This window comes from Abrus precatorius, unplaced genomic scaffold (genome assembly GCF_003935025.1).
Source record: "Abrus precatorius isolate BTA unplaced genomic scaffold, Abrus_2018 Scaffold3, whole genome shotgun sequence".
In the NCBI taxonomy this organism is placed as follows: domain Eukaryota; kingdom Viridiplantae; phylum Streptophyta; class Magnoliopsida; order Fabales; family Fabaceae; genus Abrus; species Abrus precatorius.
In genome coordinates, this window is record NW_020874373.1 from 30,327,842 (window position 1) to 30,393,985 (window position 66,144).

At 28.4% G+C, this 66,144-nt stretch overlaps 4 protein-coding genes across 6 annotated transcripts in view; 2 read left to right on the forward strand and 2 right to left on the reverse strand.

The window, feature by feature from the left end:
* Positions 1-32,015: 32,015 nt before the first annotated feature.
* LOC113863721 (transcription repressor OFP1-like) lies at positions 32,016-33,143 on the forward strand. The gene is made up of 2 exons (XM_027497398.1): positions 32,016-32,480; positions 32,529-33,143. The coding sequence occupies exons 1-2, from the start codon at positions 32,016-32,018 to the stop codon at positions 33,141-33,143; spliced, it is 1,080 nt and encodes a 359-aa protein (XP_027353199.1).
* A 12,146-nt stretch (positions 33,144-45,289) lies between these two features.
* LOC113862460 lies at positions 45,290-48,697 on the reverse strand. The gene is made up of 4 exons (XM_027495544.1): positions 47,850-48,697; positions 46,465-46,789; positions 45,696-45,869; positions 45,290-45,313 (listed from the first exon to the last, which is right to left on the reverse strand). Exons 1-4 carry the CDS (start codon positions 48,296-48,298, stop codon positions 45,290-45,292), a joined length of 972 nt encoding a protein of 323 aa, XP_027351345.1. The 5' UTR covers positions 48,299-48,697.
* Positions 48,698-49,733: 1,036 nt separating this feature from the next.
* LOC113860716 (probable serine/threonine-protein kinase WNK5) lies at positions 49,734-53,929 on the reverse strand. 2 transcript variants are annotated; one of them, XM_027493217.1, is made up of 8 exons: positions 53,294-53,929; positions 53,084-53,172; positions 52,322-52,587; positions 51,970-52,193; positions 51,516-51,673; positions 51,089-51,407; positions 50,649-51,002; positions 49,734-50,428 (listed from the first exon to the last, which is right to left on the reverse strand). In XM_027493217.1, exons 2-8 carry the CDS (start codon positions 53,168-53,170, stop codon positions 50,007-50,009), a joined length of 1,830 nt encoding a protein of 609 aa, XP_027349018.1. In that variant the 5' UTR covers positions 53,171-53,172; positions 53,294-53,929; the 3' UTR covers positions 49,734-50,006. The 2 variants fall into 2 exon arrangements, with proteins under 2 accessions (XP_027349018.1, XP_027349017.1); XM_027493216.1 differs by having other exon boundaries at positions 53,084-53,929.
* A 9,438-nt stretch (positions 53,930-63,367) lies between these two features.
* The window catches only part of LOC113863001, a 5,052-nt gene continuing 2,275 nt past the window's right edge, over positions 63,368-66,144 (forward strand). For both annotated transcript variants that reach the window (XM_027496359.1, XM_027496358.1), the window contains exons 1-6: positions 63,368-63,570; positions 63,661-63,723; positions 63,843-63,898; positions 64,577-64,670; positions 65,396-65,456; positions 66,105-66,144. The exon at positions 66,105-66,144 is cut by the window's right edge and continues 42 nt beyond it. In XM_027496359.1, the coding sequence (XP_027352160.1) occupies positions 63,439-63,570; positions 63,661-63,723; positions 63,843-63,898; positions 64,577-64,670; positions 65,396-65,456; positions 66,105-66,144 (446 nt within the window). In that variant the 5' untranslated portion in view covers positions 63,368-63,438. The remainder of the gene's footprint in view (positions 63,571-63,660; positions 63,724-63,842; positions 63,899-64,576; positions 64,671-65,395; positions 65,457-66,104) is intronic.

The following is a 66,144-nucleotide window of genomic DNA, read 5'->3' on the forward strand; positions in this document are numbered from 1 at the left end:
AATAACAAAAGCACTTAAGTTATCTTAAAATGGTGGTAGATTTCATGAGAAACAATTATAAATGACATTGATGTTACTGTTTAATGCAAGCATAAGTAACAAGTGGGAGTAGGTTTTCTAGAAGAAGTGACTATATTTTTGTATTAAAAGAGACGTAATTATCTCCAACATTACCTCATAGATGTAAGCATTTATCTTAGACTTAAACATGATATTCATATCGGAGAGCTGAGAATATGCAAAATGGAGGGGAACAAATCAACAACGATGCAACATTGAGTAAAAGAAAATAAATTTATAAAATATCTCATTTTAAAAAATTATAACTCACATAATAGAGATATATTATTTTATGAATTCTTGCTGGCCTATAAAACAAATCAGCTTTAAGGATCTGAACTTTAATTATATCTTTCTTTTGTTTGATAAGCGTTGTTGCTAAGTGTTTCTAAATGGAAGCCACCTAAATACAAAATTGCTTTTTTGATTGGCATATTAAGTTTTTTTTTTGTTTATGGTTAATTAAATATTAGGGTAACCAACATCTGAAAAATTTTATTTTTTTTATGTCATTTTAAGCTTTTTCTTTTTTACTTCAGACTACAGCGTTTGTAATGCAGCATGGTGAAAATCAGACGGATGTAGCTAAACAAAACAATATATATCAATGTTGACTAATAATTCAAAAAGAAATTTTTGACTTTATAGAAAATGTCCCAATGTACTAATGAAGAGCCTCTTTCTCAAGGGCCGTATACTGTTTAGAGCCGACAGATATTTTTTTCACGGATATTAATTTTGTTATCAACTTTTAAATTAAATATTATAACTGAAAATTTTATGCAATTTAAAAAGCAGTTAATAATTTATCAATAAAAGTAAATATTTAGTATAAAGCTACATTTCTATAAATATGTAATATATTTATAGCCAAAAAAATATTTAATATATTTATCTAAAATTGTGTGCGTGAAAACATAAAAATTATATTTTAAAGTTAATCTTTTAACTTTAACAAATAACTAATTTTGATAATTTATGCATAATTATAAAGCTCAAATTTACCTTAGTCACATTTTCGTGTAAAATATTCTTTCTCACCTATATGCATTCTAATATATAAAACGAGGAAAGGTTAATCCAATGTAAGATGCAGTTTGCTTGGCCTACCAACGTAACAATCTGTTTCATCCCGTGAACAAGTAACTCTTTTGAAGTTAGGTCAGGAAAATACGTGTAACTCTCCCAGCAAAAGAAGCATGCAATAGTTAGGGCATGCAACAATTAAGAGCATTAGAACTTCTTTTGGAACAATGACGCAACAAATGACAACGATGGGTTTCTACTTTGAATTTCCCAGAATGTTTCTTGTCCACACAATTATTAAATTTTACGGATATTAATGTCTTAACTTTCGTTCACTTACTTTATTTGTAGGTTATACATCACCATGCACCTGGCTTTCTTCTCTACCAGGAAAAAAAAACTAATTAAATGATCTTAAGTTGTGAGAAACAACTGTTGTCATTCTCAGCTTGTTTTTAGTTTCATGCTTGACGTCGACACAAAATAGTGGCAAAATCTTTATATGTTATTCCCTTATTTTTGTGCAAACTGAGGCTCTAATTGTCCCTCTTACTTCCACTTTTACAATAATATTGCTCCTCTTCAAATATTTAAGTAGTAGAGAACAGGTATAGGTAACTAGAAAGATATCACGACACTCAAATCAATAGTTTCAGAAGACTGGTAGAGTTTTCATAAAAAAATTATTTTCTACTAACAAAAAGTTTTGTCAAGTATTAGGATTGCTTTCATTATTATCATTTTTATCCAGCAACATTAAATTGTTAGTATTTAGAGTTTATACAAGCAATAAAATGAATTATGCCAACATTTATATATTGCTAACATATGTCAATAATTTATAATATAATTATTTGTTAGTATGATATATCATTCTATTAGAGCTTGCATTGCCTAGACTAAAATTTTAATTTTTTTTCAAAAAAGATCTATAATAATAGAGGCTACCTAGTCCAACAAAAAAAAGATCATCCAGTAAATGACAATTTTTTTGGTGAATGAAAGTGTGCATATCTGGCCTTGTTGTGTTCTTACATTTATAGAATTAAAGTGTGGGGTGAGCTACAGTTACATTATGTGAATTGGCTTTTGTGTAGACACTCAACTATACGCAGTGAGATACATAAGAGCATTAGCAAGAAGGCTCTTTATCGAGAAAGGTCAAAATATTTCGGAATCCTGGTACAATCAACATGACCTTAAGCAGATGCCTAAGTCCAGGGCAAGTTAATTTGGTTCGAGAAGGACCACTTAAACAACGCATTTGATGAGCCAAATTGTGAATGGGATACAGGCCTATGAGCAAGCTTAGAATAACCTTTTCTGCTAGTTATGTAGATGTGCCTTAACACGTTTGATTCTTGTTAAATTACCGAAAATATTCAGAGTAACAAGTTTTTTGTTCATTATACAAGAGATTAATGTTTATGCCCCTATGAAATAATTGACAAAAAGAAGCAGTGGCTTGAACTATTGAATCTTAAAGAAAGTTGTACATTGCTATATTATTGCATAGCTGTAGATTTCAACTCAATAGAGGTAGCCTTCCAAATCGTAAGGGGGAATGATCAACAAATAATGACACTGAATGCTTTATAATAATCGTTATAGGTTAATAGTTTGATAATCCAAGTTCCCTTAGGCCTCCCCCAATGACGTATCACGAGCGAGAATAAAATCCTTTAAAAACAACAACGGGTCAAGTATTGGGTTTATATATGTTAGATACAATCATACCGAACCCAATTTCAACCCGTGTTATTTTTGGGTAACAGTCTGAGTGTGGGTCGAGTTCGGTTGGAGTCGGGTTTGGACTCAATAACTAGAACCCATCACAATCCAAACATATATTAATAAGTTTATGATTTAGTTGCCCTTTAAGTTGGTTTAGCTGATTGGTTTGGGTGTGAGTTAATTATTAGAGCCGGTAGTAAATTAGATCAATTTTTTTAAAATATTATTTAAATACATGCTGTAAGAATTATTTATTAGACATTTTAAAATTATAATTACAATAAAAATAGGATGAAACTTCAATTTTAAAGCATCTCTTACAATTCAACTTTTAATTTGTCTTATTTACTAAAGGACGTAAAAACTAAACTTTAGCCAAAAAAAAGTAAAAATAAAATTATACATATGATACAACATTATGAAAATGTCAATATGCATACATATTTAGAAAATTCTCAGAAAAAAAGTATTGAAATATTAAATCTCTACGTTGAAAAATACCTAACCTAATTACTAATAAAAAATTTACATTATACTTATTTTCATTTTTTATCTATATTGAAACTTAGGTTTTTGGATGGTAGTTCATGCACTTGACGAGCCAAATTGTGAATGAGACACAGGCCTAAGAGCAAGTTTATACCTATGTGAGCATATTAATTACAAAATTTAAAATGAATGGGATAAATAAACCTGTAAAAGATAGCAACAAAAGGTATATAATTATAATATATATATATATATATATATATATATATTACTCACAAGAAAGTCATAGTTGGTATAAAACATATTTTTCATAAGTTAAGAACAACAAATGACATGAAAAAACTCAATTAGTATATAACTAAATCATAAACTCATAAGTAAATATTTAATAATTTATTAACAAATTTTTAATTTTAACTAGTCAATTACTTATTATCTATGTTTGAGAAGATGGTTCAGCTCCATTATGAGTATCAACTTTTATTGTTACAACTTGAAAATTCTTTAAAAAATCAAAATAAAAAAATTGTTTTACTAACTTATAAATGAAACAAATGCTAAAAAAAATGATTAGAAATAAAAAATAGTAATAAATATTTACGTTTTATAATATTTTTTGATATCCCCAACTCATCATTTAAATTAAAATATTTGAATTGACTAAGTAAGGTTCTTAACCAATTCTGTGCATACGTGAGTGTTTATATCATTTTTCAAGATAAAAAGCTTTAAAATATGTCTCAAATCATACCTCTGGACTAAATACACTCTTAGAGGCCACAATTAAAATAAGAGTGACTAAAATATCTTTATGCATGCTTCATAAAACAATAAATTGAGAGAAATTTTATTTCTACTACACTATCAAATCAAACTTGTTATCCTCATCTATACAAGTCATCTATACAAGTCAGTCAAATATTTCCTAAGATCATTTTTCTTGACAATAAAATTTTTCTTCCTTTAACGTTGTTTAAAAGCATTTGTTTTAGCTATATATGTTGACATTATAATAGAACCAAATTTTTTTCCATGTGAACTCCCTTTTACAAGGCCATGAGATGATTGTCCAATATTGTTTTTTTTTCCCTCATATGCTATGTTATACTAATTATTCATTCTAGATAAGTTATTCTTTAAACTAGTAGAGATCATTTAAAAAAAATTGGATCATCTCTGTACATATCTTCAAATGACCAATCCATGTAATTTGATGTATATTGAGGATCAAGAATAACACCAAAATAAATAAGTTAATTGATATTTAGAAATTTTTTTCAATATTTATCATATTTTCTTTTTATTTTCTACCCAATATGACATAAAATTGAATTAATACTTAGTGCAACTTGCCTAAATTAATAATAAATCAAGGCTAATTAGTGAAATACATTATGAATGCTAACATGTGAAGAAGATGAAAGAATTTTGATGACTTCACAAAAAATCTTAAGGAATTTAATAAACGCCCTTGCATTCTCCTAATCTTTAGAAATAGGTAGACTAGTCAAGCTTGAAAAACACTCTTCATAACTTGAATTATCAAATTCAAGTCTTTCTAATGTTTCTTGAAACTTCTCTACAACATTAAATATCATGTAAGTTGAGTTCCATCTAGTGGGAACATTAAGATACTAGTTTTTTTTAGATGAAATCTTAAAAAATTTAATACACTCCTTAAATTGGCAAGTCTTTGAGATGAAAATCTTACACACCTTATCACATTTTAAATGCTTGCAATTAAGTTATGCAAATCTTTTTAACCATCATTCACAACTAAATTTAAGATGTGTGAGCACAACATCTCATGTGAAAAAATTGTTCATCTAAAACTAACTCATTTAAGCTATTTAGTTTCCTTTTCAAATAGGAAATAACAAAATCATTGGAAGATTTATTATCTATAGTGACAATGGATATCTTCATTAGGCCACCTTCTCTTAATAACTCTTCAACTTGCCTACCTATGATTTCTCCTTTGTGATTAGACACCACTAAAAAACTTATAACTTTTTTTTAATATTTTCATTCATTATCTAAAAAATGATCTATTAAAATCAAATAATTTAAGTTTTGAATAGATATCAAGCAATTTATGATGAAGGAAATCCTAGTACAATCATATCTAAATAAATCTTTCAACCTAATTTTTTCATTTATGTACAACCTAAAATAATCTCTAGCCATTGGGTGACTTGAAAGAAATGTAAATTGTGATTGTTTTACATAAAAACTTAAAACCTTCCTTATCAACTATCTTGAACAATTGTTCATCTAACATGACAAAGCCAATGCCTTCTTGCAAGCTTCAAAATTAAATATATGGCTTACAACAACCAAATTATTACCTTCACTTTTAAAATTGATGATTGTTTAGGTAGGATCATGATCGATAACATAAGTATATTTATAGGACAAACTTTAAGGTGACCTAATATGGTAGAAGTTCTATCTAATTAATTTCACAATGATATAATTTATTACAATTATTACATGATGCCATTGTATCTTTAACTTCATTTTCAAGCAATTTAACAAAACAATCTCATTCAACTGATGTTTTTCTACTTCTACTTCTACTAGCATTTGTTTTTTTAAAGTCTTTGATAGAGGAGGAGTAGGAGTAGTTATCGTAGTTGCAATTATAGTTACTAGTTGGAAATTGAGCTGACTTTTACCACTACATCTTGTTGTTACATAAATGGTAGAATTTGCAACTCATTCAATTTGAGAATTTGTAAGTACAATTGGTGTTTGGATAACAACCAAGTTGTAAGTTAATTGCTCCATTGCTACTTCAATAAAGTCATAGTTAATTCATCTCTACCTGTTGTATCTAAGTTTTATACAAATATTATGCTTAAATTAGTACTTAGTGCTAAATAAATATATTTTTAAACAAATTTAAATATTACTTCAAAAAATTTATTGTTTGAATAAAGTTAAATTAATATATTTTTAGTTAGGTTCTCATAATTTAATAAAGATATTATGATGTTAATTGTTTAAAAAATTTAAACTATAAGAACTTAATTAAAAATACAAAAATAAAATTATAAGAATCAATTGATTAATTTAACTTATGAATGATTAACACATTAACTAATATTAATCAAAATGACAAGGGTGACTCTTGTTTGTACAAGCGGTTACAATTACAAAAAAATAAAAAGCTTATTAAAATATAATATTACAAATGAAGAGGAATAACATTGCTATTTTCATATAATATTAGAACAAATGATAAAATAACATGTATTAAAATATAACTAATTATGTTCTTAAAATATGCATATAATCAAAATTATGAAGCAAAACAACTTTAGTAGAATCAAATCATAATTATAAAAATTAAATGCATTATTAGAAATGATTTATATATTATAAAATCTTTATTTATTATCTTACTTGAGTCTTTTTATTCTTGTTCAATTATTTTTTTTATTTTTGTGATTAATCTATCTTCAAGTCAAAGGTAAAGTCAATCAAAACAAGAGAATAAAAGCATATTTTTGTTTGCAATTTTTAAAAGAGTTTTTTCTTTTTAAAAAACTAAAAATACACAATTTTTAAAAGAGTTTTCTCATTTTAAAAAACTAAAAATACATGTATTTTTAGTTTTTTAAAAAGAGAAAACTCTTTTAAAAATGGCAAACAAACATATCTTAACTCTTTTTTTTTGTATAAATTCTAAAGTTGAACCCAAAAATATTTGTTTTAGAAACTATGCATCTTCTTATTTAAAATGATGTATATTTTAAGTTTTAAAATTAATGCCAATAATAATATATTAGAAAAATATGAACTAGTATATAGGAAATATACGTATTTAAAAACATGAAGAAAAACCTATAAATGTACATCAAATGCCAAAATTATAATTAGTAACATTAAAATTAATATAAATTTATCACTTATTACCTGTGAACTTAAATTCATTAAAGATTATTTTCTTTTAAATTTTATTTTAAATTTTTGTCTTTAACAAAAGTTATTTGAAATAATAAGGTAATGGTAAAATAAAAGCCCTATACTTAGATAGATATATAACTTAGTCAAGTAATAATTTAAGGTTTAAAATACAACATATAACAAAACTCACCTTCATAGATATTTTTTAATAGAACTATAGAATTTAAAAGTATATTGTTTATTATATTTAAGAAATTTTAATTTAACATTCTTTTTGTTTAATACTTTTCATTTTTTTAATAATATTTACTAGTAAATTCATAGTATTAACACCTTTTAAGTACTATAAGCTTGCATATAATGAGATTCAATTAATGCACATAGTATATGTTTAGTTTATCAAGGAGTAAGAAAGAAATTATAAATCAAAATTATACCTTGTCAAATAGTATGCTTAGCAAACATAGGAAAGGTTAAAGTTTTCTCTTGCCTTTCATCCCATACAAAAGCTACATTTTTCTTTACTAACTTATTTATTAGGGCAGCTACGTTAGAGAAATATCTAACATATCTCTTGCAAACCATGAAAGTTTCTCATATTTCTTACAGTCTTAGGTGTTGGCCAATCAAGGATGACCTTCACCTTTTTCTCATCTACGTAAACTTCTTTGGAGCTTACCACAAAGCCTAAGAATACTACCTATTTAAGCACAAAGAGCACTTCTCTAAGTTAGCAAATAGGTGTGTGTTCTTAAAGCCTGTAAAACCTTTTTTAGATGAATAATATGATATCCAAGATTCTTATTATACACTAAGATATCATTAAAATAAACCACTACAAAGTGGTCTATGCACTCTCTTAGCACATGATGCATTAAAAGAGTTTTAGAATGTTATCATCTTTGAAATAAAAAATAAGTTTCAGAGTTATTTACACGTAGAGAAGGTGTTAGTATCCAATAACGTTCGTTTAAACAATGATCATCTTAAATTAATTGTGTAAATTTATTTTAATTTTAAAAATATTCATTTAACTCCTAAATTGTAATTGTTGCTATTTTATTTTTAAAGAAAAATTATTTATTAAAATATTAATTGGTATCTTAGGAAAATGAAAAATTATTTTGATTCGATGGGTTCAGTTTTCGCTCTTATGTATACCTAAATATAATAGAAAACTCAAAATTACTTAGTTTTATCTAAAATATTATGAAGTTAGTTAATTAAATTAATTTTAATAAAAGAACACTTATTTCAAGATTAAAATTATTTTTTATAGAATTATGTTTAGGATACAAAATAACGTGATTGTACATGTATCATACGATAAACAATATAGAAGGTGAAGACATATTACACATCTATATTACACATTGTTGCAAAAAGAGTGTAGTAGTTAAAACCATGTATTTGAATTTATAAAAATATTTGAATGTAAATTTTAATTCTAAATTTAATATTAAAGAAATTTTAAGATAACATAAGCTATGCATAAAATTATTAAGATTTATTCATTAATTGAAGGCGATGTAAATTGCACATATGTGTTATGAAGTATTATATAATAAAATGGAGAAATAAATTTATGTAATCAAATGTTTAGTTATTTAATTTATTAAAATTAAAAATATGATTTAAAATTTTTAAATATAAAATTAATTCTATTTTATTAAAGGAGAAATATTTAAAGAGAACAAATTAAAGTATACTTAAATTGCTTTGTAAAGATAGATATTTAATTAAAGGAAGTTAAAATATATTTTTAACAAGTTTGTATTGCATGAGATTCAAGATAACATTAGTACATAAAGGTTTCAACGTTTTAAAACTTACAAAGGTAAAGATGCTACATAATAATGTTATAAATCACTGCATTAATTAAATGATTCAATTTTAATTTAATTAATTGATAAATTAAATTAGATAATAGAATACAAAAGTACAATATAATTTGATTAATAAAATAATATAAATAAAAAAAGAAACATACTTTAATTTATTAACAAATTATATAATTAAATGAAAATGAATATTATTTTATTTTTTAGAATATATTTTTATATTAATTAATAATTTAAAAGCAAAATAAAATAAATATATAGTTTATTAATTTTAGAAGTAAGATTTTACTTTTAAATACATCAATAGTGCATATGACATAAAATAACTTAAATACACATGTGTCTCGACAATCTATGTCGCAACCGGGTGGTGGCAACAGTACAGCGAAAAACGTTTTCAAAAATATCAGAGGAGTCCACCAAAATTTATTTTAAGAAAATATTGAAAAACTTTTTAAAATATTATGATCTTTGAAACCAAAAAATGAGTTCGAGAGTCATTTACATGGAGAAGGTATTAGCACTCCACAACGTCCGTTTACAACGGTTACCAAAAATTAATTGTACAAATTTAGTTAAATTCTGAAAAATATTTATTTAATCCCTAAACATTAATTATTTTTATTTTAGAAGAAGAAATATTATTTATTGAGATATTATTTGTGTTATTTTGAAAAATATTTTTACTTGATAGTTATAGTTCTCGCTCTTACGTATCCCTAAGTGCAATAGAGAACTCAAAGCCACGTAGTTTTATTTAAAATTATGAAATTAATTGATTAAAATTAGGTTTAGTAAAAGAAAATTTATTTTGAAATTAAAATTATTTTATAAAATTATAATGTTTAGAATATAAGATAACGCAATTATACATGTACCCTACGAGAAACAATAAAGTGAAAGAAGATCACACAATTATACTGCAAATTGTTAAAAAATATTTTATTTGTAAATGAAGTATTTAAATTTAATTTTGATGATGATTAATATTGAAAGAAATTTAAGACAACGTAAGCTATACATAAACTTCTTATAATTTATTGGATAATCAAAGGTAATATAAATTACACATCGATATTGTAGAAATTTGTATAAATAAGTAAAGAAATATTTAATTATTTAATTTATCAAAATTAGAAGTATGACTTAAGAAATTTTAAAATATAAGATTAATTTCATTTTAATAAAAGAAGTAAATATATTTGAATTGATTAAAAAATATATATTTATTTAATAAAAGATTTAAAATTTCATTTGATAAATTTATGTTGTATTGAACTCAAAGTAACGTTGCCACACATAGGTCCTAACAATTTATAACGCATAAAGGTAGAGTCGCTACACATTAGCCTTATAAATTATTATGTTAATAAAATAATTTTTATTTAAATTGATTAATTTAGTAAAATAGTAATTATAAGAAATACATTTTGATAAATTAATATTGCCTAAAGCCTCGGTAGGTACATGTAGACTTTATCAATTTGTAACACACAATGGTAGAGAAGCTACACGTTAATGTTATAAATTAATGCAATTATATTTTATTATTATTGTAAATATATATAAAAAAACATAATAAGAAAAAAGATAAATCATAAATATAAAATTGAATCATCATCTACATTCTACCAATATACAAAAATAAAAAGATAACAACTCTAAATGGTAAATAACAAACATAATAATTACGACATAAATAATGAGACAATATGAAAAATTAGAGAGAATTTATTACTAATGCTAGAATGAGATAAATTTTACAAATAAAAACACAACTCAAAGATTAAAAAGAAAATAATAATAATAATAATAATAATTATAAAAAGTTATATTCTGCTTAATAAATTCTTACTTTTTATTATAATTATTCTAATTATTGTTGTCAAATAAAATGAATCAATAAGCAGAATTCAGAAAACTAAAATAAAACAAAAAAATAAAAGATAAAATAATACTAAAAAAATCAAAATGTATAAATAAAATAAAATCTAGAATATAAATAATAATGATAAAATAATAATTCCCATTTTTAGAAGCTAAAGAAAAAATTGGCTAAATAGAATTAATGATAATAATAAATTAAAGTAAATGATTGAAACCGAGACAATAGCAAAATAATTGGATTGAGACAATAATAAAAACAAAACAAAATATATATATATATATTCTATTCTTTTAATGTATGCATAGGTACTGCAAAGCCTTACTGCATAAATCACATAAATCTAAAATTCAGATTTTGGTGCCGAAAGATATTTGACTTCTGCAGGTTGCATGCGACAAGCCAACGACATGAATCAGTAAATTTCAATCAACTTTATGTCAATAATAATAAAACATAATAAAATAAAAAAATAATAAAAATAAATAAACAAGAATTTAGAAGACTTTAAAAAGGCTGTAAAGTTTATTTGTACATCTAAGTAATCCTTCTCTTTTCTCACAATGTATTATATTTCGATACTTTTTCAACAAACTAAAAAGAATGAGAAGGTAGTTTCATACTCTGAGAGAAGAAGAAAACTTGGGGTGCGATGGAAGATGCTAAAATAGTATAAATGATGATCAATAGTGGTTTGGTCGATGATCTACAGAGTTGCTCTCTTTTTTCTTCTTCTTCTTAATATTTTTCCTCACTTGGGTGTTTATTCATCATTTTATATTCTATTTTTTGAAAAAATAAATAAATTTTACTCTCCCCCTTCTTCTCTTTTCTTATCTCCACAAAAGATTTGTTGCTTCTCCTCCAAAAATATTTTGAAAACTCGATCTTTATTCTCTAAAATTTTTGCTTTTCTTCCAAAAAAAGAACTTTCTTTCTGGATTTCTTACTTTGAGCTTTTATACTAGTCATTTTTAAAGTTTATCATGGAGATAAATTTCTGAACTTTCCATGGAGTTTTTTCTGAGAGCTAAGAGTAAGCATGTCTGATGCATGATTTCTGTTTCTAGGGACCAAACCTCTTTTTAAAATAAAAAATTATTTTTTGTAACACAATTTTATTATTTCATTTTTATATTTTTTTTAAAAATTTGGAGGCAATTTGAGAGAAACAAAAATTGGTATTCACAATCTATAAAGTATAAAAATAAAGTTATTACACAATAACATTATTAACTATTACATGAAATAATTTTAGTAAATTAGAAGAAAAATATTTAAAAAGAGAGAATAAACATATACTATGATAAAATAATTAATTGATTAATAATAAACAATTTTTTTAATAAATTGATTAATAATCAACCTCAGAAATGTTTAAAATGAATCATTATAATTAGTTTAAAAATATATTTAATGGGTTAATTTAAAAATTAGAATTAACTTTTTAAGAATATGGTAAGAGATCTAAGATAACACAAATACACATAGATCTCAATTATTTATAACGCATAGCGGTGGAAAAAAATACACACTAGTTATTTAAATTATTGTAAAAATTTTATTTATTTAAAAAAAAGACACAATTCTAACAAGATAAAATTGATAGATAATACAAAATTTCTATCAAACAATATCTATATCACAAAAAAAAATATCAATAACCAAAATAAAATTAATCACAATCAAAGAAAATAAGTACTAATATAAAAATTATGATTAATTTTAAAGTTTTAATTTTTATTATTTTTATGTTCATTTATTTTAATATGTTATATATGAAAGTCAAGTCCAATAATTAACAGGATTAGTAAAATGGATGAATAACAAAAATAAGGAAACGAAAGATAATTAATTAATATCTAATTTTTAATATCTATTTATTATTATCATTATTTTTTTTAACAAAAAGATAAAAAAAAATCATGTAAAATTATAGATTGATGGTTTCAAATCCAAGTGGTCTAAACTTCTTTTCAATAAAATTACATCTTCGTTGTTGTTTGACAAAGATGGTTGAACAATATTATTTCAATTAAAATCAGATGCTCTCTTCTTATTAATCAATTAATTGAAATATGCATATATTGACTTTTAATGAGCCTAATCTAGTACAACGTACATTGAGTCTTATATTTTTTGCTATTAGCTAGTCAAAGAACTTCAAATTCTAAAAGTTAATTATGAATCTAACAAATAAAAAAATAACATAAAACAATAACATAAAATGAAAATCTGAAAACTTCTAGCATACATCAAACATAATTAAAAATATTGATTTAAGAAAAATTCTATAGTCGGCAGTAAACAAAGGAAATAAATGAAATAAAAAAGGCAATGTTGTGATTGAATTTTTGTTGTCGGGTGTCTAGCATGGTAAGCGTAGTTTATGAAAACGAAAGGGAAATATGCTTTGGGAAGAGATGTGTGAATTGAGTCATTAGAACTCGACGACCAAACTTGATTAACGAGGGTCATAGTTTTGCTGATGGTGAGGTTCATTGAAGTAAAGTGAGGATTACTATTTTGAGTCTATTTTTTAGTACTTATCTTTTTTTTTTTTTACTATGTGCAGTGAGTACTTTATGTATTGTATTTTACATTATGAGATTTTAGTACTTGTATTTGGCATGCATTTTGTTTTCATTCTCAATGCATGTTAAGAAATTGTATAAGTATTGAAAGCAAAATTCAAGCAACCTCAAATATTAACAAAAAAAATGAACTTAATTTATACAACTTATAATAATATGCTAAGTTTAAAATAGGCGAAAGAAATTTTTTGATTTTTGTGTGTTTCACGATTGGGTGCTTGATTCTATCTTTTGAATTTTTCTTGGCCTTATTTTTTTTTACCTAAACTTTTCTCTTCCTTAGTTGTTGGTTGTTGTTGTTGTTTTTTGACCCTTCTCCTTTTAAAAATTTGTTCTATTTCTTTGATCTATCTTTTAGTTTTCTTTGATGCTCTCTCTTCTTTATTTTTTTCATCTTTTTGTTCCGCCCTCTTTCTTTGTTGCTCATTTTTTTCCTCCTCATTTGCTCATCTTTTTATGTGTCTATATGTTTATTTTTTTTCCATCTGATTCACCTCTTTTTACATTTGCTCATACACGTTATTCCTATTTCTTGCAATTTCTTTTTTACGAATCTTCCTTTTTTTTTTTTTGGGTTTTACATTGCTATTATTTAATTTCAAGAAAGAAAGAACAAATAATAAAAATTTGAGCATTCACAACAAGGTCTACATAAGGTAGAAGCTTTATTACATCTTCAATTTTCTTATTGAGCTCACGTAGAAACATAGTTATAGTGGCTCTTTTTTTCTTATAGACGTTAGCTCTTACTAGGCAAATTTCTATCTTTTTCTTGTATTCTTCTACACTCTTTTACCTAACTTTAGTTATGCTTTCTTCCTCATGGATATTAGCTCTCATTAGAAACAATAAAGTAATACACTACTAGAAAAACGCTTAATACAGACGGATTTTACAGACGGGATAAAATTCGTCTGTATTACAGACGGATTTGTGAACTAAATTTTTTTTTTTATTTTCTGAAAAATCCGTCTGTAAATCTGTCTGTAATACAGACGGATTTTATCCCGTCTGTAAAATCCATCTGTATTTAGCTTGCCTTTTGGCGCCAAACGTTATAGACAGAAATTACAGACAGATTTTTTCGTCTGTAATTTGAAAATATGATGAAATATTATGGCGGGAAATTACAGACGAATTTTACTGTCTGTAAATATGGCGGTTTTAGCCGACCTTTCAGGTGGCACATTACAGACGGATTTTTTCGTCTGTAAATGGAATTGACGCATTTACAGACGGAAAAATTCGTCTGTAATGTGCCTCCTGAAACGCACCGTTTCATTAAACCCATTACAGATGGATTTTCCCGTATGTAATGACTGAAATCCATTAAAACCGCGTCTCCTCTTCCCCTCCCCCATTATCAGAACCCTCTCTCTCTCGCTCCCCCCTCTCTCTCTCTAAGAGCTCAGTGTTTTGGCCATTGCGAGTTGTTGGAGCAACCATTTGAAAGTTTTTTTGCATCATTGTATTCCTGGTACGATACTCTAACTTTTAATCGGTTTAGTTTTTTAATTTTTTATGTTTTTTAGAGACTTAAAATTTCTAAGATAGAGTTGTAGGATTGGAGATTGTATGACTGGGGGGAAGGGCGTAGAGGTCATTCTCCGAACCTGATTATTGTGTGCTGTGGGATTATTTGTGTTTGTGGAGTTTGTAGAATATGCATGTTGTGGAGTTACAAGGGGATGTGCTCTAGAACGGTTTAGGATTGTGATGTGTTTGTGTTTGATGTATCGAATAATTTATTGTTATATAATTTATTAGTTGATTTTAGGTGAAATTTTCATTTTTGTAAAAAAATAGTAAACAAATGTAAGAAAATTAACATGTATTAGGGGAGATTCTGCCAAAATTTATATTAAAATTTTCTGTAATGTATTTTAGAAGGTTGATACCACATTGTATATTTGTATTAGGTTTATATAGTTCTTGAGGAAGATGTTTCTCAAAAATCGTCAGTGGATGTATGATAGGTTGCCATGATTATTTAATTTGAGTTATCACCAATATTATTCATATTTTAAACAAATTATAGTATTTGTCTCTAAACATATATATGGTTTGATTCAGATATGGCAGGTAAAGGTAAAGGTAAGAAGGGTATTACTCAGCAAACTGATCGTGGCAACACTTCTTCACCTACCGCTCCGACTTCGACGTCCACACCAGCAACAGTGCAGACCTCCCAGGTTAGGGGACAGGAGCAATTTATCATGGTGCCGAATCCTGGGTATATTGCTCCTCTCCCTCCAGTACAGCGAGTTTCACACTCTGCACCCCCTACTACACAGGCCACACAGTCACCTGCTACACAGGGCACAGGAGATGGATCCACTGCTGTCCCATCTGTAAGCGGGCAGCAGTCATCACAGACCCAGGCATCATCGAGATTGTTAGAAACTTTGAGATGAGATGGGTCTACTTGGTAAGTAATTCAATCAAATATGCCTAACATTGCGTATTTTATGTGAATGTTAGTAGTTATGTTTTATTTTATTGTGTTATCAGTTGGATACCACCACAGAAAGGTCTCCATCAGGTCACAGATACGATTAAGAAGATGTTTGATGCGCCTTACAGAAGTTTTGCAAAGGTGTCAAATGATACAAAGATAGAATGGTTCAAAGATTGAAAGGTAATAATAGTGTATTAATTTTAACTAAGTGTAATTATATATGACTGTTTGTACCCCTTCTCAAAGAAATTGTGTTTCTGTAGAGCAACTTCTCCATTCCCCCCCAGGACGAAAAGATGATTTTCAAGGCCTGGAAGAGTCGCACTGCAAAGCGACTAAGACAGATGTACACTGAGGCTCGCCAGGACCCTTCTACTGCTGATTGGATAGCACCCAACTTTCTTCATGCCTTGCAGGAGTATTGGGGTACAGATGAGTTTAAAAATCTCTCTGTAAAGAACAAGACAAACAGGGCATCTAATAAAGGGGGGTCACTGCATACTGGTGGGTCTACGACTTTGGCTGGCAGTAAGGCAAACTTGGTATGTGATTTTAAAATTCAGTTTAATCTATCTATAATTTCATATTTGAGATTGTGATTTATTTCTAATTACAGGAGAAGTCGTTGAAGAGGCCACCTACTACTGGAGAGTTGTTTAAAGAGACACACACTCGCAAGCAGGACAAAAACCTGTGGGTTGATACACGATCTAAGGCCACATATGTAAGTCATAGTTATTGATAATATATGTTATTATTAGCGACTTATTAAATAGTTCTCCAAACTAATATCTAATTATCTGAACTGAACTGTAGGATGACTATATTCAAAGGCTTGAGGAAGCATCTTCTCAGAATCCAGAGTCAGTAGATGAGGATGCTATGTGGTCACAGACAGCGGGTGGCCTTTATAAAGGTCGCATTTATGGCATGGGGGGCCACTTTGCAGACTCTATGTCCCCTGTATCTGTCACTGGAGATGCCCCTTCTCTTGCACCTGAGGATGTGGAGGACATGGTCCGCACTCAGGTCCATGCCCTCAATGAAGAACTCCAAAAGCAGAATGAGGAGATGTGGAAGAGTAAAGAAAGTGCATGGAAGAAGAAGTGGGTAAAGAAAATGGAGAAGAAGATAGAGAAGAAGGTGGCGTCGAGAATGCAAAGGGAGGTCCAGCAGCAGATGACGCAGCAGCATATGCAAATGCAGCAGATGCATGCTTATTTTGAGCTCATGAGAGCAAGTAGCTCCACACCTCTTCCTTCTCCTCTACCAGCTCCAGCACTACCGGTTTTCACCTCCATCCATCATTCCTCTACTGACTCCTCTTCTACTGATGATGATGCTCCTTCGGATTCTGACCATATAGATTATTCCTGATGAAGACTTGTATTTTATTTTTAAATGTATTTATTTAGATGCTTTTTTTTCTTCCTTTGTAACAACATTTAAATTTTATATTTTATAAATCATTTTGGAATGTTTAGATGCCGAATCTATAGTTTCTATTTTGTTTATAAATTGTGATAATCAAGAACAGCAGGAAATAACTATCTATACAAATAAAAAAATATCAATTATAGTAAAATATATCACCGGCGGATTACAGACGGATTTTTCCGTCTGTGAATTACAGACGGATTTTACCGTCTGTAATTTACAGACGGATTTTACCGTCTATAACTTATAGACGGATTCGACCGTCTGTAACTTACAGACGGATTTTTCCATCTATAACTTACAGACGAATTTGAAAATCCGTCTGTAATTATTTACCGACGAGGATATTACAGACGGTTTATATCCGTCTGTAAATCTGTCTGTAATAGAAAAAACCGTCTGTAATGCTCTAAAAATCCGTCTGTAAATCCGTCTGTATAAACAGACTTTTTAGTAGTGATAAACTTGCTTTTCTAAAGAAAAAAGTATTTTGCATACACTATTCTCTATCCACAAAATGCAAATAAAAGAACAGTTACCTACTTACGCGCCCTTTAATCACATATATTCCTAACTCATAACCACTATCCCTTATTCTTTACAAATATAAGTCATCAAATAGTTTCTAATACAAAATTAATTCAAAAGTGCACATATAGAAAACTACTAAATCATTATGGGATATATTCTACCACACTCTTAATAATAACTGTTGTTTACAATTCTACACTAGCAAGTGCACTAGGAATTGCAGCAAGTAATGAGTAATTTTTAAGATCAGAATATCGTCTCCACAGTGAATTAGGAAATCAATTATCACTTCACAGAACAATAACCATTTGAGCCATACGAAATTGAAAGATTTGTAGCGTTCAAAAATCAAGAACAGGAACAATTAAAAGGTAAAAAAATTGCAGTAAAAACAAAGTATGAAAGTTGTGATAAAATGAGATAAAAATGAAGAATAGTTAGGAATTTACTTCACAAGAATGTCAATATTGATTCAATTATGCTTCTGAACATTCAAGAACTTAGTTAATTGACAATCAGTTTCACATAGTAATAGCCAAAGGTTAATCCCTTAACTCATTAACCCTAACAAGCAACTAAACCACCCTAATCCCTTAGGTGAAGTTCAATTTCAAGTTGCATTAAGACTTGGAACCTTAGGATTGCAGAATTAGGTCTCTTTATCCCTAAGAAATCCCCAATTCTGATTGCTAACTCAGATCAGAGAAGCAAATCCAACTTCCATTGTAAATGTTCCTCTTTGATTAACCATACGAATTTTCATTCATAGATTGCAATAATAGCAGAATTAACAATTCAATCAATCCAAGAACTCAAAATTCAGAAGCAAAAGTCAAATCAATACATCAACTTGAGTTCCATAAACTCCTAACTATGGAGAATTAAGCAAACATTGTAACAAAAAAGAGAAAGAAGGAGAAGAAGAGAAGAATTGCAGAGAAACCATCTCCACGAGCTCCAATCCAATGCCTCTTCTTGGAGCTTCGAAATTCGACCCCAATCCTCTCTCACACACTCTCTCAATGAGATTCTAACAGAAAAAATGGAAAATGAGCAAAAGACCTTGAGTTCTGAGCTTAAAACATGTATTTATAAAAATCTCAATTTTGTGCGTTATCACTCTTGCTGATAAGAGTGGCCACGCAGAAGCTCATGTAGTTTCTGAAAATTGGAACTATCACTTTCGTTGGAAAGAGTTGCAACGCAGGAGGTCAAGTGGTTGCGCGTGATCACTTTCGAGAGTAAGAGTGACCACGCGCAGCTTGCCTTGATTCACTCCTCTTTAGAACATCCACTTTCGCTGGTAAGAGTGGTAACGCAGAGCTGTCTGAAATTTTGCCTTCTCTGAAACACTCACTTTCGCCAGTAAGAGTGTTAACGCAGAGCTCGCTGAAATTCTGACTCTCTGGAACACTCACTTTCGCTAGTAAGAGTGACCATGTCCAGACTCTTTTCTTCTTTTCAGCTCTGGAACGATCACTTTCACTGGAAAAAGTGTTAACGCCCATTCCTCTTTGATGTCTGGAGTGATCACTTTCACTGACAATAGTGATCACGCCCAGCTTGCATTCCATTGTTCTTGTGTTTTGGAGTCCAGAATTGCTATTCTTCCTCTTCCTTTCCATTTATCTTCCTTTTTCATGACTTTTGCTCAGATTATTCCTACAAAAACAAGATTAAATTCTTAATATCTAAGCAGAAATTTCACAAATGGTAAAATAACTACATATTGAAAGAAAACTTTCAATTATTCTATTTTTTTGGATTTTTCTGCTTTTCTTATATATTTTCCCCTACAAAAACAAGATTAAATTCTTAATATCTAAGCAGAAATTTCACAAATGGTAAAATAACTACATATTGAAAGAAAACTTTCAATTATTCTATTTTTTTAGATTTTTCTGCTTTTCTTATATATTTTCCTTGTCAAATGGGTTAAAATTACACTAAAATATTAGTAAAAATATGGATTCATCAATAACTATATTTAATGGATCATTTTCTTAACTCACTTTGATATAGGTTCTTGTCATGATGATTCACGTGAATGTTGAAGCAATACATGCTAATTACTTTTAGACAAAAGTGACAGGTATAATTCTTCTAAATTCTAAGGAGAGTAAAAAATGAACTGCTATAACATTTCAAGGGTAAAAAGTAAAATGGTGTTCAAGGTTCAAAGTAAAATGCTTTATGACAATAAACATTATATTAAAGAGGCTCTCTAACATCAACTTAATAAATAATTCATGTTTAATTTTTATATTTTCACCCAAAAGCCTTTCAAATAATATGACATAAGAACTAATTACAAAAGAATGATAACATTTTCACCCAAAAGTTTCTCAAATAATACAACATAAGAATAACTAATTACAAAAGATATAGTATTGATAATTTGACATAATCACATAGAAAATAGAATAAGCATGTGTGGAAGTTTATAAGAAAACAAGTATAAAAATAACTTACCAGCTTAATATCATCAATAGTGTAGAATCTCAATGAAATATTAGCCAATATCTTCATATTTAGATTTAGCAAATCATAAACTTTCACATAACCATCGCTCTATATATTGAAATTCAAATCAGGTGTAATGTGACATAAAATTATTGTATTAAATAGAAACATAGGTTGAGAAAAATTCTTTTATACAAGAATCAAACATAAAACAATTTAATCAAAACATGACAAAATTCATTCACTCTATTACTCAAATTCAAAGGCAAACTAAGTACATAAAGTTTTCAAAATATCATGTTTTTTTATGACTAAAAGTTACAAAACATATACAACACAGGGATTTCATCCTGTATCAAAATAAAACAGTTGGCCAAAATTCTTTCCATGCACAATTACTAACACTAAACAAAAAAAAGAGAAAAACATAAACAATTGCTTCAATATAATATTTAAATGTGGTGCCAACTCTTCAACAGTCTCCTATCATAAGTAAACCAAAGTTAAAATTTGTATTATAAATTTAAAGTAAATAAAGTAATTAAATCAATTCATTCAAGATAGATGAATAAATTTCAACAACACATGAAAATTCTTAGAGACGATTTATCAAACACGTGGAAGGTAACTCAGCTTGTGATCGTTAAGAACGAGAGGAATAATGTGAACACAATTAAACTGAATGGCTAGTTCCCTAACATCTAGCTTTGTATAAGAATGTCAAATTTTATAAGCACAATATACATGACAATGCTTCAACTCATTAATGATTTTTGCAAACTATTCATCCTATGACTTCTTTGTTTGTATAAGAATGAGAATATTTTTTATTTTCAATTGTGTTGATAAACTGTGATCTATATGCATATAAAGTTAGAACATATATGAGCTCAAATCAAAATATTAAATCCATCAAGAGGAGCAAGTTGCTAAGTCAATGCATTAAGATTAAAAGAAAAGAAAAAGTAATATACCCATTCAAAATCATTCTTTTCCTTTACAACCCCAACAATATCATGGCATAAATCTTTCATGGTAGTAGAAATTTACAAAAATCATGCATAACCCATTCAAAATCATTAAACATTACTCACAAAAATAATAAAATTATCAAGCCTCTGACTCTTTCAGTCCTTCTACGGGTATCAGACAAGGTGATCCCTTTCTCCTTATATCTATTTTATATATTGAAAGGTTAGTTCATTTAATAAAAGAAAAAATAATAATAATTGGATTCTCTTTTCTTTTACTAATAAAAGGTCAAATTAGTAGCCAAAGCTGATATCTAGCACGCTACTATTATTAATAGTGTGTTATATAATTTTTGTGTTATCTCTGGTCTCCAAATAAATATTAATAAATTATCCATATTCTTTTTTAGAAATATTAACCTTGTACTTTCTAAAAATATAAGTTAGTGCTTGAATATTAGCAATTTCAGCCAGGTGGGTAGATATATTGGTATCCTTATCCTCTATAGAAAACTCTCATAACAATGTTTTTTCTTTATTATAGATAAAATTAGAAAGAAATTATCTCTATGGAAAATGAATGCATTATCCTTAATTGGGAGAGTCACTTTAGCTAGTCTTGCCTTATGAGTATCTCATATTATGTTATGCAATCTTTATTAATTCCCACATTAGTGTGCAATGAGATCAATAATAGCTATAAAAAATTTATTTGGGGCTCTTTAAGAGGTAAAAATAAATTGGATGGCAGAAAATTTGTAGACCTAAATTGAAGGGTGGGTTGGGATTTAAAGACCTAAAAATGCTTAATAAAGCCTATTTGATGAAACTTTGGTGGAGATTGATCGCCTCCCCTGATGATATGTGGACCCAAGTCTTTTGTTATAAATATAACTTTGGAAGAGTTTCATATCTTTGGAAGAGCCTTACAACTGTTTGGCCTTTGTTTTCTAAAGGAGTTAGTTGGGTTATAGGGGCTGAAATGACTAGTAAGTTCTAGACTAATAGCTAGACTCATGATATTGGCCCTTTATATAGTTATGTTATGTATTTTGTATCTGATAGGGAGTTGGACATCTGTGTTTTCTATAAAATATACTTATACCTTATTGTATAATTTTGTTTCGCATCTTGCTACTCATCAAAACCTTTTTTATTTAGTTTGAAAATGGGAGGACCCTCCTAAAATTATGTAGACAAGAACCTGAATTTGTTATCCATGTACTTAGGGAGTGTTATTATACTAAGCAAATTTGGGACCATTATATTTTTCTTAGTCAATGGTCCCCTTTTTTCAATAGAGGATTGATAAATTACTGTTTTTAAATTTATCTAATCACAAATTTAGTAAATTATCCTATTGAAACATATTATTTGAAATTGTTGTTTGGCATTTATAAAAAAATTGAAATTCTTTAATATTCCAAAATTCATCTTTGCAAAAATCTTTTGTGCTTGTTCAAAAAATTATATGTGATTCTGATTTCTATTTTTCCTACTATAAGGACAGTTTTCCTAATTTCTCTAGGTTTGTTAATGGTCAAATTTGAATTAAGTGGCTTCCACTCCTTTAAGTCAACTGAAACTAAACATTGGTGAATCTATTTTTCTCTCCTCTAATGATGTTACTTGTATTGCGTGATAAAAGATGATCATAAACGATTTATTTTTGGATTCTGTTGTAAGATTGAATCCTACTCTCCCCTTACTTTTGAGTTGTGGGATATTTTTTTAAGAGTGAAGTTGATTATTCAAAAAGTAATGCAAACCATTTTGGATAGAGAATAATTCGAAGGAATCTTTAACTTCAATTCTCTACATCTAAAATAGCTTCCATCCTTTTTTTGATTTGATAAATAGTGTTCTAGAGTTGATTAAATATGTTCAATTTATTAAGTTTGTCCATATTTATAAAGAAGTCAATTTTGTGCTTACTAACTTGCTAAATCAAGCTTAAAAAATTATTATCTTTTAGACTTTTTGAGTACCTCCTTCTTTCTTATATCTTTGTCTTAATGTCATTAGTGTTTGGACACCTAGAATTTAAGTTCTAATTCTTGTTTTTTAAGACTGTTCTAACCTCAATGAATAGAAAAAAAATTTAGAAATACTAAAATTAGATATATGTTTAAGTATATAAACTAAAAGTGTAACCAAGCTTATTTTATATGTCTTTTTATTTATCAATTAGCCTTTATACTATAAATAAAAATAATTATATTTATATGTATATAATAAAACTTATTACATTGTATAAACTTTTAAATTTTATGTAAATATACTTATAAATTAATATAAAAATAGTAATTTATATAAAATTTCAATTTTACAATAAATACTTACATTTATATTTATTTATACAATTTACAATACTTAATTTATTATATGCAGTATTTTAAATCGAAAATATTGAATATTATTATTGTTATTTTTTTGAAAAAAAATCTTTCAAACACACTTAATCACCAAATCAAATTTCTTCACACAATATATGAGCAAACTTTAGTATTTATTATATATCAATTTTGTCGGTTTAACTAACGACTCTCGATTAAATCAGAAACCCATTAGATATAATATGTAGATGAAGTCATAATCGATAGGAATTTTATAACCCAACTCTAGCTAAGTAAACGTTGAACAACTTTTTTAGATTATCAACAATTTCACATGTTCTTTTTGTTTTTCTCAAATCGAACGTGGGGTTGCGTATATAAAATCAGCAAAATTTTGTAACTTCTTTTTTGGGCTGATTTTTTTTGTACCGTCTAAACGTATTTTGGTGTTACCGCATTACCCTCCTATGTTTGAAGATATTACGCCTAAGTTGCTACTTCATTGTACAATCTCCCTTAACTTAAATTTAGTATTTTAAAAACAAACATGACAACTCAATGTTGATTTAAGAAACAATGTCACCGTGACAAAAAAACGAATAAAATAAAGACAATGTTAATGAGTGTGACTCTGGCCTCTTTTCAAATTTGGAAAGTTAATGGCTTATGAGTCACAATTTTATTTTTATTAAAAAGTTAAAATGTCATTTGAAATATGGACCCCATTATGAGTAGAACATTTCATCGTTTTTTGTTGTGACGTTTTATGAATAAGACATTAGTAATACATTCATTGCCCGATTCACACAAACGAGCGTTGAGGATTGCCATTTGGGCCCCCAAGAAATTGTAGCCATTCAGTATACAAAGGGAATTAAATGTTCTATATAGTGAGAGATTTTCCAAGCCTCTTTTTTATCAAAGTGAGTGAGAGTCTTAGGTTGTTGCTTGTTGGCCCGTTATCTATCAGTAATTAATGAAAGATTGATCAGTATTGGTAGTATTAACGATGAATTTGTCTTTTTCAAAATCGAAAAATGTTTAAAATAAAAAATAATGAATTAATTATTGTCATTATAAAATTAATTATATTTATGAAATATTTAATTTAAATTTACATAATTAATTTATTACTTTCTCACTTTATATTTTTCCACTTGTAAGAACCAAATCCATTAATGGCACCTAAAACACTTTTGTTTCATTAGCTTACGAAATGTCTCCAATAAGATAAGATTTTTATCAATTGTCCATCACTTGAAGATTACAGTAATCCAAATCGAACAAACCGTGTTCAAAAGTAAAAATTGATTAAATTAAAATCCTAAAAAATTGTATTTTATATTGTGATTAAATTTGATTTTTTAATTCCATATTTAAAACTAAATCAAACTTCATTTATAAAAAAGTTTTGTTAATTTATATTATATTTTATATCAAATGTATTTTTTTACTCAATTTTATCATAACATTATATAAATACATAGTGCATAATTTTTATTTACTTTATATTCTTATTTTGTTCAGTTGAATTTTTTTATTAATAATTTTTTTTTCTAATTTTATTCTTTCAATCATTATTTTTTCTCTATTTTTTATTTTTTTAACAAAGTGATTTTAATTTTTTGAGTTACTATTTTCTTTAAATTTAAAAATAAATTAAAAGTTATATAATAATAATTAGTAAAGTTAATTAGAGTTAAGTGAATTTTCAAAAGACTAAAATTAATGAAAATAGAGAGTTAGACAAGTAAAAGGCAATGCTAGTGGTAAAGAGTATGCACCATAGTAAAGAATTGATAATACTAAAATTTTTGCTACACCAGACACCATTTGATTAATATTTGCCTTAGCTACACAAAATAGTTGAGATATTTGATAAGTTCATATTTTGATATACTTCATGACTTATATTTATACACTTAAACCTTATTTTATATATATTTACACTAATTATATTATTAATTGTTACAGTTTAACTGGAAGTTGTTATTAGTGCATTATGGAGATATTTTAGAAAAAAATTAGATACTTTTAGTCCTTGCTATGCTATGTGAATCTAAGTTTGAATTTTGAATTTAAAATTTAAACGTAGATAAAGATTTGGAACAGTTCAGTTAAGATTCTGATTATGGATAAAACTGGTTTGAAAAGATAAAGCTTAATCGACTGGAAACTCAAGTTACAGCCTATGTAAAGAGGCCTTATACTTCACACTGGAGACACTTTGACTTTTCTATACACCCTCTTCCCTTTTTTAGTTCTAACTAAACTAATCTTTAAGAGTCATTGTAGACTATTGACAAGAACGATGAGCTTCCTCTTGGAGTTCAAGCAAGTGATTGAGCGCCCTGCGGAGAACGAGAACTTTCTTTATCTTCTACCTTTTTAAATTTTTTTTGTTTGAGTTTTTCTTTGTGGTTATGGGTTTATTTATGACGTTCTTCGTAGTTTATTTTGTTATGAGTAGCTAAACTCATAGCTAGGACTATGGCGGATTCTACTACAAACTTTATGTGATTTTTACTTTAATGTTGATATTGATTTTCCTTTAATGTTTGATTTTATTCTATTAAATTATATTGTGTATGTTAAGATTTGATCACTCTTAGCATCCCATAGTTAGTTGTATTGTAGGTGATCATACCACGTGTGATTAATAGAACTATAGGATAAAACGAGATAAGGGGCTATGTTAATCATATTTAATTCCTTTCTTTCAGTCGTTATTAAATTAACAAACTCATAGGGTCTTCATGCTTTCTCAAACAATTACCTTGTATGATCATTTGAAATGTTTGCTCAGAGAAAAGGATATTGACATTGCATAATCATTGCGTGTTAATAGAACTAATTATGAGTGGTTGCTAAATATTTGAATACCAATATCAAGATTAAATTAATTAGAACATAAATAAGTGTAATAGGTGACTCTATAAGTTCTAGGCTCATCTCATCTGATCTCTCTCATACATTGTATTACTGTTCTTTTAATTTATTGTTAACGTTAAGCTCTATTTTTAGTCTATTACAATTTTGTTACGTTACGAACAATATTTTTCAGTTATATATAGTGTATTTATTCGCGATGTACTCGGTAAAAAAATCATTGTAAAATAACCATTTAGATATAAGAAGAAAAGTAAAGAAGACAACTTACAGGTTAAGATACTTTTAATGTTTCTGATTTTTATTTAGATTATTAGTTTATTAGATAATTTCTTATTATTTGAGACGTATAAAGAGAAGTATAAGAAGTATGAGAAGGTTCTATCTCATATATATATTCTTATTTTTTCAACATGATATTCTCATTCAAAATTTGTGTAACACTGTTCTAATTTAACATACATTTTGAGGAGGTAGATTTTGGCTTACAACTATAAGTCATCGTTAAGGAAGAATATCCCCTACAGTAACATTAAGATCACAATCATAAAAAATATATAATTCATATCATAAATAATAATATAAAATTACGAATGGATGAAATGAATTTAATATCCCCATCATTAAATTGATCACATGACTTGGCCCATGTCTTGGTTAATGGAGAACGGTTTTGATTGTGCAAATATATAAGATGTAATTCTAGGTTTATGTTTGAAAATAGGTTAAAAAGGTAATAAGTCAGAGGATTAGTGGAAAGGTAAAATCTATTGTAGCTTAAGAATTGATATTTTAAGTTTTATTATTTTTGCTTCGTTTTTTGTGCTTCATATGAGACAATGGAGGGATTGGTGTGGAAACAGTTGCTATTTGTTGAGTTATTTTATGTTAATTGTTGTCTTGTTGGAGATTGAAAATGCGAACTGGGGTTGACATGGTTATTTCTTGAACTATTCTTTGATAACTAAACTCTCAAATTAACTTTTAAGATTGTATGAACAGTGGGGAGTTTAAAAAGCTTTTATTATAGTCTTTGATTTTGTAATTCAAAATTTTGCAAAGAAGGATCAGTTTGGCTTCCTTAACATTGCATTGACGATAGAGAGAAAATCTTTAAAATATACTGTTATCTTCTGCAAGTTTTGAGAATGGAGTATATTTGAGAGTTAAATTTTACAAGAGAAAGAAAGAAATGATATATTTTTAATCAATATTTTCTAATTTTATAATTTTTTAAAATAAAAATCATAAAATGATAAATTAATATAGATTTAATGTGCTTATATTTTATTTTATTTTATAAATATTATAAATTTTTTAAATTTAAGAATTAAATATTTTTCTTCTATTTTTTTCCTTCCAAAATCCAACTTCAAAACATATCTTAATTAAATTATTAAAAATATTTACAACATGCATAATTCTTCTAACAAATATCAGAATTCATTAACAATGTAATCTCAAAGCATGACATGCATAACAATAACTACTGGAATAAATTCTTTCGTATTAAATTTTCAAGTGAAATTATGTGAAAACTTAAAATATATATTTCCTTTATAGACATTAAATAAATAAATTCTTGTTATTATTTCATGACATTTATGAAAAGAAAATAAGATAGCATAATCATGTAATAATTCAATATGAAAAGATCCATTTTCATAGAAAAACAAATCTTCTTGTATTGATTTTTTACGTGAAGTAACCGTGATGAATCTTTCAAAGTGCGATCAAAAGCCATGCGTGTGAAGGAGAGAATTTTATTCTCACTCCTTATATGCATGGCAAAAGTCACCCTTAACGAACATTGAGGTAGCATGACATTTTTTAAATTCTTGCACAACAACTTTAAATAACTATTTTTCTCAGAGAAAATAATATATATATATATATATATATATATATATATATATAATTTTCTCATACTAATATAAATTTAAAATTTTTTATATTTAATCTAAATTTTTCATTTAACTTATATCTAACGATTAGTGAAATAATAAATTTTAAACTTAAGATCGAGTGTAAGAGTTTTTAAACTTACACTAGTGTGAAAAGATCTCTTTTATATATATATATATATATATATATAATAATTTTTTTAAAACTATTTATTATTTTGAAATCAAGGAAATAGGAATGAAAACTAAAAAATAAAGACAGATGAATTCAATCCCCATGACAAAATAGGTTTTTCCTCATGACAAATAATATAAATTAGCCTACTCATTATATAAAATTCATAAAAGTTATATAAATTTAACATAGTCAGCAGCAAGTATTCAAAAAAACTGTTTTGTTACCTCGTTTATGTATCATAAATGAAAAAAAAAAGTCTTAAAAAGTGAATATGTAAATTTAAATAACCTTGAAATTCTTAAAAAATATATACATACATAATAAGAGAAATTTTGACATTTAGAAGTGAAAATAATTAATAAAAAGTTATTGCCAAACAGAGTTTAAGATTGATCTATAAGCAAATAGTCATATAATATGCTTCATGAATTAATTAGAATGTTGATATAAGCCGGCTGAGTAATTGAACTGTTAACGTGATACTGTATATATGTTTTAGCTTTAACTTTTATATGGATAGGATGATCGAACCGATATTTGTTCAACAGCTTAGTTCCTTTGATATTTACATATAAATACTATTAGAAAAAAGCAGATGCAAATATAATAACTGAGAGAGGAAAAAAGAAGGTGATATGAAGTGAGATAAGATTCTTGATATCACATTTTATTTTTTATTTTTTTGCATTTTCAACTCAAAACTATGAACTCACATTGCCCTTTCTCTCCTGTGTAGTCCCAATGTCAAGAGATGAAAATTTGTAGATCAATTAGGGGCTTAATTCATCATAATTTATTTACCTACCATTCAAAAATATTAATAATATACTCCCTAACACTTTTTTTAAGACATTTTTTATTGTTAATTAAACTTTATTAAGAATTAAAAAAATATGAAAGAAAGAATAAAATTCATAAAATTTTTATAGTTTTTAATAAATTTTAATTAATAATAAAATATATTAAAAAATTGTGTTACTACCATTTCTTCCTATCATTTATGTCTTGTTCTTTTCTCTCACCGTGTAGTTGATATCTGACCTCACCAAGCTACTCTTCAGGGCACAATAATTCATGATCTGAAAACTGTTTTGGGCCTTCAATTACAATGTGTAAGAGTGATCACAATGGCCCAATAGGAGGATCTGTTTCCCCACCCCCATTCATATCCAAGTCCAAACCCTTACATGTGCAGCACTTTTATAAAAATAAAATAACATACCCTTCTTGTCAATCAAGTATCATTATTATGAAATTATGCATAGCCTGACATTGCATTGGGAGCATGCTGTATAATACAAAAAAAGAGGTAGCAAACAAGAGTGACAAGAATAGCACGAGATTCATGCTGTCCTTCATAAAAATACAAAAAATCTTAATATATTTCACTCATGACAGAAACTATCTTTGGTCCCCTACCCCTATCACCTCTTAGAATTGATTTGAAGTATAAAAAAATAGTAAGTTTTTGTTTAAAATAAAAAATTATTATACTTTAATATTTTAATAGAATAAATACTTATTGATGAAAAAGTACTTAATCTAGATATACTTAAAACAAATTTTACAAATTTGATGTTAACAAAATGAATAAAAGAAAAATAATTTTTTTTTCTCTAATTTAATAAGTAGGTACTTGAATATTGATTCCAATTTAGACACACAACCCAGACCGTTAGGGTGGCCTTCGATAATGTACCTTTGCACGGATTAAGGAGGGGGACCAGTTGACCAGGTTCAACATTACTCCCAAAGCCTAAGGCAAAGCAACAAAGCCTCATCTTCTCTGCATATGCTTTTGGGAAGAAAGAAAGGATGATGTACCTCATCCATAACATGCTGCCATTATATTTTATGCTGCAATGATTGTACAAATTATGTTCCCAATGCAATTTTACAACATTAGTAACCAACATTAATTTCTCTGGCATGATTTATGTACACAACAGTATCAGTATGTACCACCATCATTCAAGGCTCTATACATTTATTTGTTCAAGGTGTATCAATTTCAAATTCTGGTCTTGGTCACACCGGGTGAGGTAGCAAGTAGCAACCCATTTTAATTTATTTATTTAGTATATGCAATAAGGGAATGCATGGTATTTTCTTTGGTTGAAATTTGATTCTTTTTCTTACCTTAAGAGATATGGTACGTCAATATTTTGCCTTGAAAATGATGGATACACTTAGAGGGCCGAACTAAGACTATTGACTATATAACAAAACCCATGTTCTAGTTTCCATAAGGATGAAAGAGAAACAATGATAAGAAAGAATATAACAAAAAAGTAGAGCAATACAAAATTGCACAATCTATCTATTAGATGGGCCACTGAGATTTTTCTATATTGGATGCATGTAATCCTGACCCACGCTACAAGCTTCCAATTCCAAAAGCTTCTCTCTTTTCTCTCCCTCTATCATACATTCTTTTCAACACGGTTATCTCTGTGTGTTTCTTTTCCCTTTCTCGTCAGAACAATTTTTTAACCAAAACCGCATAGCTTGCTGAGTGCAATGAGCCAATGGACTTTCTGCAAAGTAGCATCTCTTGTTCCCACTTACAAAAAGTATAGTGCTTTTTACTTTACATCTCAGAACATAACCGATTGCTCTGCCTCATTTTTTACTCTGTTAGTGTTAGAGCCTGCACTCAGGTCTCAAACACTGGCAGCTAAAACACTGCAAATATTGCATGGGCCACACACAATTGTGGGCTAGTTGTTATTTTCCAATCAAGTTACTTGTTAGCTTGTAATCCACTTGGGAATCATTCACATACTAGAAGGGTGTTTAAAACCACCTTTTGTCATCCTTCAGTAGTAAAAGAATACTAACTCGTTAGTTTTTTTACTAAGCTACTTGTATCTTGTATCTTTTATGAGAGACAATTTTACTAAAATGAGTGATAATACTATTTCACTGTATTCTTAGAAGTTAGAGTCGAAACTATTCATTAAATTCAAACAACCTTATATCAATTAATTTAGAACTTGGTGGTAGTAAATCATTATTTTTTTAGGATTAGGTAAATAGTCATTCACCAATCACCCTTCAGCCCCACTAGTTTTCTTTTTTGCCAACCTTTTTCTTCTCTTGTGGACCCCATCCCTACTTCCTCCAATTCCAAAAGCCTAATTTTTCTTGTATTTATCTCACATTACCATGAGTGCCAAACCAAAGTAACTGATGGAAATACTTGAAGTATCATCCCTCATTCAACACAGAAAGAACTAGAAAAGAAAGCACACAGCTCCTTCACAAACACAAAAGAGAAAAGGAGAGAGACATAGACACAGAGGAAATGGGTAATTACAGGTTCAAATTATCAGATATGATACCCAATTCTTGGTTTTACAAACTCAAGGACATCGGAAGAGCAAGAAAGCAAAACCCAACTCAGTCCAGGAAGAAAAAGCAACCTTCACAGACCTCAACCACACAATCATCAAAACCAAAACAACCCCACCAATGCAATCCCAGAAAATCTTACTACTTTACAAGGGAACTTAACCCAAATGATAGAATCTACACTTCGCCAGCAAATAACCAAAATGACATAAAAAACTCCAATTTCCCTGAACCACCCAGAAAATCATCCAAACAAAGAATCAAGAGAAGAACGACTGCAAGGACTTCTTCACCAAAGCTTGTTGTCACTGAGAACTCCTCATCATCACCAATTGATAATAGCTCTGCTGAGTCAGAGTACCCTGACCCAGAATTCAGAACAGACCGTGTTCTTCCTACTGAATCATTTGATGAAAATGTTCCTTGGTCCAACACTTGTGGCTGCAGGGTACACTCCAACACAAAGGACATCATCATTGATGTAGACAACAATTCCATAGCCAGAAACGACGATAAGCTAGAAGGGTATGAATGTGATCCCTTTTCAAACCTTGTGCTTCCACCAATTGTAACCAAGCCAGCAAAATTCAATGACTTGCTTAGTGATGCAAAGAAGAGAGAAACCAAACCCAGAAGCAGAATTGCTTCACATGAAGAACCAAACCTGCAAGGTACTCTGAAGGTTAAAATTGTGAAAGAAGACACTGCCCCAATGAAGGAACAGAGGAACTCCCCTGCTAGGAGACTTTCTGTGAGTTCTCCCGGCGTCAGGCTTCGGCTGAATTCGCCAAAACTTGCCGGCCGGAGAACTCACACACACGGCCGGAGAAGCGTGTCGTCGGCCGCCAGCTCCGGCTCCCGGAGAAGCCTCTCAGATAGCTTTGCAATTGTGAAGTCATCACTCAATCCTCAGAGAGATTTCAGGGAATCAATGGTGGAGATGATTGTTCAGAACAACATAAGAACATCAAAGGATTTGGAAGACCTTCTTGCTTGCTACCTTTCTCTTAATTCAGATGAGTATCATGACCTCATTATCAAAGTGTTCAAGCAAATATGGTTTGATTTAACTGATAACTAGTAGAAGAAGTAAGTAACCAATTGAGACAATTCTTAATGAAGTTATCAAGTTTCTGTTTTTTCTCACACAATTTCTTGTCCACATGTAAGTAATATCAACATCTTGGTTAAGCATTTAAGTTTAAGATCTCGCTAATAAGTTTTAATGGGACTCTACTTAAAGAATTAATAAATAAAAAATATTAAAATTTTTGTTAAAGTACGTATTATATTACGCCTTTTATATATATAAAAAAAATATTTTTAACATTGTGACAGTCTTGAAAGTGTTTCCATAATATTTTCAAATGGAAAAGCAAAAAAGAATATAGAAATCAAGAGCAGCAATTGCACGCACCATGCATGTCAAAGGTTTTGTGATAGAATTGAAGTTCTATAGAAAGAAATTTACTTGGTTTTGGCTTTGATAACTAGAAAAATAAAATGGGGTAGAGGAATTTTTGTGAAGTAGGGAATTCAGTGAATTTATGAGCTAGAGAGTTGGGATTGTATGACTCTAAAAACAGTGTGTCATTCGCTTGCAAACGTGTAAAATGGATTTTACACACAAGCTCCATTCGAACCATTTCCTGTTTGTTTAGAAAGGCCAAAAAGCTTGCCACAATAGGGGCATTGCATTGTTAGCTTTATGTCCTGTTCCTTAAGAAAACTCGGAGAACAAAATTTGTTTCTGAGTTTTAGTACCCTAATGGACCCAAAGTGGTTTTGGAACAAGACATAACTGCCACAAAATTGTATAAATTGTTCACATTGTAAGGGACAGAACCAGTTGCGAGAACTGACAACTTCTTCCATTTAACTTTGGCTTTTTTTATTATGTCTTTGTTTTTTACTCCAAAAGAAATTGCCCTTTTAAGTACAAGCTCTTGATTTCACGTCTTTCATCCAAAAATTTAAAGGGCTTCTTTCATAGCCAGAACATGCAGCTTTTAAGATCATGCACGCCAGTTCTCCACCTCAACAACACGTAGCAACTGAAGAGAAAGCTATATAGTCACAAGAAAAATTATGGCACATTTTTTTACATATTTTTTCAGCACCATGTTATAGAAACAAAATTTAAAGAGTGTATTACAATACATGTTTCTCTTAATAAAAAAATAATATGTAAATTGCTTAATATCACTCCTCTCTGCAACGCTTAAAAGAAAAACGTTTTCAATGTCCAATGCTTTTTAAATGTAAGATTTTTTTACCCTCCTAATCATAACTTGAGATTTAAATTGCTACAGTGACCCATTTGCTTTAAACCCTATGAACTGTGGAGGAAAGGAGGGAAAAAAAGGTCTTTAATTCCATGAAGCATGTCTAAAGGTGAAAGGTTGATTTTCAAAAGCTAAAGCTACTTCGTTTATCACAAAAGTTTTTTTTTTTTTTGTCATTTCACAAAAGTGGTTCAAGGCTTTAACCAGAGACATAGGCTCATCTGGTGAGCACCTTGTCGTGTGCCCTAGGCATATATGAATAGTTTCACACAGTGTGCTATAAGTAAACCATTTTGCTAACGATTTTTTCTTTTTCTTTTTAAGTTAAATTATAAAATAAAGCATAGAAGTTTAATTTAATCATTATGCATTAATGTTTAATGAGTTTTTCCTTTTCCTTGTAGTGACGAACTGATTAAGAAATTAAAATAAAAATTATTACAAAATATTTAATATCATAAACTGTAAAACATTTATTATCTTTTAAAAATAATTTAACCAGGAGTAATACCTTCTTCTTAATTAACACATGGTTCAAGTGTGCATCTTAAATACTATGAAAAACATACATACTAAAGGATTATGAATAGTGTCGTACTAAAAGATTTATATTCATGATAGATAAAACTAAATCCAAAGCATAAGGTGTTCTAATTAATTTCTTTTCCTTTTCATCTTGGTTGAACATTTTTGTAAAATTTTGCTTCAGCTATCCCTATATCCCACTTAACATACCTATTTTATAGGTGCATAAAGGTCTAATCTCACACTTGAAAGAAAAGCCCCAATAGATAATGTTGTCTCTTTCTACGACAAAGGAGGATCTAGCTTGACAAACAGACCAAAGTATCACAATCAAAAGATAAATTTTTAATAAAATTTATTTATTTTTCTGAAAAATTCCTGTCATTCTGTAGTATCAACTACCGACGGGGCTTTAAGATCTCACCTGGCACTGTAAAAAGTCTTGGAAATATGCTCTCTAAACACTATTATTCTTGTATTTACTTTGACCCTCTTATTTTGATTAATTTCATTAAGCATATGGTTACAGATCGAGACAAATTAAGGGAGCCATGGAAGCGGCTCTACTAAATATTTTAAGATCTCAAACTTTTGCTGACAAGAGAGAATATTGTAGTCACAAAATATTGTCATGTATTATTTGATTTTAAAAATAGCTGACCAGTAGTTTTAAAATAGTTATCTACTGCTATTAAATAAAAGTTGTACCAAGGAAGACAATCTCAATGCTTAACCTTTTATTATTGAATAGTTCTTTTCTTTTGGTGTACATAAACATTATAAGCATATATCCAAATACATTGGTAAATTGTATATGGACATATTTGGGTGTTATTTTCAAGACATGATAAATTATTTTGCTTCGTTTAAAATGAAAAGTTATATTCATTTACTTAAATAATTGTGTTGTTTCGTTTAAATTAAAGATTTTTCTTGTTTTAATTTTTTACAAAGGAAAAGTTGCATTGATAATTCATTCAAATTAAAGAACTATCTTGATTCAATTAAAATATTATAATGCTTCACACAGGTTGTTATAAATATGTGAATCCGAAAATATATTTCTACATGAATGACATCAAATAATATTAATTATATAAATATACACACCAGGAAGACAAATTGCTTCATAGAATATATTAACTGGATCAATATGATACTTTATTTTGTGTCTATAGGGGCATTTCTATACATAAAACACAATTAATTTTTGCTCCATTATCTTAATACACTCGTAAATTCATTTGTGTTTAACATCGGTACACACGAGTTAGAAACATGATTATCATTTGTAATATTATTTATCACAACTTGAATTTGAGGACTGAAAGCCATATTCAAGAGTCTTTTATTCTATGTTAAAGGAAATTTGGTTGTGACCAAGTTTTAATATTGGTGGATGTGAATTGATTAAGGAAAGTGCTGGTCATGTGATGGCATTTGTGCACAATTTTTTCTCATGATTCTTATTCTCCTACCCCTTTAAAGATTCTATCCCACCAACGTTGTTTTATAATTATTTTTCCATAAAAATTAAATTTCCACGCATATAGTAAAATTTAAAACACATTTGAAATTAATGGGATTGACACACATATTCAACTTTTTATTTATGATTACTACAATAATTTATTTTGAAAATGTAAATCTAAATTTAAAATCAATGTGTGGCTATTATGTACGTGGTTATGGACACATGAAAATTTTTCTAAAAAAATAAAAATTTATTCAATATACTTTCTTTAATAATTTACAGTACTTAATTAAAAAAAAAACCTAGTGTTTTTACATGCCATATATCTATGATTATACAATAGACAACTTTATCTCATGCACATATAGACTAGTCATTCTCACTTAACCTCAGTTTGAGTAAACTTTTTATAAAAAGTTTTAAAAATATATTATAAAAAATAAATAAAACTTCTTTTATAAATTAAATGATAACACCTCTCAAAATTTTAAAAAACATAAATTATTTACCTCGACAAAACCTTAATCATTGTAAAGATAAAAGTACACGGAAGCAACATAGAGGCATTCATAATCTCTTTAATGGGAAATAAAATCCTCTAATATAAATATTTATATATTGATGAAAAGACGAAGTAGGGACAAGAAAAGACAATATTATTAGAGGTGACAATACATACATGTTCCCCTCAGCTTTGTGAAGAAACACAAGGCATGACAGCTCTCATTTATTATCATGGTCTAATTCCATTTCAAAGTAGTGAATTGAAGTTTCAAGGTGTTATGTGGTGTAGAGTAGGGAGAATGACGTATCACGTACCCTTTGTTCAAGCAAGCAGGACGTAGCTATAGCACATATGTGGGTTTTTACATTATTGTATCTAGCCTTCTAACATATAATAGTAGACATTACGAGGTATGGGTTTTTACAAGAAAATAAACTCATAGGGATAATATTCCTGCAAATATATGAATAAATCGAGTGAAATAAATACATCTGGTATATATGTTCACATTCAACGGTGGAAATGATTCATATCCTTTATTATTTTGTCCTCTTTTCTTTCACACAATGAAATTTCAGTGTTGGGTCAACAAAAGACAGATTGTTCAAGCATAGCAACAACCCTATCTAGGGAAATGCACCCATGACCTATATCAAACTAGGTTTATAGGGTAAGGATAGAGACCATTTGACATTATTGAACTTCTCGCGATTGCATTCGACTGTTCAAATATATTTAAATATTTTATTAAAGTATTATCAAATTTTATGTTTTGATAATATTACATGATATAATTATTAATAAAAATTTTATTTTTAATTCTTTAACATATATAGTATTCATATTCTCGTTAAAAAAATCAAATATACATGCAAATAATCACAAAATAACAAGTTATCAAACAGATAAAGACAAAAGCACTGGGATTTGACGTACCTTTTATATATATATATATATATATATATATATATATATATATATATATATATATATTCCTTCTTATTGTACGCACTGGTCCCCCACGGTGCTTTCTTCTTATGCCAATCCTATCCTACACAGTATGTATAGCCTACTAGAATCAAGAATGCAAGTAAATGTAATTTTTTTGCTCATTAACGATCGATGTGGTGGTTGATTAAGGTAGAAAATTTCAATTTATAAACTTGTTCAAATATCTAATTAGAATTGCCAATTTTAACTTATCAAGTTCAGGTTTAAATTTTATGTTTTCTTCCTTAGTTGTAAATAATAAGTAGGTGATCATGTTAAAATTGTGTTAGTGGAAATTAATTTGTGCTTCTCCCTCCCAACAGAAATGCACACAAGCCTATATATCACTGGTCTCCGTTTCATGTTTCTTTCTCTTTATATTCTCTTAATTAAAAAGCAATATGTTGAAGAAATACAATTAAGAGAGAGCATTGTTTTTAACGATTTTGTTAAATTTAAATTAAAAATTTGAGTTTAAATATTTGAAAATAATAAATTTATATTAGAAATATTCATTATATTGAAAATGTATTCAATATTTTAAATAAAAAATTATTATTATTATTTATTTAAACTTAAATCTGAGAACTGATTTTAATAAATATTTTTGTTGTTAATTGTGTCACATGAATGCAAATAAAATCAATATTTATTATGAAGTTGAAAATGTTTAAATATTATTTTTTAAAATAATAACTAATATTTCTACAATATTGACTAAGAAATTAAAAAAATTATTTAAAATATTATAAATGCAATCTCATCATAATTTCTAATAAACATCTTCAGCGTAATTTTTAATTCCTTAACTAGTTTACTACCTATATCTTTTTTAAGAATGTATGACTTACAGTGTCTCCTTCAAAATTAAACCCTAGGCATCGCCTTTTTTGGAGGGACCCTTTTCAAAATTCAACCAAATAATTAAAAAAAAAAAAAGGTAGAAATGTTGCATCTCGTAATGAAACAGTGACGAGGATTAATGTTTGGTCGTGTTACTGTGTTCAGGTGAGGAAAATAGTGATTTGGTAGACACATATGATCCCCAAAGAAAATTCATACTTCATACGTCAAAGGACAATAAACAGAGCAAAGTCAGATCCAACATAACACCTACGTATAGAGTAACACACTATATCATGAAAAATCTGCAAGATTCTGGGTTTTGCTTAAATTTCGCTAAGGGTATATTGTCACGTAGCTATTGGAGTCCTGTTTCAGAGTTTTGTTACTGTAACGGTGAAAATGAACCACCCCAAAAAGCTATCAAATCTAGACGGCATTCACAAGGGAAAAAAAACCATAAAAAGAAAAGAAGAATAGAAAAGGAAACAGACACATCCATGCATATGCATGTAGCTAGGGCATAGGTTCTTCATAGCTATATCTACTAACCTATAAAATATTAATGTTTTCAATTATTGTCGAACATGCCACTACCAAACTCCTGCATGTGTGTAGCAGCTGCTTTCCCGCTATCATTTTGTTGCACGCTTCACATTTCCAGGGTTTCGCCAGCCACATATATCTTATACATAGCATCAAGACAAAAATTAGATTTTTTTCTTTATGTTTTTTATTTTCCATCTTTCACCTTTTCTTTGCCTCAAACATATTTAGCATATTTCCAATGGGTATTTTATATATGATATATGCAGGAAAAATGCAACCTTCAGTTTCTCAAAGGCCAATTTTTAAGCCTCTCTCGCGTGTCAATACATCATTTTCATAGGTTTGAAATCCATCCCTTAATACATCGATCATGGAGGCAAAACACAAACAAATATAAATGCTGAGAAGGAAATTGGAGATCTTTCCCTTAAATAAAGTAACAGATAATTAATTTTGTGCAATAGTTGCTTCCCAATGTAAAAAATATATATATATTTAACGTGTGTAAGGATACATGTTAAGAAATTTAAAAATAAAAATATTTATTATCTCAAAATTATACAAATATTTAATTCATATTTGTTATAGTAATTTCAAATATTTAAACAAATATATAATACTTCTTAACCTATGACTCTGGGAATATATTAAAAAATCTACAATGAAAAACGGAAAAAAAAAAAATACATGGCTAATTGAGTGCACGTGCAGGGGAGCAAAAATCTTGGGAATCTTAATGGTGGTCGTCATATTATGCCGTGGAGTATATAAAATTATAAGAGTAACTGTGTATTCCGTAATATACATTTTTATTAAAATAAAATATTTATTATAATAGAGATAAGAAAAATATTTTTGATAAAAATTTATTATTTTTAGACATTTGAATTCAATTTTAAAGATTAAGATTAATAAAGTAGTTTATAAAAAGCTATTTCAAGTCGTATTTAGTTCATTAAAAATTAGTTATTGATTTTTTCTATTTCTATTTTTTTTAATAAAATATAATCATACAAAATAATCTCTATCGTTCCTTTTTAATCTCAATCAACCTTTATTAAACAACTTTAATTCAATCATTAGTTATAAATTATAAGATTTCCGTTAAACTATTAAATAAATATGAATTATAAACTTTTAACTAATTTTACTAAATAAAACTTCAGTTGACCCTCCTAGGCCTTCAATCTCTACGTAAATATGTACTATTAAACATTAAAAATTTATTTAAAATAAAAAATATTGCTAATCTTTAATTAAAATTAATTTTAAAAGTTAATGTTGACAAAATGTAAAAAGTATTGTCAAAGTTCAAGTTTGTTGATTAATGTGCACTTATTCAATCTCAACTTGTCATTTAGTGTAGCTTGGTTGTTTTGCTCAATAAAATGACTATTTTTTAGGGTGAATAAACAAAATGACTTAATATTGTCAAACTTGTTCGGTTAACTAAGCAAGTATGCGTGATTCATTATTGTTGAAAAATATAGTAGTATTAAATATTAAAAAGATGATTTTTATAATCTAAATTTATTCGACCAAAGCTTCAAATAAAGAATACCTATAGTTGAAATAAAAAAAAAAAGAATCGAATTAATTATTTAGATAAAAAAAAAAAGAGAGAGTTAATTCTATGATGTAAAATGATTGACTTTGAGAAGAGTAAAAAAAATATTTTATAACTCTTGAAGTAAATATGATTAATTTTAAGAAGATCCACCAATTTTTTTTAAAAAATATACTTGTATTTATTCTATACAAGTTATTTTACTTTAACATCGAACTAAATGTTCCAAACTTACTATAAAATATCATTCTAAATCAAAATTACTTTTTAACGTCGATAATATAAAAGTTATTAAGACTAACTTTTACATGTCTAAAGTACGTATAACTAATTTTAATGAACAATAAAATACACATGCAGCTGAACTTCGTTATTTATTTACTTATTGTCTTTGACTCTGACTTCTCACTACTCCGATAAGCCTCATGAAAACAACTCAATCCAAAGGATTAATTTACTGGAATGGCATCGAAGCTTAAATTAAAAATATAATATTGTCATCATCGGACTTGACAATGATGAATAAAATTATAACCCTTTCATAACTCAGTGAAAATGAGATTGATAAATTTAGAAGGAAGAGTCATTATTGTCTAACTGCATATTCAGCATCACTTTTTTCAATGAAAACTAAAATTCTTCAAATGAAATTGACAAAATTAAATAATCAATTTCAAAAAGATATTAATCAAATAAACATTAATATAATACTCGAACATATCATTGATAAAAGCTTAAAATTATATTAAAATAATTGTATTATTGTATTAATGCATTTTAATTACGTTCTATTAACTATGCTGAAAAGGTTCTCTATTCATGCAAAATATAACCAGTACTTTTAGGCTCAGCCTGGCTATACAGCAGATAATAGGGTTCTTTTTTCACGTACTTCGCCACATGTTCTGTACTCTACTTTCAGTATCTCATTCATGCTTTGCTAAATCAGTAAGCAAACCCACTGCCAACATCTTTGGCTTGTGTCAATGTCACAACCAGCTCTTACAAGTTAATGGTCCACGTTTTTGTGCAAACTCTTTCAAGCCAACAAAAGAAAGAAATCATACCAAATTTCATTAGCCACCCACCAACAAAACCCAAAAGAACCAAAGTGACCAAAACATAAAAGAATATATATATTCTAGCTTGCTGGTAGTGGTACCATTGGACAACGTGGTGCCAACATCTAGCTAACTAGGTAATTAATCTTTATTCTGCTTTGATTCTTAAGCTGTAGCCAGGAAATGTTTAAAAGTTTTGAGCCTTTATGTAAACTTTATTTGTGAAGCTTAATCTAATATAATTTATCAATCACCATTTTATCTTTTTAACTTCTTAATTAATAATAGTTGTAAAATATTAAATGAAGATTTATGATTAAGTAATTTTAATATTTTTCTCTCTATATACACGACTAACCTTTCATAGAATTTAAACAATTTTAATTTTGACAAAATTATTCCAATAATGACAACAATTATGGATATTATATTACAATAATATTTTATACGCGATTAAAAAAATTAAGAGTATAATCTTTTGATATCATTTGATATTTTTAATAAGTATCATTCTAAAATAAATCAAGACCAATAATATCCAAATATTCACACAAATTAGAAGCTTTGCAATATATATATATATATATATATATATATATATATATATCTCAATTCATCCTCATCCAAAGTAATAAGAAATAAAAAGGTAGAGAGAGTCAGAGATAAACGGAAAGGGAAATGAAAGGACAAAGATAATTGAAATAAAGAATAGTTAAGAAAGATGCAATAGGAAAAATAATTAATAATATTATGAAAAATAATAAATTAGCCAGTAACTTCGATATAAAATTGAGGATTGATGTTAATTACAAATTTATTTTAATTAACATTAAAATACATTTATAATTAATTATATAACAACATAATAATAAATAAGGTTTTTAAAAAGTGAAACCTTAAAAATATATTTGCAAGCTGAATTTTAGAAAGAAAAAGGAGATTAAGGGTATATTTATTTACATTTTTAAAACAAATGTATTTTTTGTTTTAAAAAATTAAAATGTAAATAAACATACTCTAATTTTTTAATTAACATTTTTTAAATTAAAAACTAAAATAACACAATGATATAAATTTTTTACCTATTTATTTATTTTTATAAATACTACACGACTCTTCAAATATAAAGTTATCTTGTTTTCTTTATTTTCCTTTAAAAATCCACTTTGAGACATACTTATAAGTAATTAAGAAGTTTAATTAAGCGACTTCGTAATAAATTCAATGGTAACTGTATCACAGTATTATACATATGAATGTAAGAACCCCCATCCGATCAATAGGAAAATTAGACAATAACACTGAAGCTTTTATTTCGATTAAGACCCTTCATTCTTATATCATGTGATGTTTTGCTGAATTATCACTATTTGGGCAATTATCAAGATGTTCCCACCGTGATCTCGTAAAAAGATTATACTATGATTTTCTCTATTTTCCTGTAATATAAAGTGGTGAAAGAAATTTCAGTTACCTCAAGTTAGATCTCAAAATTTTATTAATCATTAAAATAAATGGTATAAATATTGTCATAATTCAAATAATATAATATGATATTAAAAAAAATAAAAAACAGTATAATAATTAAAATAATATTTAATATCCCTTAAATTATATTTACTCATAATATTTTAAAATGATTTGTCATGTCATATTTTATAATAAATTAAAACATATCAAATTTAATTCATTATTATTTATTAATGTAAATTTTTTTTATACCATCAATTAGTTAGAACCTATTATGAATATAATTTTATATTAATTATTATATGAATCAACAATTATTACTAATATGATAACTCATAATTAAATGACAATGTTAAAAAATTAGATTATTAATATATTTAAATTAAATTAAATTAAAAATATAGTTGTAATGAAAGAATAGTTTATTGAATTCATAAGATTAAATTATATTTGGTATACTATTTTTCATTATGATAAATTCTGTCATTTTTTTATAGAAAAATGTTTTTTTAAACCATTAAAAAAGATATTAAAAGGTATTTTTTAAGTGATATAATTTTGGGATACATGCATGCATAAAAAAATATATAAAGTAAATAAAATTAAAATAATGGTCTGACATATATAATTATATACTTTTTAATAATTTTTGTATTGAATATCTATCTGCTTTTACTTTGTAAGGTCTTTTTTCACCATTAGAGGAGCGTTTTTAGATATTTTATATATTTAAAATGTATTTTTAAAATATGTATTTGTATAAAATATAAAGAATTAACAAATAATACAATATCTCAAAAATAAAATTTATTAGTCGTTTAAACAATAAAATTATTTAAATTTTAAAGGTTCCTCTCTCCTCTCTCCCTCTAAAACCCAATGCTTAGTAAAACTTAATAAATTTGATGTTGAATTAAACTTAAATACTTTTGATATTTTTTTTATTAAAATTAGAATTTGATAAAAAAAATTATATTTAATATTAGTATAAGTTATCAAAAGAATTTTTTTATTTTAATTAAAAAATAGAGTCAAACATTTAAAATAATGTACCCATGTTTTATTCTTTTAATCTTTTACACTTTAGACTTAATTGATTACGTCGATTTTTGCCTTATCTTTTTTAGGAATAACACATTATTCTTTATTCAATTTTTTTTTTTATTAATTAGAGCAAAGTAAAATCCTGAAGACATTTTTTTAGTGGCTAATTTTTTACTTTAAAAAATAGTTATTAAACAAATTTAAGAATAATATAAATATAAAAAAATTATTCAAACTGTTAAATCTCATTATAAATTGTCATTTGATCCAAATAACAAAACACAAATTAAAATGATATGCAGTATTCTAAATTTATAAATAAGTGTTCAAACTATTAAATTTAGTATGCTTTTCGTTCGATATACATTTTATCTATCACTATTCTAATGAAATTCCTTCTTACAAATTTTCGACTAAATAAGATCACTCATAAAACACTAATGCGTAGTGATCTTTCTTTCTTTGTTTAGTCTTTTGTGTTTTTTGTTTTTTGTCAACTCTTTGTTTAGTCACGAAACAATAATTGCATCAACTTGTCGAGGGAGCTCTTTTGAGAACAGAACCTTATCCTCAAAGAAGGCCTGATTTATTGGGCCGTAAATTCACGGCGTAATTATTTGTGTGTAAAGCAAGGCTACATGACAATATTTTCGGCCCAATGCAAGCAATTTTATCTTATTTTGTAAATTGCCTAGCTTTATTATTTTTAAGAAAGGAAGATGCTTCTTACACAACTCTTACACATTATCTTCCGCCTTCTTTAAGAAAAAAAAAATCATAAGAAATTGTCTTGTTTCATTTCTAAAAATAAGTTTGTGTAAGATGAGAGAATGGGAAAAAGATGGTGATGTTTAAGAAATGACAATTACTCTTAATGCAAACAGTCCTAAAGATCCCATAGTTGCGCGCACTGATTAACTACGGTTTGAATCCAAACTCTGACATTGTAGATCCAGCAATTATCTCATATGGCAAAAATACAAACCATGATTGATCAAATTGTCAATCTACAAATCTTTGCTTCCTGTGTTTTTACACTATTCAATATCTATGCATACAACATTTTCGCTACCTTCAACTTACAACAGAATATGTCATAACTGGTATTTTAACCAAGACCCAGTGTCTTTTTACACTCAAACTGTACATCAAAATGACTTTTATAAATAAATTAGAGGAAAAAAAATCGATCTCACTGGATAAAGCAACATCATGACCACGCAACGGGCATCCAAATAAATGAAAAATGGTGCAACCATATTCTGAGGATCAGGAAAAAATGAAGTATAAAATTTTGTATAAGAATGCAAGACAAAATACAATAAGGATTTGATCAGTCAGGGATATTATCTTGTCAGAATTATTTGAACTGTGATTTAGATTTGAATATGCTGAGCACTTAAGCTCTATGGCGAAAGAGGCCGAGCTACTATGGAAACTCGGCATGAAGATCATTTCCCCAGGAACACATTTGTATACACCTTGGCTCCACTCCTATATTCATTAAGTGAAATTATGGTTAGTTTCTGGCTTTCTGGTCAGTACAAATCATGTTTGATATTATTATTGGGGCTTACTAGAAATAAAATTAAGGACCCAAGTTCACGTCTATTACTTGATTATTACTTCCTCCAGCCTCAAATTTTGTCTATTAATCACTACATGTTACTTAGACAGAGCTAGGAAATCATCTTTCAATTCTTACCAGTTATCAGATCATCTTCTGCTTAGTGACTCATTGAAATTAACTACTATAGGATAATATCACTAGCATTTATAACAAGTTAATACATTAATTATGTTGATAAATACCAACCAATGTCCTTCAGAAAATGCTGACTAAGGAATTAATTTTTTTTATTAAAAATAGTTTAATGCATATTTAATATGATTTCTAATACATTCTTTATGTATTTTTTAATTAAAACTTTTTCTTTCTTATTCCTTAACCAATAATAATCTAGCTAGACCCAAATACCTAATAGTATAAAGAACTTCACCTACATTGCATATTTATATTTGATCTTGAAATATAAAAACACCCATATCCATATGCGTTGCTGAGGAATGAAACAGAAGATGGAATTACCTCTAGTTGTTTGCCAACGGTGACAACTATATTCTCTGGACCTGCATCAAATGATAGGGGACCTCTTTCAGTTTGGATGTAAAATATACAATGCTCCATGGGAAGGTAGAAGCGCAAGACATGATCACATAATCTGTCTTTACTTTTCACTGAAACGCCTTCATTTTGTTTGGGGACATTATCGTGCGGATACCTGCACATGCAAATCATAGACTCTGTATCTTGAATCCGCTCCTTAAACTCATTAGTTGTGTCCTGTTGTAGAACCATAGCCACTTGCTCAACTATACTATCCAATCTACTTGCAACGTTTCCCATATGAATCCTGCATGATATGTATAACAAGTTAACACCTTGTTTATCTCCATTAAAGACAAATGACAATGTCGTTGACCAGTTGTCTTTCCTCTTCTGTACCCGTTAACGTAAAACTTTTAACCTCAATGTAAGGTGATTCACTTCTACAGAAAAGATAAGTGTTTTTTACCCTTTCTGAGTTGAATTTTTATGTATTAGATAATTAATACTATATTATTTAATAGATAAAATTTAGCGGTAAGAACTTTTGTTATTGTTTTTAATTAAAATTATAATTTTATCTCAATAATTCATGCAATAAAAATAATACATGTTATCAAGCTGAAACATAATTTTTAATTAAAAAACAATACAAAAATACTCAAAATCTTACCCTTAAATATTAGCCTTATTCAATTATGAGTATTGTAAACCAACAATCGTGTTGAAATAAATTAAAAATATAAGAGTGAGTTCATTTTTATATTTTTTAACAAAATATTTTTATTTTTATTTTTATTCCTTAACTAGTACTCTTAAAACATCGATTAATATTTTTTAATTATTTGTTATTACATTACATTATTTAAAAAAAATTTAAAATTTCATAAAACTTTATATTTTTACACCAACTTTTCTACCTTTTCTTTTTCTTTATTTTCTTTCACTTATTTATTGCATCTCTGTTTATTTCTTTTCTTTTCTTTCTATCTCTTTCTTTCCCCCTCTCACTTTACACTCAAAGAAAAACACGTCTAACAAGTCCTTTCAAAGATTTTTTTAATTTCACAATGTATTTAATCTTTAATGATTTTTTTTTCTAATTTTTTTTTTGTCTTTGTTGAAATTTCCATGATGAAGATTAAGTTACAATTATTTTGGATAGAAAACAAACAAAAGTGGAAATTTACTATCACATAAAGCATTTCTTAAGTTTCTTCAATGTGAAGTAGAGTATGCTTAATTGCAGAGAGGTGTATTTAAAAATTAGTAAAATCCAAAAGAACAAAAATCACGATGCGAAACAAGTGAAAAACGATGACAATCTGCAAACATATAAATAAAGCAAAGAGAGCATATATGTATACCAAAAGTTCCGATGTGTTTGGTCGCCGATTATGTTTTGACCGGTGAATTCCAGCTCTCCTTTGCATGAGCGAACACAGGGAATCATCTCTCCACCATGTCCATCATGCTCAACGACGATGTTTTTCGATTCTCGGAAAACGCGTTCGGCTTCGTCCGCCATAGTTCCCAAGTGATTGCCGGAGATCCCGTGGCATCGGATCCGGAACGCGCCAAACTCCCTGGTGGACCGCAGCATCATATCGCCGGAGGCAAGCGGCAGCGACCGGAGATCGATCTCTGCCGGCGCCGGGGATAGTTGATGTCCTGGCAGGGTCAGCTCTGGCAGCTGGAGCGTCTTTTCGAGGAATTGGCTGAAGATCTCGTTGGCGGCGGAGCGCGAGCCTCTGCCGGTGGGGATCGGTGACGGCAGCGGCGCCGGAATCTGGCTGTTGCAGCGCGCGAACGGCATTGCCACCACAACGACGTCGTTTGAACCTTTTTTTTTTTACGGCGGAAAAACTACCGCGCGTGAAAAATCAGAATCACCGATGAGAATTTCAAAAGCGAGAAAAAAATGATGATCATGAAAAAGAATAGCAATGGCGACGACGTCGTTTAAGTTTCTTTAGAGAGTTTTAACGAATCGCCGATGAGAGTTTCGAAAGCGATTGCGTATGAAGAAATTGGCGATGGACGGAACGACGTGGTTTGCGTATTTATTCTGTGAATGTTTTGCTATGAATGCGTTATTGGATAAATCATGAAATCACCGCCGAGGATTTCAACGAAATGAGAAGGAAAAGATGATGGTGATGGAAAGTTGCAACGGCAACGACGTCGTTGGGAGAAGAAATGATTCGATGAAGGAGTATTGTTGCAATGGCGATGATGGTTAGATTTAGAAAGGAGCTTTTCTCGAAGGCTGAAATTGGAACGCGAGGGACCCTCTCGTTGGTTGCACACTTTGCACTCCATTTCGCGTGGGGAACACGACTTTCGAATTACGTGCTTCCCTACAGCGAAGGTCTATTGTGTATCCTCGACGTACGTCTATCCTCGTGCCACGTGTATTTGGGGACAAGATTTTGGTTTGTTTATATGGACTGCGGTGTAGGTTGCTGCAGGCAAGCTTAACTGCTAATAGATTTTCATTGTTCTCTGACTTTGAGGGATGAAAAGTGAAAAATAAATATAAAGGCTGCAGTCTTCTGCCTGTTATGCTTTTTCTGTGCATTTCATGAGCTAATGGGCCTATCTTGTTTCTTACTTTCTTGTTGGTTCCACTCGACTTGGGCCACCCTAAAGCAAATAAAGAAAGAATAATGTGGACCAAAAAGAAAAAAAGAAAACCAATAATAAAATTTGCATGCCTTTTCTTTTAGGACCAGGAATAAAACTATATAACTAACCAAAAAAATGTTAGCATTAAATTTTCTGGCACATTTGTTTTAACAAAATCTTAATTGTTGATTCGTTCTCATTCTTAATTTAATTATTTTTATATTTGTTAATTTCTAATAAATTTTAAAAAACAATTTATTGTGTAATAAAAAGAGTGTATTAGAAGGTATATTTTAGTACTCATCAGTCAATAAAGCAAAGGCATTGAATCATTTTGAGAAAAATACCCAACGAGTCAATCAAATGAAATAACTTTCCGTGCTGTATTATTATGTATGATCAGTATTTTAGAGATGTAGATGCAATTTTATCAAGTGTTTGTTTGCACCTTCTACTCTATAAATGAGATTGTATGTGAATCGTAGCAAAGTTTCTTCATGTTGACATCTTTCTGTGATTGTTGATAGGATAATGATTGGTGGGTACTAAGTAGAAGTTCATAGGAAAGGGATTTAATTCAACCTTGATCGATGAAATAATATTATATTTTGTGATGGGTACTGACAAAAAATAATTAATTATATTGATTTGTGTAAAGATATCAGTCCTGAAAGGAAATTATTGAGAAACTAAAATTATGCACTGACCATAATATATCAACCGAAGGTATAATAAAATCACTTGATTTTGATCGTTTAAATTTGGTGGGAGGATCCAAGATAAAGACCAGATTGATACGGTCTTATCATATAAATTACAGGATTCATTTTACAAAGATTATTAATACTTGTACTCACAGACCAGAGCTGTTGTTAACAAACCAAAATCAGAAAGGTTCAACGAGGGATTAAGCATGCAGTTCTCTCTGGATGGCGAAACCCAATGTTCTCAACGGCCCCAACAGTGTTATACAACCTTCTCTTGTATTTGTACATCTCCTCCAACATTAGCGAACGCTGAAGCAACTGGCTCCTACGCTCGTGTGGGCACGAACGAATCCTTGTTAGCCTTGCGCACCCTTGGCTCGACCCACATCTACAACTGCAAGGGTCCACTCTCGTCGGGTACTGAAACTGTTTCGTGAAACTAGTTGCTGCTGCGTGTTTTCTTGTACACTTGTTTGGTTCGCCTCTCTCTACTGCAACTGTTGGGCCGGGCTCGTCTTCGTTATGGGCTGGCTCGCAGTATTGGAAATTGGAACACTTTAAGGAGTTCATTGAACTTTGAGAGCCTGTGTCGTCGTTCATAAATAGATCATCTACGAATAGTTCATAGTAGCACTGGGTTATTATTATTATTAGATGGTGCTAAATATAAGATCCTCAATAATTGTTTCTTGAAATTTAGTTTTTTCCACCTAAATTTTTTATTAACGTTAAAGAATAAAGTGAATATTATTTTACGAAGTTAAAGACTAAATGAAATAGTTAATATATACAATATTTACTAGCATAAGCTGTAAAAATAAACATATGTACCTTGAGGCCATTCTTGAGTGAAAGGGTAATGGTTTCCACGCAAGTGGGTCTTGGAGGGGGAAGCAGACACGTGGAGAGACCCATGGGGGGATGATGGAGAAGATGATATGAAGAAAGGATGATGGTTGTTCACATCCTCATCTTCTTCATAGTTAAAGCTGTATTGTCGTTGATGGTGACACTTAACCCGATCCCTCCAACTTGGAACCAAACTTGATATCTCATGATCTATCATTGCAGCAATCTCCAATGGTTCCAAGTGGGTAATTTCAAGTTCTTGTACCATCTCCATTGCCACCTCAATAGCAGTGTCTTTTATTGTGTCAAATGGAAAGAACACGTGTCTTGTTAGCCCTGAATTGGAAACAAAACTCTTGAGTAAGAGACTTGAAATGTTGTAAAAAAAAAAAAAACAAATTTTGAGATGAAACTGCGCATACCCATTTTGTCACATATCCGCACTTTGAGGAAAACTGTGTTGTCCTCTTCGTTTATTGACCCTGTGATTGTCATATCTGCGCTCTTTGTTAGATCACAAGGTGGAAGATTCTCACTGGGAAATACTGCAGTGTAGTTGAGCTTAGTAGTTTGATTTGTAGATAACGGTATGCATGGTGATTCAAGTTGATCCGTGGCTAAAAATGGGTCCAATAAAAGTTCCTTTGTTGATGGTCTATTAGAGACATTTGCTAAACATTTTCCCACGAATTTCTGGGCTTCCGAATCTTGGATTTTGTAAAATGCATCGGGTAGCTTCCCCTGGTACATTAAATTAGCCAAAGTTTAAGAAATTAAGGAACTCATGTTAAATGAAGGGAAAACGAGAATATATAAGGAAGTGCTATTCCAATGTCTAGTTAAGCTTACCGAAGTAACTTTCTTGTATATTTGAGCTGGGTTGGAGCACTCACTGTATGGGAACTCAAAAGTAAGCATCTCTATCATACACATACCAAAGGAGTATATATCTACCAGCTCATTGTATTTCTCTTCATACAGTTCTGGTGCCATGAACTCTGGTGTACCTGATGGTTCACATCAAACACAAAATTTCAGTTTATAGAAACATGGTCTACGTTACTGAATGTAATTTTGGTCCCTGAAAATGAATACTTGTGTTGCTTTGGTTCTTTTAAGTTTCAAATTTTTACTTTTTTTTATTAAAAAAAAAACAATTCCAAAAGTAGCAGTTTTTACAAATTGACATATTAAGGAATCAATTTGCATATTTGAGTGTTAAATACACACTCTCTGACACCCTTTTATTCTTTATTAGTTACATGTAATGTAACTAGTAAAAAAGAGAGAGAGAGAGATTTACCTATGACACTATGGGCATGTTGGGAGCTTCGAAGTATAGCTGCAAGACCTAAGTCACCAATCTTGACCTGACCCTGATGGCCATTGACAAAGATGTTGTCACACTTGAGGTCTCTATGTATTACAGGAGGACTACGGCTGTGTAAGTACTCCAAACCACTTAGAATCTGGCGAGCCCAATTCTTAACTGCTCGGATATCTACTCGCTTATATTTTTGTCTATACCTATATATATATAAAATATGTAGCATGTTAAAATAAATTAAATTATATAAACCTATGAAAAACATAGATATATATAAAATGAAGGGATAAATGGATTAATTAACAAGGGTCAGGGAATGATTGATTACTCTCTGAGGGTGCCAGAGGTGAACAATTCAGTGACGAAGTTGAAGGTTCTGTTATTGACATCGATCCAAGAACCATAGAATATCATCATAGATTCATGGTCAAGGTGCTTAAGGAGATGAACTTCTGAATAAAGGCGCTGAAGTTGCTCTGGTGAATGAAAGACATCACCGAGCTTGACTTGGTTCCAAGCCACTTCAATTCCTAGTAATTCATCAAATGCCCTATACACAGTCTTCATAGCTCCTTTGCCCAGAATATCCCTGAACTGCAAGCACCAACACACACCAAGTGAATTAGATTATTTGACACGTAACAACATATTACATAAATGCTCAAACATAACTATGGATATTAATTATTACTAAATAGTAAGCTTCATTCATTTTGCATCTTTAGAACTATCGAACTCAAGCAGAAGTCACGCAAACTATACTTAATAGCTCAAATAGGCTAATATTAGAATTAGAGTAGTAGATCTAAAAGGTAAAACCAACTTGCACATACAAACTACTGTTCAAGTACCTCTAAAAGGTTCTTAAGTATGTGAATTTCCCGTGTAATTTAAAATTCAGTTTAAATTTTCAATTCAAATTGAACACCCATTAGGCATTAATTAGCCTAGAACATCCACTAATTCATTTTTCAACAACTTTATAAGCTTATGCCACATAGCACGTCAATTAGTCACAAAAATCATGACCCAATTCACAAGAGCCAGCAAGATGAGAAATAAGAACCAATAAAAAAAAAAAAACACTTACACGGCCATATCGACCAGATGGATCAGTTTCAACATATCCAAGCTGAGCCTTAACTCCACCACTAGTGCAAAATCTTCCCTTGTACATGGCTGTATTGATTGTATCAGAAAATTCCATCCCTATATATATTAATGTGTGTGTGTATATATATATATATATATATATGATATAATCGAGTACTCAGAATATTCAGCAATTACAGAACAATACAGTTATATATAATCTCATGCTAACGCTAAGAAGCTTTTGAAAGTGGGTGCTAGAAAATCCGAGGCTTCCTCTCATGGTTCTGATAGGAGAAAACGCCAAATAAAAGCCAGAAGAGCCTTGAGTAGTCAACACTAAGCATTAACCTTGTCATTTCAACAACCCCACGTGAAAAATCGTTTATGGGCATGTTAACCATTGGCTCAACTGTTTCAAGAGAAAGAAAACACAGACAAAGAGACAGAGAGTAATAACACACTTTAAGATTCTTTTGGAAGATAGGAGGACAAAGAAACCGTTGTGTATAAATCAGACATGAATAATAAATTTATAATGTTTATGATTTGTGACCCGGAATGAGACCAAACTAGAGAGTGTGAATTTTGAGCCCAGGGGTGTTAGTTAATTATTAGCTGGTGCTTTTTTATGATGAGGATTATTGTAGACAAAGAGTGTTGTAGAGTCGCTGAGAAAATGAAAAGACCATGTAAGAGACATGCCATGGAAACATGGCTGCAATATTTGAAGTACTGGTGGGTATGCATGCTTTGATAGAAACATTTATGGTTATGAAAGATGAGATTAAGGCGAGTGAGAGAGAGAGAGAGAGAGAAGGTAAAATTAAATCAGGAGTCTTATGGAAAAAAATTATATGTTATTTTTAAGATATTAATGTGTTGTTTATTATTAAAAATATTTATATTTAATGTTATTATAAATGATTAAAATAATACATTAACTTTAATTGATAAATAGTACTCATAAAATTTAAAAAACTGTACTTAATTTTTCAATTTAAATTTGGTGATGTGAATTGTGGAATGTAGAAGAGGGTGGTGGTTGGTGTAATGTTCAATGGTGTAGAATTTAGAGCACATGAGGAAATTGGTTACGTCTCTTTCACGATTGAATAGGAATCAACAATATCGTGTTGTTAAATTTGTCGTTGAAGCTTGTGTTAAGTACATACAAGTAATAAATTTTTATTAAAAACACATTTATTATATTTTTAATCTAATAAATATTTCCATTATACTTTTTTTTTTAAAAAACGGATATTAATAATTTTTAAAATACAACTAGTAACAGTTTGTCACTTTGGTGGAACATTTGAAATTTCACAATTAATAAAGGTCCTTTTTTTGTGATAGTGATGCTACTAGGGTTTAAGTTTTGACAGTGTATGGGAAATAATGTTAAAGATTATTTTGAATATTTACATTTTAAAAACAAATTATTTTTTAAAAAACAACACATAACTAGAAACAATTATGTTCAACCCGTATAAAATTACTTCGATAGCAAAGCCTGTCTGAATATTTAAAAAAAAATTAATCTTTGATTATTAACTGAAAAATACCTTTATACCAAAAAACATATATGGAGGGATGCTAATGATATTAAAAAAAATTTATAATTCTTAACATTTTTTCTTATTAAGTTAATTTTTGTATTAATTCTGAATAAGTTAGATCCACTTAATTTTATTAATGGAACATGGGATATCACCTAATCATTATTCCTGTGATTATTGAGACGAGAAAGATATCCGGTTTGGATAAGATGAGTCTGTCTTTGTTCACATATTATCGAGCTTTTCTATTTCAAATAACTATTCTTTTATTTTAAAATAATTGTCACCTCGCCTATTCCTTTCTTCCCTTTGTGATTTGATCATAAACAAATCACTAAAGTCTAAATTTAAATAGGGCTCAAAATTGCAAAATGATTGTCACTTCAAATATTTTGTAATGAAGACTAATTAAGGACATTCTACAAATTTTAGTAAATATTTTTAATATAATATATTTTGTTTATCTTTATTATATACTCTATTTTTATAAGGTTTTAAATTTTATATGAGAATTTAAAATAATTTATTTTAATTTTTATAAAAAGTATATATTAATCATTTATTATACTCATCGTTTTTTATATTATTCAAGAAATACATTCTTCAAACAAATACAAATTAATAAAAATAAATTAAAAAAAGTTCGATAATTTTATAAAATTATGATAAAAGATGAACATAGTAAAATTGCTAAAGTGTAAAAAAATGCAAATATTTTCAACTTTTATTACTTTAATCATTGCTTTAAATATATTTTTAATAAAATTTTAAATTTATATCATATTTATTACTTCACAATATTAAAAAACATCAAATTAATATTTAGAATATCGTCAAATAAATACATATTTTATTAAATCAAAGTCAAATGCTAACATGAATATATTTAAAGCACTTATTAATAATTTATAAATAAAAATGTTAAAAGATTAATTGTTTTAGTTTTTAATATCTTAAATGAAACACCTTTTTATTAAATATTTTAAAAACGAGTATTACTTTTAAAGGGCAAGGATCAGCAAAAATTAGTTCAAATGATATATCCTTGATTTCTTTTAAAATAACGTTTTGAATTTAAATCTTATGTATGAAAGTTTTTTTTTTCTTTCTTTTTTCCTTAAGAAGACCAGTCTCATCATACTTTTAATGTTCTTAATTCAATAAGAATTCCCTCTTATAGCTAGAACCTAGAACAAAAGAAACACTTTAATAAAGTCGTTAAAACATGTAATATTTTTCTTGATTATTGTGCCAAACATTAAATGATAAACTATTTCAAGTCTCACAGGGATCAAGCAATCAAATAGCCTTAAATTTTTATAAATTAAATTTTTACTTTTTTGAATTTTTGTTTACTCACTAAAAATATTTTAATAATGATAATAAATAAAATATATTTTAAAAATAATATTTTAAAGCTGAGATATTATTGTATAGTCAAGTGGTTCAGACAATCAGAAGTGGCAACTTTAGCTGTGGTCACTCCTCCCTCTACGCCTCAACTTGAGTCATCGACCATCATCATGAAGATCTTTTAATTCATGGTTACAATCATTTTCATCAAAGTTAATCAAAATTCTGTGAACAAAAATTTGAATGACTTAAAATTGAGGGGGCAACGATTTGTTCCTACCCATGCAGTTCGACTTTTGAGTCCAAATTTTACAATTACTTTAATTCTTTATATAAATTTCTTTTCATTTTCGTATTTCATCCTTTATTAATGACTATATTTTGTATTTAAACTTGTTTAAAATACATTCAGTAATAAAAATATTTCATTGAATAATGTAATATTTTAATTTTTCAGAGCAACGACTAAAGTTACCGGTGTGTAAGTACTTTTTAATTAAGAGGTTGTTTAGGATAATTTTTTTAAAGGATGAGGTTATTTTTTTTTAAATTAATAGAATTATATATTATTTGCGATAATAATTATAATTTCCAAAATTAGACAAGACGAAATCGGTTAAACTAGGAACTAATTAGGTCATCCGTTTGAAACATTTAAAAAAATTGGTGGAACAAAAAATGAGTCAACAATTAGTCAAAATCAACTATGAACTGATATTAGAAAACCATCCGAACTGATTTAAAAAAAAAAAAATCAAATTTTTTAAATGGATGATTTTTTTAAATAAATGAAGACTCATATATTATTTATATATGAATTACTATTATTTAACTATTTCTTGTAAATTTGTATCTAATAAAATATGAAATATGAATTTATATTAACTTAAAACTTTACTTAATTTTTTCAAAAATTTACACTGATTTGTTATTTAATTTATAATATAATATTAAAAATATAATTTAATTATTGCTGGTTTGGCCCAGTTTAACCATCAATCCACCATTGAACCATTTGAATTTTGGGCTAGTATTTTTATCGATTTAATCACCAGTCTAATTTTAAAAATATTGACAATAATTATATAAATAAATTTATGCTAATGTATTATTTTATATTTTTATAATCTAAAAGATTATTAACTTCAAATATATTTATCTACGTTCAGCATTTCAAAGTTAGCGATGCCATGGCCAATGGTACCAAATTGATCCTACTTTTTCTCCCGAAGATCAACAATGAATAACAATGATTTTGCAGGTTTACTAACAAATACCGATTTAAAAGAAAATATAGTATCTACAAAAACAACTCTTTCTCCTCCTCTTTCTATCCTTTCCAAATATATAAATTTTAAAAATTATTAATTTTAAATACAATAATTTGCTGAACTCATTGCTGACATGAGATATAAATGCTAGGCAAAAATATTTAATTGCTTCATTTCGATACGATAACTACAAATGAGCATCTAAATCATTCTAGATTAATCTATAAATTTGAGTTTAAATTGTAATAAATATAATTATATTAAATATTTAGAAAAAATTATCAATACAGTAACTTAACCCCAGTCAAACATTAGGTTACCATAAAATTTACCAAAAATAAATGCATAGGTCATGGTTTCGTTTATCGTTTTGGTATGAATAATTGATCAATTTTCGAAAACTACTTTTAAGCTCAGGTTGATCTAGAATGTAGAATCAAGTCCAAATTGATGTGTCAAATGATTAAAACTCTCAATCGATTTCTTACCACCCAAAAGAATTGTTGACGATAGGCAATGATATCCTATCTTTAGATTATATTAGATGTTACAATCTTGAAAATAGAAAAAAACATATACATGAAAGCTACTTGCTAAGCACTAGATATTCAAATTGTTTTCAACCACACCAGCGTCAATCTGCAACCAATAATACCCTATTAAGAATTTAATTGAGTAATATATACAGGTCAAAGAAAATTTGGATATGCAATGTACTTTTCCGGTATAGGTAGGGTGCCTTAATCACACTATAGATGTAATTTTGCTTACGGATCTGACCTGAGTCACACAGCTAGATATAGGAAGTAAGTCTATTATTGGAGATTTTTTGCATACACAAGAATTTAAACTTAAAAATTTACTTAAATGATATCAAACTACTTACCACTCGGACTAATTTTCATTAATAAAAATTTTTCTTAGTTAATGTTATCATTTTCAATAAAAAGCTATTATCTTTAAATGTTTAAAATTAAATTTAAAAGGTGAAGTTAATAGAATCATAATATAAAACTATATTAAACATGATATTTAAAAGAAAAATATGTTTAAATTGTTTATATAAATATTTCTTATCTTACATAAAAAGACCTTAAATAAAAATATAAAAAATAATATACAATATAGTACATCTTACATTTTAAATATTATTTTTCACAAAAATATTCAAGACATTTAAGTATTTTTTAATAAAAATATTTCTTAATTTCTTTATGAGCAAAAAGGAAACTAAAATTTAGTGTATAATGGCAAATAATTTTATTTATAATTAATGTCTTTGATTATTAATTTAAAAATATTTTATTATATTGTAACAAAAATATTAATTATTATATTAGAATAATTAATCTGTGAATTCAACTCAAAATAATTTTTGTTTAAATTTATATTTTTAATTATTATAATAATTTTTTTCATTAGTTTATTTTTTAACTCTTAAATTCTAATTTTATTTTCAAAATTTTCATGAACTAAACTAATTCTCTTAAATCATCTAAACTTCTTTTCACTTAAAACTCACCGATCAAAAACAGCATATTTTACTTGAAATAAAAAAAATACAAATATTTATCTTTTTGAAAACTATAACTTCACATCTTATAAATTCATTAATATTTAAAACCTTTTAAATAATTTCATATTTTAAATAAGTCATAAACCCTAATTATTACAATAAAGATATAATAATTTTGTACAAAAATAAATTGATAAAGAACTTAATTGTAAGAAGTAAAAATTAGATAGCTAAAGTCGAATATAAAAATTACTAAAAGAAAAAAAACACATATAGGTTATCATAAAAAATAAGAAATAAATTTGTTTTTTTATTTACATAGATACTTTTCATTACAGGTAATATTGTTGAGATTATTTCACTGTTGTTTCACTCAAATTTAAGATTTTTTATTAGTTAATTTACGAGTTTAGTAATAAGATTAAATTTATATTTTAATTTACAGTTGTAATTAAAGTTAAATAATCACCAAGTATTTATCTATGTAATCATCCCAATAAATTTTATTTCACTTCATTACCGTTGTAAGTAAAGTTATATATTAACAATATAAGAATATAATATAACCAAAATAATATTGATCTAAATAATTCCTCTTCATATATAAAAAATAACGAGGTATATCCCCGGGTAACATTTCCAAATTGAGTTGAGATATATCCTATTGGCTATTTGGGGTGTGATTTGGATAGCTAGAAAGGTGCATCATGATCATGAAGGTTACCATGTTTTTTTCAAGGCATAACAACACGTAGCCAATAACTTATGTTCTTCTCAATTGGTAGGCAAGTCTTATTCTCTTGGCCAGATATATATTAAATGGATCCTTTCATCGCCAACTTGGCTCCCAACTGGCTTAAGCTTTTGCTGTGCTCATTGGTGGCAATAATAGAGCTAATGGTGCCAATGTCATCACAGAGACAACAATTAATGGCCATGCATGCATGCCTTTGCATTTGTAGCTTTCAGTGCCATTAAAGACGTACTTTGAATTGCTCTTTGCCTATTTTGCTTGTAAAAGCGGCGACAATGGTTGCTGCACCCCGGAGAATGGAAGAGCACATAGAATAAAAACTACAGAGAAACACAGTACAGCAACTTGCGGAGAATAATCTTAACCACGCACTCAAATTTCTAAATCTACTACACATGGTTTTATTTATCTGTCAAGAGAAACAAAAAAAATAAAAAATGATAATTTTTATTTAATGATAAAATCGGTGTCATTAAACTCGATCCAGCAGTCATCGATTGCTGGTACTAGCTGATTGGGTTAATGGTTTAATCAGTATATTCATGATAGGTTGAACTGGTTCGGTGTAAAATATTGTCAAATCTAATACAAGAATGAAATAGTATATAACAATAATAATAAAATTATATCCAATGCATGCTTGTGTGGTGTAATAGTATTGTTGTAATTTGAACTATTTAATAAATTATTATTCTATTATAACATTAAAAACAGGTTAAGACGGATTATTTCGTTTAACTCATTTAGAATAGTAGATTAGGCTTTTTACATTAACCGATTTGTCTAGCTTATCCTGTTTTAACTTATGGGTAAATGATAAATCAAAATAGATTAATCTGTTAGTTGAAATTTATAGTTATTTTTATTTATTAGTTAATTACTATTAGTTTAAATTCATTAATTTTATAATTTTTAAAAATTATTTTTGAATAGACTAATTTGTAAATCCATTAATTAATCTAACAGCTTATTTTTTAATTTTTTTTTAATCTTTGACTGTCAGTTCGTAAGTCAAACCCTAAACAGGGGGAAGTAATATTTTAGCCTTTTTTAAAAAGGGACCGTCCCTTCATTTTAAAATTATATATTAAAAGTTTAAGATACTGAACTTTTTTTTATGATTTTATTTTTAAATTTATACTATATTTTTATTTTTTAGGGCACATTTTATTATTTTTATAATTATTTAAGTATATTTTGATAATAATTTAAATTATTTTTGTATATCATAATTTTTATATAACTTTATATTTTATATAAAATTAAATTTATTTAAATATAGTGTAAAAATGATAAAATAATTTACTTTTTAAAATAATTAAAAATAAAATTATTCGATTCAATCGGCTTTTAATTGGATCATTTTTTTATCCAAAGCAAATCACGCTATAATTTATCATAAAATAAAATAACTTTTCATGCAAAAATTAATTTCATCTAATCCGCAAACATCCCTGTTCCAAAGCCTTTTTCCTTCAGCGTATGCTGTTCAACGTTGGTGATAATAACTACTATTTATTTGTGGTAATAACAAATATATATCCTCCCATATTTGTATTTAAAAAAAATTTAATACTTATATACTTATATGTTCATCTATTTTATAAATTTTGTTAATTAAATCTTTGTAGTTAGACTCAAATTTATTTACTGAATAAATTTCCACCTTATTTTCAATACTTTTAACATATATCGGTTTAATCTAAATTCAACTATCTTTCCTAATAATCAACTTGAAAGAAGATGAAAAACAATATTTATAAATTTGTTTTGAAATGTTAGTTTTGTAAGTTCTTATTAATAAAGTTTTTCTTTGGCAAGTATCATTGCAAATCTTTTAATGAGTTATTGGTTTGACTTGATTGTTAAACAGGACAATTTATTTTCAAAATTGTTTTATAATTACAAAATTATAGTAATCATATTATTAACTACATTCACGAGTAATTTGTAAATTTAAAAAAGGACTTATCACCTCAAATTTAATAAATTATAAATTTTCAAATTAGTTAACTTGATTGATAAATTAGTGAATTAGTCATCTTATTAATATGAGCATTATCTCAAATTAATTCCATAATGACTTGGTGAATTTGGTATGTTTTTATTGGTTCAATCTGTGATTCGATAAACCAATTGATGAACAGGTGCAACCTAGCTAAGAAAAATCTAAGATATGTTTGTAAGAGAAAGAGAGAGAGGAGGAGTTGAAGTTGTGATAGATAAGTTTCAATGTGTAGTTAACAAAATGAACCAATAAAATTGAGAAGTGGAAGTGATAGGTGAATATGGTGGAGAATGAAGGCATAGAGGTTATCAAGAAGAAGTGATCGATTGTCAACTAAAGGCACAATCACCTTGGTATTGTAACCACTACCAAAACAATTCATTCTTTTTGTTGTGGTTGTCAAATCAATTTGTGGTGATTTTCAACCCAAAGTATGTTATGCACCACCTCCAATTTGATTGCATTCATTCATTGGTTCTTGATTTGTTAAGCTTTGATGCTTGTTGTTCTACCTTCCCCCCACACTTTGTCTTTGTGTGATTGGGTTATTAGGTGAACCTACCAATGACTTCTTAGATGTAGATCAAGAATCTTTGTGCGCCATAGAATATTAGTTTATGTGCGAGTTCTATATAATAATGTAATCCCAATTACCAATAACATTAGAGAGCTCAATGTAGAGTGACCAATTTGAATCTTTTTAACATATATACGCTGAAATATGATCGAGGATTGCGAGAAAAGGAATCTTCGCAGAATATGAAGAACGAAAGCTGTTTGAAGAAGAGGATCTACTGTGTTCATAACAAAAAATAAGGAAAGCTAATAACAACTTATCCAATACACTCTTTTTAATAAATTTTTAATTATTTACTAAAATTTATTAAAAATTATAAAAGTAAAAGAAAAAAAATTAAATTAAGAATGAAAAAGACTGAGATTCACATTATTCTCCATTTCTAAAACAAATAAATTAACTTAAAGAATATAAAGAAAAGAAAAATCATGAGATTCCCCGCAAGAAGAAAGAGTTAAAGAGATTTGAATTTCAAACTCAAAAGTTATCTACTCTCTAGTTTTATTGGAATTATTTTTAAAAAGTTTTATTGGTTGAAAAATAGGTGAATGAAAAGAGTATTTAAAACAAAATTTTATAGATAAAAAAATATAAAAAAAAATGTTATTAGTTAATGAGGGAGGCAATAATTTTGAAAAAAAGAACCAAATGCTTCATAGAGAGACACTTGAAAGATTTCACCTTTGATAAATCCTCTTGTATATATAGTATAGATAAATACTTAGTATTATGATTATTAATTTTTTTTTGCATTTAAATCATTTTCCTAAAATAAAAATTAGAAAAAAATGTTAAACGAAAAATAATATCATAAGAATGCCAATAATTAACTCACCATTTTTTTCATTTTAGAAAAAAATATATTAAATGCTTTTTGTTTTGTCAATAAATATATTAAATACTGAGTGGTAGTGTGATGCTCATCAATAAGTTTTTTAACACAGGACTTTCTTTATTTTAGTCCAAGAAATATGGGTGGAGGAAGGAGTAAAGGTGTGATAATTACATATAACAGGATTTGATTACTGTTCCTTTTTCAACAAAACATGTCCTCTTTTTTGGTCAATACTTACAAAAAATGTCCGTAAATAGAAAATTGTCTTAGAAATTAGCAGACTAAACCTATTGGGCCATCACTAACGGGCCATAGCTGGGCCCAAAAAAGTTCCATCAGCGAAGTGCTTGAACAACCAAAAAGGAGATTAACAAAAAAAAAAAAAAAAGGCTCCAAAACGGAACGCGACGATAACACGAGTGAGTGAGTGAAGGTTCGAAACCTGTTTCAAGCTGAAGCTTAGAGACTTGAGTGGTAGCCATGGCTGCAGCTACCGTGAAGCCGCTACTATCACCGTCACTGCTACTGCTGTTGCCGTCGCTCCTTTCGATCGCTCTTGCTTACAGACCCGGCGACATCGTCCCCATGAGCCGCATGGGTCAATACCACTCCGTTCGCCCCCATTTCCCTGCTCACACTTCTCTTCTTTTTCCATACGGTGCCGTTTCATCTCTAAGTTGTTTTCATTTTTCGCTCTTGCAGTCGCGAACCCAGTGGCAGGACCTCATTGGCCGCCATTGCCCCATCTTCGCAGTGAATCGCGAGGTGCGCATCTTCTGACTTCGTTAAATTAGGGTTTTCTAAATGTCTTTTTTTTTATTATCTAATTTGTTTGTTTATTGCGATTTTTAATTGGTTGTTTCTGGGAATGATGGGATTTGTAGGTGTTGATGCCCATACCCAAGCCTACGGGTTTCACTGGGGCTGATCCTTATAAAATGTGAGAATTTTTCTTCTGTATAATTTGTGCCTTTTACGTTGATCTGATTTTTAATAGTCTTCTATATTTGGTTAAATTATGACGGAAAAAATAATCGACTCTTTGTTTTATTTTATTTTTTTAAGTTTTCCTCCAAAAAACTCAGAAAGATTTTGACTATCAGCTTCAGTTAATGCAAATTCAGACTAAATAAGAAGTAAAGGTAATGCATCAGTTTCGGATGTTAATTTGTTTTGTGACTCTTTTTTAAAATGAAGATTTTGTTTATAGTAATACTTATTCTCTGTGGAAGAATGGTGCTTCACTGGTTGATTTTCTCTGTTCTGGGAATGATTAGGCTGAAATGTTAGATAAAATGAAAATCTGAAGATGCAGCGCGGTTGAATCTGACGCTGTGGAATTTTAACCACATAAAATGAGTAGAGTGCTGGCAAGGGGTGGTGATTTTCTTATAGTACATTGGTGAGAGAAGTGAAGTTGGAATGGTTGTCATAGGAAATTAAGCAATAATGTATCATTTACTAAACACGATGAAATGAAATTATTTGTGTAATCTTACTAGTCATATACCATATGGAGGATTGCATTGTTGTTATCTGATTTTGTCTAGTCTTCCCCCGTCTTAAACTGCAAGATAAAAAGTGATTATAATTTTCATTATTTTGAATTTATCTGCAGATCATTTCAAGTTGGAAGGGAGAAATTTTTAATCCCATGGCTTCTTGTGGTGAACCGGAAAAGTACAGAGGTTCCAATGCTTGAAGTAGATCTGGTAATTTTGTGTTCATGATAGGCATGTACATGATCTTGTTCTGCTTATCCAATTATTGTACTGGATTATCTGACTCTGAGTCCATGGATGCTAAACAATACAAAACAACAACAACAACCAAGCCTTATCTCACTAGGTGAGGTCAACTACATGGATCACACAACGCCATTGAGTTCAATCAAAAACCAAACTTCCATAGATCTAGTTAATCAAAAGGTCTCTTTTAATAACTTTGTCTAAAGTTCTTTTAGGTTTCCCTCGGTCCCTCTTTATCGGACTAAGAGTCATGCCATTCACTTTCCTTACTTGCACATCCAAAGGTCTTCTTTGCACATAACCAAAACACCTTAGCCGATTTTCAGTCATATTTTTCATTATAGGTCTACACTAATATTCTTTCGTATACTGTCATTTTATATCTTTTCCTTTCTCGTGTGTTCATTCATCTACTTTAGCATTCTCATTTTGGTCACTCCTATTTTTTTCTCATGTTGTTCCTTTAAGACCCAAAATTCACTACCATAAACGATAGCTGGTCATATTGCTATATGATAAAATTTTTCTTTCAGCTTGATAGCTATTTTACGGTCACAAATAATTCTTGATACCTTTTTCCATTTTAACTATCCAACTTGTATTTTGTGACTAACACCACGGATGCTAAACAATAAAACAGAGAATTTGTTGCTCGGAAATGAATTAACTGAAATTTTAATGTCATGCAGAGGTATTCAGGAAGTGATTTGCATGGTGTCACAGCAAAAGTTGTGGATATGCCTCATCACTGTATGTTGTTCTTCTCTAATCATACATTTGAAAACATCATTAAGTTCTGTGGATCCAAGAGATATTTTATTCACTGTTCCTAAGTTTTGTGGAAATTTGTCACCGTTAACCATTTAAATCATCATTTCCCCTAGTTTTTATGTTTATTTAAGCTTTTTTATTTTCTTTTTATAAGGTGATCATTCTACTTGTATAATTTATAAATTTTACTTACCTTATACAGTTTCAATTGTCATCTGATATATTCATGTACGGATGTACCCATATCTGCATTTAATATTCTCTGTTAATCCCCATGACAGTATTTAAATGTTTAGTGAAGACACTTCTTTTTCTTACTACTGTCTGAAGGCATTCCATTCATTGTTATTGATTAATTTTGAGAAACATGTAGTTAGTGTAGATAAATATACTTAAAATATTGGTAGTGAAACTGATTCTGTGGAACTTTAATATTCTGTAGACCTTGCCTTTCATAGTAAATTATAAATAAGTTGATACTGCTTTACTTAAATGAATTTCAATGTGCTGATAATCTGGTATACTTACGAGGAACATTCGGTAATATGATTAATTAAGCTATGCTTTTATAACTCAGAGGACTTTGAGCCTTTGATTGGGCTTACAGCTTTTGTTTTACCATTACAGATGTTGAGATTCAACCTGAGATTCGTAAACAATTCTGGGA

Coding starts and splice junctions, on each gene's coding strand:
- LOC113863721 (XM_027497398.1), top strand. CDS start 32,016: ATGGGTAATTACAGGTTCAAATTATCAGATATGATACCCAATTCTTGG. Junction 32,481..32,528: donor CTGAATCATTTGATGAAAAT/GTTCCTTGGTCC, acceptor TCCAACACAAAG/GACATCATCATTGATGTAGA.
- LOC113862460 (XM_027495544.1), bottom strand. CDS start 48,298: ATGCCGTTCGCGCGCTGCAACAGCCAGATTCCGGCGCCGCTGCCGTCA. Junction 46,790..47,849: donor CAAACACATCGGAACTTTTG/GTATACATATAT, acceptor CATATCATGCAG/GATTCATATGGGAAACGTTG. Junction 45,314..45,695: donor TGACTGATCAAATCCTTATT/GTATTTTGTCTT, acceptor CTACAATGTCAG/AGTTTGGATTCAAACCGTAG.
- LOC113860716 (XM_027493216.1), bottom strand. CDS start 53,200: ATGGAATTTTCTGATACAATCAATACAGCCATGTACAAGGGAAGATTT. Junction 51,408..51,515: donor TATACAAGAAAGTTACTTCG/GTAAGCTTAACT, acceptor TTAATGTACCAG/GGGAAGCTACCCGATGCATT. Junction 51,003..51,088: donor GCGGATATGTGACAAAATGG/GTATGCGCAGTT, acceptor TTTCCAATTCAG/GGCTAACAAGACACGTGTTC.